This window comes from Labeo rohita, unplaced genomic scaffold (assembly GCF_022985175.1).
Source record: "Labeo rohita strain BAU-BD-2019 unplaced genomic scaffold, IGBB_LRoh.1.0 scaffold_399, whole genome shotgun sequence".
In the NCBI taxonomy this organism is placed as follows: Eukaryota; Metazoa; Chordata; class Actinopteri; order Cypriniformes; family Cyprinidae; genus Labeo; species Labeo rohita.
In genome coordinates, this window is record NW_026129317.1 from 1 (window position 1) to 68557 (window position 68557).

At 36.1% G+C, this 68557-nt stretch overlaps 2 protein-coding genes and 3 long non-coding RNA genes across 8 annotated transcripts; 1 reads left to right on the forward strand and 4 right to left on the reverse strand.

Moving 5' to 3' along the window:
* Window positions 1-4626: 4626 nt before the first annotated feature.
* LOC127160599 (uncharacterized) lies at window positions 4627-7346 on the reverse strand. The gene is made up of 3 exons (XR_007826793.1): window positions 7318-7346; window positions 7167-7232; window positions 4627-5643 (listed from the first exon to the last, which is right to left on the reverse strand). It is a non-coding gene; the product is annotated as an uncharacterized LOC127160599 (long non-coding RNA).
* Window positions 7347-8506: 1160 nt separating this feature from the next.
* LOC127160600 (uncharacterized) lies at window positions 8507-9726 on the forward strand. Its single transcript, XR_007826794.1, has 4 exons — window positions 8507-8605; window positions 8681-8815; window positions 8890-8986; window positions 9071-9726. It is a non-coding gene; the product is annotated as an uncharacterized LOC127160600 (long non-coding RNA).
* A 2624-nt stretch (window positions 9727-12350) lies between these two features.
* On the reverse strand, window positions 12351-32894 carry LOC127160598 (GTPase IMAP family member 4). Its single transcript, XM_051103236.1, has 5 exons — window positions 32861-32894; window positions 32639-32701; window positions 18297-18347; window positions 12743-13696; window positions 12351-12682 (listed from the first exon to the last, which is right to left on the reverse strand). The coding sequence occupies exons 1-5, from the start codon at window positions 32892-32894 to the stop codon at window positions 12351-12353; spliced, it is 1434 nt and encodes a 477-aa protein (XP_050959193.1).
* A 14375-nt stretch (window positions 32895-47269) lies between these two features.
* On the reverse strand, window positions 47270-48771 carry LOC127160602 (uncharacterized). Its single transcript, XR_007826795.1, has 3 exons — window positions 48622-48771; window positions 48381-48544; window positions 47270-47606 (listed from the first exon to the last, which is right to left on the reverse strand). It is a non-coding gene; the product is annotated as an uncharacterized LOC127160602 (long non-coding RNA).
* Window positions 48772-52051: 3280 nt separating this feature from the next.
* LOC127160601 (GTPase IMAP family member 8) lies at window positions 52052-60701 on the reverse strand. Of its 4 annotated transcripts, none has more exons than XM_051103237.1 (6): window positions 60613-60701; window positions 60289-60321; window positions 59615-59650; window positions 58646-59329; window positions 53803-54486; window positions 52052-53560 (listed from the first exon to the last, which is right to left on the reverse strand). In XM_051103237.1, the coding sequence occupies exons 1-6, from the start codon at window positions 60629-60631 to the stop codon at window positions 52194-52196; spliced, it is 2823 nt and encodes a 940-aa protein (XP_050959194.1). In that variant the 5' UTR covers window positions 60632-60701; the 3' UTR covers window positions 52052-52193. The 4 variants fall into 4 exon arrangements, with proteins under 4 accessions (XP_050959194.1, XP_050959197.1, XP_050959195.1 ...); XM_051103240.1 differs by lacking the exon at window positions 60613-60701 and adding an exon at window positions 60504-60592; XM_051103238.1 differs by lacking the exon at window positions 60289-60321 and having other exon boundaries at window positions 60613-60673.
* Window positions 60702-68557: the final 7856 nt, after the last annotated feature.

Consider the following 68557-nt stretch of genomic DNA (forward strand, 5'->3'; position numbering starts at 1 on the left):
AGTCAGTACTACTGGTCATGTGTTCTTATATTTTAGTTAATATTAATATTAATATTGATGGGGTAAACTATATGCATCACACATAATATTTTTAATTAAAAAAAATATCAAATTAGCTTTAAAAGTGACAGATATGCTGCTTTTTCATGGAAGCATTTTGCTGGCAATTTTCAATTGTATAATAAATGGAGCAGAATTCACTGCGGATTTGAAAAGGCATGCAAATATTTAAGATGTTCCTCTAGTGTTTCTACATTTTTGTCTAATAATAATACTAATAAATGCTAACATAACCACACACAAACAGTGATGGACCTTAACATTTTAAAGAGAGTTTTAAAGAGAAATTAACATACCTCCACTGTGCTCCATTTTACCATCCAGTCTTTGATGTTTCGAGGGTAAAAAAAAAAAAAAAAAAAAAAGTGTCAGATCTCAAAGCTTTATGATAATGTGATAGAGCTTGCATCCGATTTGCACAGCTCTTTTGGTTGCATTAATTTCCTAAATGTGGGAATTGTATCACCAAAAACAACAGAAACAGTTTATTTGTGTGAGCTAAAGCACATGTATCAAGTCATGCAGCAAACGGAAGTATTTTCCATTACAGAGAACAGGATGTGGTTGTGATTTTTTTTTTTTTTTTTTTTTGCAAGTCTCAAAGAACACCTTGTGCATGCATTCAGGGTTGGGAAGTAACAAAATACATGAAGACACATGTCGTTACGTAGGCTCTATTAATATACACAGTATGAGAGATTGTGTTTTGTTATAGTTACATTTTAAATGGGTTGTTATCAAATTACAGTTACATTTGAAAAGTATTATAGATTACCAAAATGTAATTTATTTTAATATTTATGTAAAATAATCGAAATTGTAATAATTGAGAAAAATAGTGATTCTCTGACTCGCAAACTTTCTGCAAGTCAATGACCAAAAGCACATTAACTAGCTTGTGCGTAGAAGGATACAGCCTCATCAGGAGTGAAAATAGTGACAAAGGTTTGAACCCCCTTTCAATACCACAGAAAAAAAAAAAAAAAAATAAAATAAAATAAAGAAAGAAATGTGTCACGTTATGTCCCTGTCATGATTCCGGTCTATGTTTCCCTGTTTTGGTTTTGTGGACTCTTATTTTGAAGTATTCTTGCTCCCCATTGTTTCTGTTTTCCCATGTTCCTTTGCCCATCTTGTTAGTTTCCCTGGTGATTGATTAGCTCCTCCCCATGTTACCTCGTTATCCTGTCTATTTTAACACCTGTGTTTGCCATGATTCGGAGTCTGGTGTTGTTCCTGTATGGCTGCTTTGTGTGCGCGTGCCAATGTTCTGCCTTGTCCTTTGCCCTGAGCCCATGCCTGGATTTACCTTGTGTTTTGTTTAAATAAATGTTTGCTGCATCTGGATCCTCCGCTCCTCTGTTACCTCGACCACACATTACAGTCCCCTTTAACTCTTTTTGCATATTTTTTATATAAAATGAGAACACTGTAAATAAAATAACTTTAAAGAACTTTAAAGTTTTTATTTATTTATTTTTTTACTTATAAATATAATTCATGGGAAATTTGCCATGCTAAGTGGAATATTTCTGACAAGATTTCACCTGGTAGAAAAACAAAAACTATATTTATATTTTTAGACATTATAAAATCCTTATTATAGCATTCAAAAATCTCCTTATTGTCAAAGTTCAGAATTGTTTTGTATTGAAATACGAAGTAGCAAGTGTTTTTAACTCATCATATCTACTTAAAACACTCAGATGGCCTATTTTGAATTCAGAACTAGTTTGTATGCTTGTTTACAATCTTAGTTTCTCTCAAATGTAAATCAAATGCCCATTCACAAATGCATGTGTGTTGTGTTTGTTTGAGCAATAGAGATACTCAGAAATGACCTGATATTAATCAATTTGGCCTCTTAGGCAGTGGCAGAGCCAGAATGTTTTCATAGGGCTGGCCAGGAAGGGGCCAGAAACCAGTCTGTGGTGGCACAGAAATCTTCATTGTTTCATGACAAAAATGTATTTGTGAATTGAGAATTACATTAAGTAATACTACGTGAATATGACAATTTTTTGGATTATTTTTGTATTGCTCTTTCAGCTTGGTTCTAGGTCTCAACACCCCCAAAATCTTGTTCTCCGTCATTGCATAGACCTACTTGTGGATGAGACATGCAGACAACTACAAGTTCAAAGTTTTGTCAACCTTCACTAAATTTTATATAATCAGTAAACTCTGAAAATGTAAACAGTCAATGTTTAACATTCTGTTAGTTGTCGAAATTAACTGATTGTAACAGTTTTGTCATAACTAAACCAAGGTCTGTACAAAGGAAAATAATAATTAAAAAAAAAAAAAAAAAAATGTCTTTTGAATCTTCATCTGCAATAATATAAAAAAGGGCAGAAGTCAACAAAACATAAATATCAAAATGTAAAGTTTGATGTTTTATGCATTTTTTAGTACATATTTGCATATTTTAGTACATATATGCATATTTTTTAGTACAACTGCACTGTGCTCACATTTAGCCTACTTATGCACTAATTACAAAAAAAGAGAAAATAAATACATATCATCTTGTGGCCTATTGTGATCTCTCATTGCAAAATATTTCAGTATGGTACAGTTTTATTAAGTTTTATTAATAAAACAATTAAGAAATAAACAACAATTTGAACAAAAAGCTGAAAAAAGACTATGAATTGGATTTAGAATGATTTAATCAAAACGTAAATGGAGTGCATTAACAACAACCCAAAGCTTGACAGTCATTGACAGTTCCATAATGTCACACAGTTTTGATGCTGTTTTATGTCTGATGATCCTGTTAAATTACACTAGGAAGCATCTGTAGGAACCTACTGTATAATAATGAAAACATGGATTCTAAGAGAACAAGTATAGCTCGGCTTTTTCTAAGTCAACTTAAATGTCATTTTAAGTATATTGCTGAGAAGTACATAAAAAGTAGACTAAAAGTATACTTTCCCATTTTTAGTTTAAAAGAAGTATACTAATAGCACACTTGAATAAACCTCTTTGCTAGAAAGAAATTATAAAAAACTTCTACTGTCTGGGGTCAGCCATCAGGAGTTACAACAGGATACAACACACTTTTTTTCCTTCCTTTCCATGCCCAAGCTAGTTGATGGTCTTTGGTGACACTGATTTTCAGTTTTCTGCAGTAGTGTTAGGGGCTAAAATGGCAAATGTGACAGTGATAACACAAACAAAGCTCTCCGACATCATTGTTTTACCTTTTCTTTTGTAAAGGGCATTTGACTTTCTTTGCATGTTTGCTTTGTAAACACTGGGTTGGTACTTCCACCTACTTCACGCATGACCTTTCCAACATCATTATGTAATGTGTGAGTTTGGGCTGGTGCAAGATAAGCATTTGTAGTTAAAAAGTATATACACATTTTTATTGATTTAAGAAAATGACCGATTGTTTCGCTGGACAAAGCCCTTATTCCTCGGCTGTGATCGTGTAGAGCCCTTTGAAGCTGCATTGAAACTGCAATTTGGACCTTCAACCCACTGGCCACCAGAGAAGTCCACTATATGGAGAAAAATACTGGAATGTTTTCCTCAAATATATATAAAATATATTTTGTTACTTTTTAAATTGTAAAAAGTTTTTTAAAATAACACAAATCTTTTATTTAAGACAGGGTTGGGCTGCCACCTACTGGTGGTTTCAGACAAACCTAAACCAGCCATGGTTCCAGTACAAAAACATACACTGTAAAAAATATTCCGTAAAATTTACGGTAAAAAACTGGCAGCTGTGGTTGCCAGAATTTTACCGTAAAAAATACGGTAGCAACATTTTATGTTTTGCGGTTTTCACTTAAATTTACAGGTAAATACCGTAATTTCATAAACTGATATAATGTTAATGTACCAACCTATTGAAGTACTGAAATCTGTTTTGTACCTTTGTAATACACTGATCACCACCAAAAGCAGGTGGTGATGAGAAAAATCACATGATGAACCAAAGCTCATCACAAACAGCTTTTATATATTAATATATAGAAGGTGCACAGGGTCATTCACACAAACACTAAACACCATCATGGTAACACACATGAAACTGAAATAATGCATAAACATACATTTAACAACATTACATGTAACATAGAACCCTAATGTACAAAACTGATAAGAAAAAACTAAGAAGAAAGGGTTATTTCAACAAAAAACATCAAATTAAAAAAAAAAAAATGTAACCGGGAATTCTGGGTATGTCAGTTTACGGTAAATTTCACTGTTCACTGTAAATTTTACGGCCTTTTACTGTTAACCATTTAACAGGTTTTTACTGTAGCATTTTTACAGTATTTTACCGTTAAATTCACGTTCATTTTTTACAGTGTACTCATCAAAATATAATAGATAATTTACTCACCCCCTTTTCATCCCAGATGTTCATGTCTTTCTTTCTTCAGTTCTTGAGGAAAAAAAAAAAGTTCATATGGAATCTTCAATGAAGCCCCCAAGTTTGAACTTCTAAAATGCAGCTTCAAAGGGCCCAATCTTGAGAAAGAAGGGTCTTGAGGAAGAAGGGACTTATCTAGCGAAATGATCAGTTATTTTCTAAAAAAAAAAAAAAAAAAATACTTTTTAACCTTAAATGCTCATCTTTTCTGTGATGTGCATGCATACTCTGTGTAATCTGGGTCAATACAGTTAGGATATGTCGGAAAAACTCCCATCTCATTTTCTCCTCCAACTTCAAAATAGCCCTATATTGCTGCAAAAGTACCGACCCAGTGTTTACAAAGTGAATAGGCAAAGAAGGTCAAACTCCCTTTACAAAAAAAAAAAGGTAAAACAGCGATGAAAATGAGATGAGAGTTTTTTTGACCTTCCCTAACTGTATTGACCCAGATTACAGTAATCACCTAGTCAAGACGAACATAACCTGCCATACCCTGCCATGCCCATTTGACAAGTAAGTTATATATGTATACATGTTTTAGTCCCCTAGTCTTTTATTACAAAGAAGAAAAAAAAATCTCAAAAGAGATACTGGTTATGGTTATGGAGTATTGTAAATAACAATTAAGAAAACATATTATAAGTGACACTAATGCCATCTTTGACAATTGTTTTTGAGCAAAGGAAAAGTCAGCTCCATATTTGCAATGCCCCTGGGCAGCTCATCCAAGACCAAGTCCTATCTAAATGAATGGGGGAATCCTGAAATCTCAAAAACTGCTCGCTGAACTCACAATTAAATGAAATGAACTGCCCCGAATGTTGTTTCTGATGCTCAAATAGCATTTAAACAGCCTATTTTTTAACCTAGACCAGCCAATGCGCCTTATGACTGTGCATGCACATTGGCCAGTCAAGCCTCAAGTTTTTATGGAAACTGGCACTTCTAGCAGCCGTTGCAGTGATGCAATGACTTTACCAATCAGCAACTGGCTCTTTCATTTAGAAAGCGGGACTATTACACCATACTGTGCGTTGCAGTTTCTTCCATTCATAGGAGTGAACTGTCTTTGTATTTCTATAGTCTTTGTTATGAGCTGTTCGATTGCTGGTAAAGATGTTAGAGATGCTCTTTTTTATCTGTTATGGTATCTGTTCCACAGGCCTCATCTGAACATCACCGAGCTACAGATGGTAAAGAAAAAAAAAAACAGTAATAACAAATAACAAAATAACTTTCGACACTGGAAATTGATTCTACATCTGTGTATGGGTCAAAGATGAAAATATTTTTTTTTTGTGTAATATTGCTTTATTTAGATTTTAAGATAATTATATCTTTATGCTGATTGACAGTGACCCAATTTCATCCATATTTTGACGTTTTATTTCACAAATGTTGTTTGAAACATTACCTTACCTGTGTTTAATATGCTTTTTATGTATAGACCCTTTTAGTGCCAACGTCACAATTGTCATGGTGTTAGCTGGAGGCAAAACAAAGGGAAAACTGGAAGAGGCCAATAAAACCAGCAGATAGTCAGCTACATAAGGAGCTTAAAATGTCATCTTGTGATGTTAGGTGCCAAAACTGACAGAGTACAGGCTCTAATTTTAAATTTTATCACATATCTGCTGCCACTGCCAAACAGAAAAACAAACAAACAAACAAACAAAAAAGGATGACGGCTGTGGTTAAAAGCAATAAAATAAGTAAACTGGCCAGAAACGATTAGCAAAAATGCTCACGTTTGCAGCGCAACCCTTCATATCAAAAAAGAAGCATTGTCTTTTGTTGGTATGGGTTATAGTTACTTGTCTAAAGATTTCCCATGCATGCCCAGTGAACAAGTTAAGTGACTTTTCATGTAACATTAACTTTTTAAACTTGTACGTGACCATCCAGCACACAGCTATAGTAATCCATTACATACCTTTCTATCAAAGTTATCTGACATTATCAAGCTGAATTTATTCTGACACAGTTTAACTCTGAGTTCTTGTCTTTTTTTATCATCATTTTCAAAACTATAGCGAATAAAGTCTGATAATGTGAGAAATGTTGAAGGTGTCTGATTACATTTTGGTTCGACTGTAAATCTTTAGATGCCAATCAACTAAAAAATTCAGACAACTGTTAGTATGACAATATTTACACAACTATCAATACTTTGTTGACCAATTAAGTAATGCTTAATTTTGTTCAGTCTGTGGTGTAAGAAGTTTGTATTAGCAATTAAAGTAAAAACACGGTCAGGTCAAAGTGTCTGAATAATTTTTAATCTATTTTACTGGTAGTCCACTGTATGAATAATATGTCAGAGTTTACTTTATTTTGCTATCCTCATTTACTTACTCACGCCTGTCAGATCGTTCAACCATTAAGTGAGCGTGCACGGATCAGCCAGTCTGTCATTGTTAAAAAATAAGCTAACAAAACTTATTTAGCTTGCTTGCATTAGTGAACGAGTAGAGAATCGCCACAGACAAAAAAAAAAAAAAAGGTCACAATGTTTAATAACTAAAAAAGGGTCTATATGAAATCACTTTTGTCCGTTTAATTTGACGTCTTGTCTTTGACCCATACACAGCAACTGAAGATGTTCACAAAATAGTGTCTGTTCAATATTTTATTCAGCTCAAAACAAGGTCTGGTATAAATAGCAAAACAATACTTCTGGATTTCAGCTGTGATGCACCATGTTTACCTGGACATAAGGAGGAGCACTTAGGACATATACCACTGCACTGGCTATGTCATCTGCTTTTAGGCACTGCAAACAGGACATTAACATATGTTTACAGAGGTAAAACAATGACCTACAACATGGTATTTATAGCATCAGAATTTATCTATACCTTTATACTCGCATAGCCGGCTGCTGCTTTTTCTGGGTTGTTATGGAAAAGCCGGTAAGCACACTGACAGTCCAATAACATTCACCTGCACATTCAGTTTTTACCTACCTGTTTACTTTCACTTAAGCCATAATTTACATCATTTACGCGAGATATTCAACATAATAGACATTTTGACTACAGTGTGTGCATCTGAGCACTGAGAATTGATCGCACGATGTCAGAGAACAGAAAAAGTGGAGCCTGCGCGAGAGAGCGCAATTCTGGTGTGTCTATCAGCGCAATTCCGCCTATCCCGCCTTCACAAACTTTAAGTTAATCGACAACGAATTGTGACTACCGGGAAAAACGGGACATCTGGTGATTCTATCCCTAGCCCTTCAGGTGCTGGGGCCATTGTTTCAGATCGCAAATTCGCGTTTTGGTAGCCTATCTTTCCATTGCGGCTGCCATACTGACACTAGACATGCAAGCGCCCCTTATCCAGTTGCAATCTAATGACAAAGAGGCACATTTTGAAAGAGGACGTTAAGCCTATAGGATGCATATTTCAATGTCCGGTAGTCCTAAAATAACATTCTCGTCCCGTCTCGTCTTGTTAACGAAGAGGGGGCACAAATTTCGTCATACTTTGTATCACCAGATATTAGTTTTAGCTCGTCAACGTCTCGTCTTCGTCACGGAAAAAATGTTCGTTAACGAATATTTTTCGTCGTCGTCTTCGTTAACGAAATCAACACTGCTCTGATTACACTGCTCTGGGAAACACTTAACAGAAATACCTGCTTATTTGTCCTCTAAGTTACTTACATCAATCATGGTCTTCCATCCACTGGTTTTGCCACTTAATATAGGTTCACGGAGAGCCAAGCCAGCGTTATTAATGCACACATCAATGCCCTGATGTTGAGTTTTAATCCAGGCAAACATGGATGAGATTTCCTCCTCTACCGAGGGATCACATTTGTATGGAAGCAGTGTGCCAGTGAACCCACAGCTGACACATTCTGTTGCTAATTTCTACAAGACAGAAGAAAAGAATTTAGCAAGGCATATTGAACTGTACCACCATTCACTTCTGTGTTTTGCTACTTGTTTCACTTATCATTAACTTGTGGAACTAACTTTGTGTGATATGGGAGCTATGATGATCGCGTGACGTCAGTAATGGGCGCCGTGTTACACACATATATAAGCGTCACACACCGGGAGCTCAGGTAAGCGACTTTCCTCTGGGGTGCTGTCTCTTCTCCTGGCTGGGTTTGTGATTTGTAGTGAAGCATTTCAGGTAGGAAAAAGTATTAGTAGATGTATTAGTAGCTAAGAGTTGATGTGTAAATGTTGACGGGAGTGTTTTGTTTAGGTAGCTTCACTTCTCATCTGCTCATCCCCTCACGTGTGGCTTTGTCACTCGTCAAGCGAGTTTTACACTCGTATGTGTGCATACCCTCTAATCGTGCCTTTCACCTTGGCGTGGTATTTTGTCTTTGTCGGCCTGGTACGTATGTTTATTTAAGATTTTTATGTAGTTTCAGCATTTGGCAATGCTAATGACTGTTAACCTGGCTTTAGGGCATTTAGTGAATTGGAACGCACACCGGATCATTATTCCTTTTAAACGGAGTGTTTAAATGTTTTTGACTATTCAGAGTCCCGCAACGACTTGCTGGTAAGTGCAAAATCTTTTTGTTTGTAAATCTCGACCAATGATTCTGCATTCCATTCTTTTTTTAATTGTTTGTGTAAATTTTAGGAGAAAGTGTGGCTTCGCTTTCGTGACTGTATCGCTGTTTTGTTCCCACGAGGATTACACGTCCAGTGTTCTGTTTTCATCAGGATTACTTTGAGCATAATGCCGTCTACTGGGGCGCGTGCAGTCTTATTTTGTTTCAGTTTGTTTGTGTAGTTAAGCGTATGTTAAGGATATTTGTTTATTTTGTTCCATATTGTGATTTCTTCTTGTGACTACTTATTTTTGTGTTAACTCAGTGGATAATTTCTCTTCATTTTGGAAACTCTTTATCTTTTTGAGTATCTGGTTTATTTTTGCTGATTATTCAGCTGACTTTATAATTTCAATTTAATTTCATTATGGGTTTGATTTAAATGGATAGATGGTTATAGCTGTCTTACCATTCTCAGATAATTGTTGTTTCTTTATTTTTGTTTTCTGATGATTGTTAGTCGTTTATTCAATTTAATGTGAAGTTCTCTTCTTATGTGGTTGTTGTTGGCAAAATTTAAACTTTGTTATTAATTTGTTCTTTTTGCTGTATGTGTGTGTGTTCCTCAGGAGCTGCAGGTTTACTCGGGACGAGGGTGTGTGACATGCGGTGGTGGTGTTTCTCACGGATTGCAGTGCGCTGCTGTGTGTGTGAGGTCTCACATTAGTACAAGTGTGTGTGTGCGTGTGTGTGGCACGAACCGGAATTGGTCTTTTACCTAGTTAACCTGAAGTAAGGTTGCAGCCCTGTGGATGGTTGTGTGTGTGTATATGTGTGTGTTAAGTATTGGATTGTTATTTTAAACTGATCAAAATAAAGCATTTTTTGTAAATTTGTACGCAGGCCTGTGTCTCCAATTTATAACTTCCTGTAAATGTCCTGTTTAATTAAATTCTATGTATTCCACTTAATAACACTTTACCTAAGCCATTGTTATCCTGTACATTTCAATATTTTAGAATTTAAAAGATGACTGGGTAATATAGGATCGGTGGTGATGACTGAGAAAATTAAGTGTCCGAGAAAATTAAAGTAGTGGAAAATGCCACGTTTGGAACAGAACACTGTGCATTTACTTTAAAAGTCAGCCCGCTGCTTTTTACTCTTAGAAACGTGCATAATCTCCAAATGTTGCTTGTACATGTCGGGGAGTCGTAACACTCTGTTACAGCTGCATCATTTTAAAAAGAGAATCACTAAGCGACCACGGTATATTACCGTTATTTGTTCCACATTTCTGGCACATCCAACCACCTTCATGCCATGCTGGACAAGAGACTTAGCGACTGCTGCTCCGATTCCTACTGAGGCTCCAGTGACAAGAGCGACTCTGCCTATCCGCGTGCAGGACAAGCTACTGTCTCAAAACCTCTACAGGAAAACAGCTCACTGTCTTGCAACAGTTCGAATTTTTTTTTTTTCGGAAAACCACGTGATGGATATAAACAACAAAGCCCCTTACTCAGGCAGAGAGAGAGAGAGACTGAGAGAGATTAGCAGCGCTGTAGAGTTGCTGCAACAGGCTTTTTAGCACGCTGGGGTCTGAATGGGTTTGAGGTTGCTTGAGAAGTTTTGACACGCCCTGACATTTGTGTGTGTGTGTGTGTTTTCAGTAAATGTGGCAGGACAACTACTCATGTTATGTTAATTAAATAATGTTGGACAGAGTTTTCAAACATATATGGAAAGGTGGTATAAGGTGTTTAAAAAGTGCTCTTAGTAAAGTACCAACTTTCAGCTTGCCTCAGTGTCATAGATGTCTGCACTACGAACATGTTTAGATATACATTTGTTCAGAAAGATTGTATTTTCCCCTTTTTATTATTAAACATTTTAAACTGCATTGTCCATAAGCCTCTGCCATTCAGTCGATAGAACGCGAAAAACATTGGGGCTGTTGTAGTTTAATGAAGTAATTCTTAGGGTTACGATCTTGGTAAAATTGTAATTTCTCACCACACAGCATTGTTAACTGGAGGTATCACTGATGTAATAATAATAACAAAACGTACTTTGCATGATTAAGCGTTTTTTTTTTTTTTTTTTTTGGGTTAAAACATAGATCACAGCGAGTTCTGCCAGTGCCTAGGGAACTTCAAAGTCTATTTGTATAGACTTTGTACTCTATTTATAACTTGCAAAACCACGTGGTAATCTGTTGTACATTTTAAACATACAATAAATTAATTGAAATGCATTTATAATGAATCAAGACTGTTTTGTTTCAGTGTATATTAAAGTGTTTTAATAGAAAGATGCTTGAGATTTGTGCTTGGTCATGTGCTCTAAAGGACAGTAACCGAATGCAAATTTGATGTCCATTAGTGTTTAGTTTTGAAACATGAGACAGTCACACAGACTTGTGAATGTCACATGCATTATATGTGCAGTATTTATTGTCTTATAGGTGGAATCTGAGTTTTCCATTACAAAACCTTTAGTTAACTTAAAAACTGGTGTTTAATAGCCATGTATGTTCTTAACTAAATTGAACTTTTTTTTGGTAACAGTTACCTTAGCAAAGCTTAAATTGTCAACAAAACTGAAACTACATCACTTACTCTCCCTTGTGTCTTTCACACACTAGGGGGCGCACACAGACTTGTGAATGTCACATGCATCATATGTGCAGTTATTATTGTCTTATAGGTGGAATCTGAAGTTTTATCCAAATTCGAGGCCGTTTCAGGGTGTTGTTGCAGAGAAATTAGGGTTTTGAGTAGAAATCTGAAGGGTCCATTGCTATGAACCATTGTCATTAGCATTTGCATTCACATTGGTGTGGGTGATCTCTTGTAGCTGGACCTGAATTGTACTGCTGCCAGACACACAACACAAAAATCACCTAAATGCAGCTGATGTTAAATTACCATGTTGATATCAAACATGTCCCCAAATGTATGAAAAACACAAAATACAAATTACAGAGTAACATGGATGAATGCTGGTAATGTAACAAGAAGGAGGAGAATTCATTTCACCCATAAATAGGAAAACAGGCCGTTGTACTTTGAAATCAACTGTACATTCACTATGATTTCACATTTTTTTCTTTTTAATGGTTTATATGCATTTTCCAATTAAGCCACACCAAGCATTTTAAATTTGCATTTATTCATTAGCACTTGGACACTTTTATCCAAAACAACAAGCGACTCATCACAAAGAGGCAATAAACACGAGAAGTGCTAATACAAAATTTCAGACATAATAAAACACACATGGAATTCAAATATTTAAAAAATAACTCTAATTTATAAAGCAATCATTTATATATTTATTTATCTATTTATTTATTTTTTTTTTTGTTTATTGAAGCACACAAGATTTCCCATGGTCCTTCTCATAGCTGTCAATGATTTGAGCATTTCTGGCTTCAATTTTCTTGAGTTCTGCAGCGTACATATCTGCGGTCTCTTTGTATCGTCTCATGGCCTCCTCCATCTTCAGCCTGCATTCTTCCATTTCCTTATAATGTTGATGTAGTTGTTCTTTCTCTGGATTTCTCTCATGTTCAGAGTTTTTAGGCAAATCTTTACTGCTTTGTTGATCTGTGACTGTATCTTTAATCCTTTCTACATTCTCTTCTCCACTCTCAGCCTCTTTTGTTTTACATTCTTCTGTCCTCTCAGACTTTTCCCCTTGTTTTTTTCTAATTTTTAAGGCTTTAAACACATTAAATATTTTAACATGTTTCTCACGATCTTTATTAGATTCTCTTTCTGTTTTTGGTATCTCTCTGTCAAGATCTGTTGTTTCTGGAAGCTGATTTTCTTGCTTTTCAATCTGATCATCATTCTTTCTCTGAAAATGAGTTTGTTCAGTGCCTGTTGTCACTGCGTTTTCTCTCTTTTGTCTCAGCTTTGCGATCCCTCTCTCCACAAGCAGGAATTCTCTAATTTTTCCTCTTGCTTTTTCCTCCTCTAATTTCTCTTTAATTTCTTTGATTTCAGACTCATATTTGGCTTTAATGGCCTCTATCTCTCGTCTGACCTCTTCTTCTTTCTCTCTGTTGATCTGCATGAGTCTGAATGCTCTCTCGGCCTCCTGAAACATTTTGTCATTGTAGAAACTGGCATTATTATCCCACATCATCTTATCAATCTTCTTTAACAGACTTACGACCTGATCAGGATCCTTCTGTTTATTATTGAACACATGAAATCTTCCTCCACAGTCATTTATCAGTTTCTGAACATGTGGATCTCCTTCTTTAATGTAGTCTTCAATACTTTCATCTATGAGATTGTCTCCTCGTGTGAACAACACCATAGTGTAGGCCTCTGCTTTCTGTCCAAAGGTCATCTTGATGAGCTGAAGTGTTTCTCTCTCCTCTGGTGTGAACGGGCCGACAGCAATGACCAGCAGAAACACATGCGGTCCAGGAGCCAAGAGTTCAATGCACCTCATGATCTCCTGCTGAATCTCTTCATTACTGAGGCTCGTGTCAAAGAGTCCTGGTGTGTCCACCACAGTCACAGGTCGACCACAGGCATCTCCACTCTCTTTTTGACACATTTTGGTGACAGATGACATTCTGGAACGTGATTGAAACACATTGTGTCCCAGGATGGTGTTTCCGGTTGCACTCTTTCCCACTCCAGTTTTTCCAATCAGGACGATCCTTACACCATCCAAGGTCTTCGCAGCACTGTCTAAGATTGTGAATCACAAACACAAATGTTCTTAGTAAAATTTATCAAAGTAAAAAAAAAACAGAAGATTAGGTCACTGGAAACCTTTCTTGTTAATGAAATATTTAGCCTATCAGTAATGAAATTTGGTTATTTTTATTTTATCTACACTCTAAAAAAAAGATGTTTCTTTAAAGGAAAAGTTTATGTTCAACACTACGTCAATATACAGCAGAATTGGTGCCAGAATTTTGAGTTATTGAAATACATTGGAAAAAAAAAAAAAAATGTAGTGTCATTTAAATGTTACATTAAACATTTTTTTTTTCTATTTTTGCAAATAGACTCATGTTTATTTGATGTTTGATATATAAAAAAAAAAAAAAGAGCAAATTTATTTAGCAGTCACAACCTAGTTTTTGTTATTACAATTAAGTTGCCATGTGTCACCAGTCATTTAAGCATATTCAAAATGACACAAAGTGAAAATAGCATGGTATTTTTGGGTTATAGTTACCATGGTGAATACAATACTAACATAACTGTTGATAAAACATGGAAACTGCTCCTTCATCATTCCTTCATGCAAATCCTTCCTAACTAACACACAAAGTAGCAGTTATGTGATTAATTGGTACTTTAATTTCACAAGTTGCATGCTTGTACTGTAATTTCTTATGCGTTTTAGTGAAGTGATATACAGTGTGCGACAATGCATTTGTGTGTGCAATTGAAGAGTGCACAATGAAGCATGGCATAACGTCTGACAGGACATTCTAAAAGTTCTTTCTTTCTTTCTTTCTTTTTTTTTTTTTTTTTTTTTTTTTTTTGAGGTGAGCGACTTTTTATTACATAAGTTATGACAATGACGATAGAATAATGACACTGACATTACTGACATTAAGCCTAGAAACATCTCATCTGACTGCAGATCGGGACAGCGCTTTTTTCTCAGGCACTTTTTACTTAAACTGCATCTGACAGAAATGTTAACAGCTTTCATGCATACATGAAAGTATGCATGAAAGCTACACAAGCTTTCTCTGTGCTACACAAGCTTTTGTGCTTAAAAAGTATACAAATTTTTATTAAAAAAAAAAAAAAAGACTTATCATTTCACTAGATAAGACCCTTCTTCCTCAGCTGGGATCATTTAGAGCCCTTTGAAGCTGCATTTAAACTACATTTTGGAAGATCAATGAAGTCCATTATGTGGAGATAAATCCTGAAATGCTTTAAACATAATTTCTTCATGACTGAAGACAGAAAGACATGAACATCTTGGATGACAAGGGGGTGAGTACATTATTTGTGAATTGTTGTTCTGGAAACCACTTGATTCACATAGAATTTTGCATGTATCATCAACAGAATAGACACTAATGACAACTATATATAAAGAATTTTAATTAGTCAAACCATTTAAAAGATATATGCAAATACATTTTGTAGTCATTGTTCCATGCACTTACTTAAACTATGTCTTTTACAGGGGTCATCGGATGCCCATTGTCCACAAGTTGATATGATTCTTTAGGGTCTTAATGAAAAGTTTCTAATATACTTTGATTAAAAATTCTCAATGGTTTTGTAAAACAACACCCTTTTTACCTTGCCAAAATCAGCTCTGCAAAAATCATCTCATTCTAAGGGGTTGTTCCTTTAAATGCAAATGAGCTCTGCTCAGCCTGCCCCTCTCTTCTCTCTGTGGAAAGACGGTCTTGTTTACATTAGCCGCATTTAGCCGCTAAACTTCCTAACTACCACGTTATAAGGAAAGACGAACGCAAAGATTCATAAAAAACGCTTATACTCATCTTGATGCTGGATCTTTCAGCACAGATGGATATATGTAGATCGGGAGGCGCATTCCCTTCACAAACAAACATAATCTACTGCATCTTCAGCGGCTCATATGTCGGGAGTAAATGACGACCACTATGTTCATTATTACATCCAGCAACACAACACCTCATTCGCTCCACAGGGTCAATTTACGTGGCCATCGGTTTTAATGGTGCCATCAGTGGAAATCTTTGGCTGTGGACAATGTGAAACATTGTTCTCTAATGTGTTCACCTTCACTGTCTTTCCCACATCTGGGAGAGTTACAGTGGGGACAGCCCCAAAGAATCTTACCACTCGGACAGTGAAGCATGGGGGTGGATAAGTGATGGTTTGTGCTGCAATATCATGGCATTCCCTAGGCCCAATACTTGTGCTAGATTTGTGTGTCACTGCCAAGTACTACCGAACCATTCTGGAGGACCATGTGCACCCAGTGGTTCAAACATGGTACCTTGAAGGTGGTGCCGTGTATTAGGATGATAATGCACCCATACACACAGCAAGTCAATTTAAACATCTCCAGTGGCCTACACTGCACTGGTAAGTTTTAATGACATTTTTGACATGAATACACAGAACATTTTCTTCTCTCTTTTTTCAGGTTATTATATATACAGAATACTGAATATTATGAAAGAATTGTTAATCATTAATGTTAGAATGTTGTTATAGCATGTACAGCTACTCTCAACTGCACTGCTTATTTTTACAAGGCTAATCACATACACAGAACATTTTCTTCTTTCAGTTTTCAGGTTATTGTATGAACATACAGAGTACTGAACATTATGAAAGAAATGTTAAACACTGACGTTAGAACACTGTTATGTACTTGCATGGACAGATGTAGGCTACTGTCAATTACACTGCCTATTTTTACCAGGCTAGTCATATCGTCAGTGTAAACACATAACCCTAATGTCCACCTTGGGCATGCCTTTGATTAGCGATGGTATGACAGGTGTAATTGCAGTAAAAGCCAGTCTAAAATAGCTGTGGATTTCCAGTCTGTTGCGCGACTTTGTTTTTATAGCCACAAGGGCACTGAATGCAGCTACAGAAAGGTAGATGTTACAGAATGAAAGAACAATCTTTGTAATGGCATAGTTTGCTGGTTTAGGTGCGACATCAGGTCCCCTGACTATCCAAAGCTTTTTGAAACCATTCTTCTGGAAGTACTTTTTGTTATTTATTTATTTATTTATTTTTTTAGCAAATCAGTCTGAAGTTTAGCAAGCTCATGCACATCTTCCAGCTTGGATGCATAATAATAATAATCTCTGATTCTTAGAGCAACTTTTAATGAAGTTCACAACTTTTACAACTGTTGCCAGGGTGTCATTAAAGTGTCTGGACTTTTTTTTTTTTTTTATTATTTTACTGGCGAGTGCCTGGCAATGTATCATACACTGTAAAAAATAAAACAAAAACAATTTGTTGAGTCAACTTAAAATAATTTGTTACCTGGCTGCCTTAAAATTTTAAGTTCAGTCAACTCAAAAAAAGTTTATTCAGCTTGAAATGTTAAATTATACTAAGTGACCACTTGTTGATTCAACTTAAAATTTTAAGGCAGCTGGATTACTTACCCATCTGTTAAGTTTAGCAAACACAAATATCTAATTTGTTACTTATGTAGTCGGAAATGGGTGTGCTGTGCCTTTAAGCGGGCAGGTGAAGCAACAAGCTGGAGGTTTTTTAAGTCTTGTGATTGTTAAAGGGGTCATCAGGATGCCCATTTTCCACAAGTTGATATGATTCTTTAGGGTCTTAATGAAAAGTCTATAATATACTTTGGTTAATAATTCTTAATAGTTGTGTAAAGTGTCCTTATACTCACTTCTGCTGTAAGTGAAGCTGGATCATGAATGATTCACATGGATATATGTAGATCGGGAGGTGCATTCCCTTCACAAACAAACGTAATCTACTGCATGTTCAACAGTTCAGATGTCAGGGAGTAAATGATGACCACTATGTTTATTATTACATCCAGCAACACAACACCTCAAGTGCTCAATCTGAGACATTTTTGTCTAATTTACATCCCTGCTCCAGCATCGAAACAAAGAGGGCAGACTGTGACAGCAATACTTGAATCATTACTAGTGGGTTAGCATGATTTTCACTTTAATTAGTGATACATTTTGCATTATTCCCATTAATTATAAATGTGTATATAGTAGCTTTTGTCTAATATAATGGCATATATAATACATGACAATTATGGCTCACGTAATTACCTAGCTAACCTAAATACAGAATTGAGTGCTAATTTTATTTACCCCACTACACAATATTTTTAACCTCTTCTCTAGTTGGTACACCTCTAGTTTCTATAGGGCTCTGCTCTAGGAATGTTGTCTCAGGGTTAATGTCTGATGCTGCTTATCCACATATTTTGTAATGCAAAAGTAAGCTATTTTCTGTGAATGTGCAAGACTTCCAATTTATTAGCCATTATAGGTAAAGAACTAGTAGAATAAGTGGGAACTGGAAAACTAGCTAACCTAAATTTTTAAACAGAATTGAGCATTTAGGTAAATAATAATAATTATAATAACTGGAAAAATATATTAAGTTTATAAATGGCTACTGATCATATGTTAAAAATAAGCTGAATAGTCATCATTGTACTTGTACTGACCCAATTCAGCATGTTTCTGTATGGTTTTGAGTAGTATTTGTAAGGAATGTTATCAATCAGAAGTCAACATAAAAACAAAAGCAAAAAAATAGTTTGTATTGTTGAAATTGTTCCTTTCATACTCACCTTGTGATAGGCTCCAGTTAACTGTCCATCTACGCAAACCGGAAGGTACACCTTCAGAGGAGAAAAAAAAAAAAAAAAAAATTTAGAATTACATAAGTCTCTTCTTGTATTGTGCTAGTGGTTCTCATTCCAGTCCTGGGGTAACACCTCTCAGCATATTTTTTATGTCAGTTTTCTGATGCCCTCAGCTACATCCAACAACAGAACACTGTAATCGCTTAGAAGACACTCTTGTCTTCCCCTGCTCAGGCATCAAAACTATGGCGGACTGCAGGGCTGGCCCTGTGTTCAAACATTCACACACAAACTGCATAGCTAGATATTTCAAAAGTGCATCTGAAGAGAGAAATTGAGGAGTATATGTGACTGTTGGGTGTTTTCTTATTAAAAAAAAAAGATGATGATAGTGTTGTGAATTTTTTCTCAGAGACCAGGAGACGTTTTGGATATCTTGAAGCAGAAGTTTCTCTTTATTCAGATACTCACTGCATAGTGCTGCAGTCATCAAAAGTCGTCTAACAAAATCTCAGCACAGCAGAGTATAGAGAGTTTAAAGGAGGAGAATCAATCTAAACAAAGCATGCAAATGTGGTACAGGAAAAAAGCTCAGTAAAAGATTTTTTCCCAGCCTTGATCTATTTAGCATCCAAGTGTCATTCAAATGCATATGTGTTAAACAAAACACACAGTTGTACCTTGAGCTTAGAATTCACACTTAACTTGGAAAAACCTTCTAGATGTTCAGGAACTGCATAAAGACAAAAGGTTACTGTCTCAGGGCCTGGACTGCCTGCTCTTAAACTGTCACAATATACATAACTTTTTTAATTCATGCTGTTATATTGGAACCTAGCATAAGATCAGCATATTTTAAACAGATTCTTAAATTTGTAATCCCACAATAGTGAAATGGCAACACTTACATTAAGGTATCATTTGGTAACATTAGTGAATGTAATAACTAACTCAAACTAACAATTAACAATACATTTCTAACAGTATTTATTATTTTTGTTAATGTTAGTCTTGGAAAATGACCCTTATTTTAATTTATTTCCAGTAGAACTATAAAAATATAGGTGCTGCCTATAAATCACATAAATAAACACAAAAAGCAACAATAATTACATCTGGTATTCCTGTTCAAAACTAATAGAGTTTTGTTTAAACACTTCACTAGCCTTACTGTTTAATCTTAAAAATGAATTTGAAGTGTCCAGTTTCCAGTAGATGACAGCAATGTTCTACTAAACTACAGCCCTTTCTAATAACAAAGTCCCTTTAAGGCAAGACATTTTACTCGGCTGCCATCTTTGAAATGCCTCTAGGGCAGGCAAGTGCAGCTCCATTGAAGCAGCCAACGTAGTACTGAGCACATGTCTCAGAATGTTGACTGTTTCTATAGCAACCTGGGACTTCTAACGGCAGCTTCAGTGATTTGCTGACTTTACTAATCAGTGATTAGCTCTTTCATTAAGCAGGCGGAGCTTCGTGGCCATGAATGAGCATTGCATTTTTCCCTATTCAAAACTATATGACAAGTCTTGGGTATTCTATAAGGTGCAGTGTGACTGCCCCTTAAAGCAGCTGAAGCAAGTGTGAGGCTGCCTTTGCTTGCAAAACAAGCCCTGACATCTCGGTCTCTCCTACTTCTACTAGCTACTTCTAAACTTCTTTTCCAGCTCCCATAGCACACACTAGCATGAGGCTGCCTCCGCTAACAGTGCAGGCTACACAGGTTCTTCAGAACATCACAAACCCCACCCCCTTTCCATGGCCTACAGCTACAGCAGTTAAAACAAACGTGAGGTTGCCTCCGTTTGCAACACGGGCCCACACACCTTTTCCGCTCCCCTATGCTACTAATACCCATTGTTCTCTTCAGTGGCCTCCAGCTCCCGTAGCAAATGCTAGCGTGAGGCTGACTCTAGTGGCTCACAACATCCAAACACAGATCCTGGCAGGTACAGAAATAGACCCCTTATCTAGGGCCATCACTAATGATTAATTTGGTAACAGAATTATTGGTTGATTTGTTCTGGTAAAACAATACGGTTCTGTTGAACAAAACGTAACAATTTATTATAAAAATATAAAGTACATTAAGCATTATATCAAAGCCTACAGAGGGCACCAACAGCCGACGATCGTTTTTATATATCACCGTGCTACAACAATCATATATCCTTCAATGCAGACATCAAAAGCTACCATTTTTTTTTAGCTTTTAATTACCTTCAGTCATTTCATAGAAATAATCTGTTCAAGCCTTATAGAGTTAAACTATTCAGGTTTTTAAACAAGTGCTCATAATCAGCCCTTTCAATGCCCCACCTTCTCATTTCGCATTACCCCTATTGGAGTGGCTACTAGGACAATTCTTGGGTAAGAAATGCCTTGTAATTGATCTGTCAGCTCTGCATAACTCCCTGTTTTCAAGCATAAACTCCTCAGATCCTCTTGATGAATTATCTCTTAATAGTAGGCCATTGGCCATGCAATCAATATGAAAAAATAATGGGTCTTACCACTTGGATGGCAAAAGTTGGCATCACCTTAGCATTCAAAGCTATATCCATCCAGATTCATGGCACATTTGGGTTACACTGGAACAGGAAATTCTATTTTTCGTACACTTAACTTTTGGATGCAAGCAGCACCAATATTTTCTGACATGTTAACAGAAGTAGCTTATTGGATTTGTCAAACAAATATGCAAAGTAACAACCCATCCTCATTGGAAATACATGTCTCTACATACATTACCTACAACTCTACAACACCATAATTGATGTACTTACTGCACGTTTCGCTGCAGTTTCAAAGTGAAATGTCCAGACAGTGGCGCTAAAACACGTTAAATACATGACTGTGGCACATTTTTATTATGAGTGTACAGGCACATATTGCTGAGTTTTTATTACGCTGCTTGAGATACGTATTGCAGCTGTTCAGAATCCAAATATCTGGGGCATGCCGCTAAAGGTTAATGCTCTATTGTACTGGAAATATTCCCTACACCAAACCCAACCCTAAACCTAACCAATAGTGATAACAAATGCAAAATTGATTAAAAAATGTATTTGGTGATGCATCGTGCTATTTTAACTTCTTTATGCAGATTTGAGCTGTTTTGTCAAACACAGTTTCACAGGGTTCAAACCGGAGCTCTTCATCACCCAAGTGCAATGCCATGTCACTTGAGCTACTCAGCAAACTGGCTCCATTAGGAAACTCATGCATATTAGGCTGTATATGTGATGACAATGTTCAAAAGTATCAATTTTCAAATCGTGCAAGATGTTAAAATTGTTTTGAAGCCATAATATAATATTCTGCAGTAGTAATTGTCTGAAAATTAGGCTTTATTAATCAATACTCAATACTGTGTAAATCATACTATGTGTGAAAAGGAATAAAAGTTTCACTGCCTCTAGTGTTCATTTCACCTGGAAACTTCAGTGATTCGTGCATATAGGTACGTTTTTTCAGGTTTGCAGTAATGTATATAGAGGCACATATTTCCAATGAGCCTAAGTTGTAAAGTAATCCTTTATAGCATCAAACACTATTAGACATCTCAAATTGTTCTGAGTATGGAACTCCTTTGCTTTCCAAATCACGCTGCTTCTCATCCATCAGCTATTGCTAATAAGACTTTCTTAATGAATTACTTTATTCTGTCTTGTGGCTTGGGCTTTTTATTTGTGACTGAAAAATGGCTAAATGTGGATGAAACCAATCCTCTTTTTGGGCCGGGTCCTGAATCTTTGAACTTTTTGAGTACTGTAATAGCCTATTTAATATGCCAATAATTTGCATATTATTATTGTTTGCTTAATCTTGCTGTCATTTATGGATAAAACTTGTGTTTAAACATTTAAGGAAACACCAGTCAAATGTTTTACAAGTGTAATATCATACGATTCAAGAACCAACTAGATTTTGTAATTTTGTTTTTTGATTTAACTCACATTTGTTTATGGATTTCTGACAGACTGGATGAGTAAGAACCCATTTTTCCTGCCACTTTAAAGGTGCTAAATAGGTAGTTGTCTTCAGAAACACTTTTTTGTCATGCTGGTTAAAAGTCTCCTCACATCCTGATAGCAATCATTAGGTTAAGTGGCCTAAATGTATTTATATGTATTTACATATTATAAAAAATGTTCGTTCAATCAAAATTATGATAGGCTGTCCTAGCTGCCTGTGAACATAAGTATTTGCATACCTCTGCAGACCCTGTCTGCGTAGACAGCATACGTCATCAGCGCATTCACGTACGCTGTGCAGAAAGATCGAGAATAGCAGGCAAACATCAACAACCTAATCTTGTACATGTGCACAACATGTGTCTGTATGTTCTGGAAAGGTGAAGAGATGACTCGTATACCGATATCTGTCTCTCTTTATTTTATTTATTTCCTATTTGTTTGTGACCTGAGTTGGATGCATGCTTGTATCCATTTTTCCTCGCTCGATCCCCACGTATGTGGACAAGTGTGTTGGCATGTGAGGCATTTTATTAAACTCAGGCAAAATATGCCATCTTCTCATCTCCCGTGCATTCTTAGCACCACACAGTTTTCCTATCTGGGCTGTTGAACATTTTAACTCGGTGTTACAATGTATTGTAGTAATGTTGTCTCTGGTCATCTTGTCTGTGTGCGTAGATGCGCTCAGGGGGTGTGGCTTTGTACAGCGATTTCCTGGGAGGGTGGGACGTTTGCTTTCAGTGCTATCAGGCTAAAGTTAGCATTTTCCAAGATCTCCTGTTGCACCTTTAACCCTCCTATTATCCTTGGGGTCAATATGACTTTTAGTAAAAAAAAAATCATATTCTGGAGTTTTGACTTGCTGGGGTTGAATTGACCCAGTGGAAAAAATGTGTTAGCGGATTTTAGGGTAACAGTAGGGTTAAATTAATCCAGGACTTTCTATCTACACAATAGTAAGAAAACTTCACCTTCTCTGAAACGACAAATATTTTTGTTTTTAATGAGATGATTAAGGAGTGATTCACGCGTCATCAGACATGATACTTGGATTATAATGGACTATCACGGCTGAGATTCTCCGATAGCATTTGGATTCACACTCTACAGATTTAGCTGATCAGAATTTAGTGAACTTTTTGGGGATATTTTTGGACTTTGGATATTATTGAATTGCGCCACGGTCTCACAATGTGTGCGCCTCCACACTGCATCACAGGAGGGTGATCTCATCTGCTTTCGTGATGAAGGAAGTGCATGCTTTGAGCATGAATATTGATTACTACAGAAACAGAGGAAGTGAACGCAGTCCCTAAAAGAGTGCTGAAGATGACTGTAAAAGCGCAAAAGGGATGGCTTAACCAGCTGATGGGAACTAGGAAAGCTGGACATGAGAGAAACTGAAACTTTGCTTGTGGACTCTGGTAATGTTGACACTGTGTATGTGGTGAGTTTGCACAGTCCTTTCTTGCATTCCAAGACATTAATAATGCAACCAGAGAACTTATGTCAGATGATGAGGCATATTTAGATCAGTTATACTGGTTTGAACCTAAGTTTAAGGTCAAAAATTGGGTTGAATGTGTTAAACTACAAAGAGGCAGAGCAATGTGATGCAGAGGTAGAGATTTCTTCTTCACAACTTCCCTTCTTTCTGAAAAAACTACATCAAAATGACATTGCTGAGATTTTCATAAAACAGCTTTATCTATGCTCCCACCTATGGATATTCCAGTCTTTAGTGAAGACCCACTTGAATTCACCTTCTTCATGTGAGCCTTTGAACATGGAGTAGAGAATAAGACAACAAATAACAAAGACAGATTGTCCTTCATAGAGCAGTTCACCACAGGACAACCAAAGGTACTGGTAGGCTGTATTATTGCAATTTAAAATAAAAGTTTTCTATTTTAAAATACTTTAATGTATAAATGATTCCTATGAAGCAAAGCTGAATTTTCAGCATTGTTACTCCTGTCTCCAGTGTCACATGATCCTTCATTCTAAAATGCTGATTTATAATAAATGTTGGAAACAGTTGTGCTGCTTAATATTTTGGGACCTGTGATATTTTTTCAGGATTCTTTGATAAATAAAAAGTTGAAAAGAACAGTGTTTATTCAAAATAGAAATTTTGTGTTACAATATATACTACTATTCAAAAGTTTAGGGTCAGTGAATTTTAAAGAAATTAATAATTTTATTCAGCAAGGATGTGTTAAATGAATAAAAAAAATGTGATAGTAAGGACTTATATTTTTGCTTAAAAATGAAAATCTTACTGTTCCTTTTATATTTAAATAATAAATATTTAATATTATTTAATATTTATATTTAAATACAGCCTTGATGAGCATGAAAAACTATTAAAAAACAAAGTCAGTTATTTATTAGGTTCACAATATACCCCCAACATAATATTAAAAATAATATTAAAACCAACTGAAGCATTTAGACTGATAGAATACTATAGAACAGAGAACAAACTGAAGCATTTAAACTGAGATCTGTAAGTTAAATATTTTCAAAAAAAAAAAAAAAAAAAAAAACATGAACATGAACATGATTTCTTCTGTGCAGACACGGTGGATGAAGTATGCAGCTTTGGGGATTTTAATTTTAATTTGGAGATTCTTGGTGTTCTGTTGAATATTCTTCAATTATTACAAAATGCAGCAACCAGACTTTTGACAGGTACCAAATAACAGGTCAGTGTTTCCCCAGTGCCATCCTCGCTGCTTTGGTTGCCGGTTAATTTTAGAGTTCATTTTACTGTATGATTTTAAAGCCTTGCACGGTCTAGCACCTGAATACATTTCAGACATGATCCAGTTTTATTCTACGACACGGCCATTAAGGTCATCTCAGTAATTCTTATTAAAGGTCCCTAAATCCTGCTCAAAGTCCAAAGGAGACTGTGCCCTTTCGGTTGTGGCTCCTCGCCTCTCGAATGCCACTGGAAATGAGATGTTGTACATCACTGTCATTTTAAAGCACTTTTAAGAGGGCACTTACCTACCCAGGCATTTGTTGTTAGTTGTTGTATATTTGTTTATGTCATGTTGTTTTATGTTTTTGATGTCTTAGTTCTGAATATTCTGTTTTTATATGTTGTTTTATTGAGAGGCACTTTGGTGAACATGAGTTGTTTTTAAATGAGCTATACAAATAAACAAACAAACAAAAACATATGCTTGGAGCACTTAAAAATGTAAACACTTAAGCTGTATGAGAAACAATGTTTTCATGTGTCAAGCTAGCATGTTTGATATTGAGTTTCTATTTACTGTGTAGTGTGTGGGCTTTCAGTGGATGGGCAAAACATATTTAAAATATAAAAAATTTCTTTGTTGTTTAAATACAAATAATATTTTTAGGAGTTTGGAACAACTCTGTTGCGCTGGGCACTTTGAGATAACGAGGAACTGTGGAATAACTTAAACAGTCTTTAATAAACAAACCATAAGAAATACAGTGCAGGCAGGAACACCAGACACTGGAAACAGGAACCACAGGACTTACAGTGCCCTCCACTAATATTGGCACCCTTGGTAAATATGAGCAATGATGGCTATGAAAATAAATCTGCTTTGTTTAGCTTTTTGATCTTACATTCAAAAAATTCACAAAATGCTAACCTTTCATTGAAGCAAAACAATTAAAACTGGGGGAAAACTTACGTTATGAAATAAATATTTTTCTCTAACGCATGCTGGGCACAATTATTGGCACCCTTAGGAATTATAATGAGTAAAATATCGCTGAAGTATATTCCCATTCATATTTGCATTTATTTAGCACACTAGAATGACTAGGAGTATGATACTGCCCAGCCATGACTTCCTGTTTCACAGGATTATAAATATGAGGAGCACAAAGGCCAAATTCCCTTAATCATCCATCACAAGGAATAAAACCAAATAATATAGTTCTGATGTGCAGAACAAGATTGTTGAGCTTCACAAAATAGACAGTGGCTGTAAGAAATAAGTCAATGCATTGAAAAGTCCCATTTCCACCATCAGGGCAAAAATAAGAATTTCAATCAACTGAAGATTTACAAGTCTAACTGGAAAAAGTGCCTATATCGTCCTAATGCATGGTGAGGAGGAGAGTTTAAGTGTCCAAAGACTCTCCAAGTATCACAGCAGGAGAATTGCAGAGATTAATTGATTAATTTGACTGAATCTGTTAGAAGTTCTATAATGAGCTGTGGTTGGATCTTCCATCAGGACAGTGATCCAAATCAAACATCAAAATCAACACAAATATGTGTCACTGAGCATAACATGAAGCTTCTGCCATGGCCGTCCCAGTTGCCTGGCCTGAACCCTATAGAAAATGCATGAGGTGAACTGAAGAGAAGAAGCACCAGCATGGAGCTGAGAAATTGAAGGATCTGAAGAGTTTCTGTATGAAGGAATGGTCTCTAATCTTATGTCAGGTGTTCTCCAAACTCTTCAGGCATTAAAGGAGAAAACTCAGAGCTGTTATCTTGAATAAAGGACGTTACAATAATTGGGTGCCAATAACTGTGGTCAACATGAACTAGAGAAAAACATTTATTTCATAATGAGATTTCCCCCTGCTTTCCATTGTTTTGCTTCAATGATAGGTTAGAATATTGTGATTTTTTTGAATGAAAGATTAAAAGGATAAACAATGCAGATTTATTTTCACAGCCACTATTGCTCATATTTATCAAGGGTGCCAATATTAGTGGAGGGCACTGTAAATAACAAGGAACTAATGAGGTAATAAACGAGAGACAGCTGAAACAAATGAAAAAGCACACATGATGGAGATGGAGAGACTAGGGACCCATTCTTCGTACGTCGTTTATTACATCCAAGATCAAATTACACATTCAAGATGATATAATCGCGCTAATCATGACCTGGCTAATTCTGTTCTTCGAACACACTGTTGTTGATGATTAATGTGGCTGGATTGAGTTACCTGTTGGTTTAAAAGGGGCTATGTATCGATACTCAAAACCATGTTCGGCAATGCAGTGACTGGCTGGCAGCAAGACGTAACGTAATGACATCATATGATTAAAAAAGACATGATAAAAAAACTTGACAAATTTCTGGACTTTTATAAGGAAACAGCTAATCAAACAAAACTACATAAATGTTATAATAGATCAATGAAATGTGCACTGTTTTTATTTTATTTTTTACATGATTCTCAATTATTTTGTCACGGAGGCAAGACAGGAAATGAAAGATCGAGGAAAGGTCCCTGTGTAGCGTGGCGGAGAGCTCGAACGCGGATGTGCATGAACAAGCAGGTTAACCACGCAGTTTATCTGAGAACACTCCGACAAAGGAGTTGAGATTCCCACCAGGAAATCCGCATTCTCACACGCACACAGACAAACACACAAAAGCTCCGGAGAGCGGTACTCATGTGAGTAGAGACGATTAGGGAAGACGACCTTCAAAAGAGTCCCACATGAACTCAATGTCTGGTGCCAAACCAACCTTTACTTCCTGTTTATATAGCCACAGAGATTACTTCCGGGACCTCGTGACCTCACGTGATCCGGTGCATGTGACATATTTACGATTTACGATATATTCATGATTTCTAATTTTTGTACAGGCTTCACATTTTTATTTAGTTTTAATGTAATAATTAGCAATTCATTTAATTTTATCTTTGAAACAAATTTGTTATGTAACAGCATTAATTAAAGTTTCTTAAGGGTCAAGATCTCACATTATCTGCATCTCATGTGCTCCATAAAGCCACTCCCATAACAGCTGTCATCACTCAAATTAATGCACAATTCTACATGATCTGTAATAGCATGTGTGTAAGATTCTATAAAGTAAGTATTTTATGACGAATAAATCATTTTAATGAGTAAACCTGGCTATGTCTATTACAGACTACACAACATTAATGTATTATTTTCATTTTTTTTTTTTTTTTTAATTATTATGATTTTAAATTATTGTCCCTGGATTAATAGTACCCTTGTAATAGTAGTAATGGTTGGGACAGATTTTAAGTATCAATTCTGCTTAAATGCAATCTAATCCCGTTTACATGAAATAAGCCTGTTCTTGAGCAGGCTTCAAGCTTAAGGACCTGTTGCTGTGACAGCAAGTCCAGGATGAGCATCGAATAATCAAACAATCCAAGATCATGTCAGATCGTTAACAGTCAAATCCAGCTAACTGAGTTAGCGACGCACGAAGAACGGGCCCCTGGTCAAGGGGAACATGTGGGGAGAAAACATAGACTGTAAAAAACATGGACGTAGTGTCCTTGACGTACACTCGTAGATTTATGAAGAGCATTTCTGAAGCCTAAAGATGGGTGGGGCCAACCGCCGCCATCTTGGCAGCGCGTCACTCCCAGATAATCGAAAATGGGCAAAAAAGGCAGGATGTGGGTGAAGCTGATGTGCCTGGTTGCTGAAACCACGCCCGCCTAACTCCACAGTAGTGACAGCAGTGCTGCACTTCATCAGACAAACAAATTAGATAGATCACGATCTAACAAACTGCTCCAGAAAGTACTGTAACCAAGCAACAATTAGATAACTTGGCAGCAATAATTAATCGTAAATAATCTTAAGGTTTTTTTTTTTTATAATGCAGATTTTTCACTTAGTGCCAGCTGTCAGTCTGGCGCTGCTCACTTCTACACATGAGGACTGCTGTGTCAGCTTAGCATGTATTACACACAAAATCAGTAACAGTTCGCAATTAAATCCCTTTTCTTGTAACTCAATAAAATCCTTGGCAATGAATGTCATCGGAGATGTTTAATTCACAATCATTCTGAGCATTGTTCCTACCTGCTGGCGTTTATCAATCCACCATCGTTCTTATAGATTAGGCTATTTTCATTTAATTCGATGCAATATGCTAAGTATGTCTTGCATCCTTTAATGTTAACAAACATTGCAAATAAATTGGCTGCAAAATGGTATTAACTATTAGTCTGGTTGTTATGGTCAGAAAAAAAAAAATGAACCACAGTATAGCCTTGAGGTACCTTGGCGTGACATCTCACCTTTTGCAGACAATGCAAAGGAGTACAATAACTTCAAAAAATCAAAATCAAGTTTGAGATCATTTTCATTAAAACATCTAATTGCCAGATTTCCAGTGTCCTACCCATAATAAATTTTTCTGGAAAAATAAAAATCTTTAAATCCATTTTTCTCAGTTTCACACTCCAACGAGTCTTTTGCCTTGCAGGGCAAAGCACCTGTCACTCAAGTGGCCACCCCTAATTATGCAGAACTTTAAGGCTTAATATAAATTAAACGGATGAGTTATAAAAAAAAAATTCACCCCCTCACAGTTTTCATGAAGGGCAAAATTACCTATATATACCAAAATCACTTTTTGTACCAGGCGGTAAACATATTTTTTTCCGCTGTAAAGTTGGCATTTTAACATAGAAGGACTATGGGATTGACTTCCTTTTGCAGCCAGCCTCTTATGTAAAGTTTTTGTTGTCTCAGTTTTGTATGTGTAGTCCAACTATTTATTATAGTTATAGTTTCAAATGCAGCCAGTTACTCTATTTGGCATTTTAACATAGAAGGACTATGGGATTGACTTCCTTTTGCAGCCAGCCTCTAGCGGCCGGTCGATGAATTGCAGTTTTAGTTACTTCCGTGTTGGCTTCAAGAGGGAAACCGGGAGGTTACCACTTGGGAGAAAAACAAACAAACAGACATTCCATGGGCTTAACAAACATGTGGGTGAGTGATGAGAGAATTTTATGTTTTTGGTTGAAATAGACTTTAAAATGTTGATAATGCAAATTTTCCTTGCATTAATTTGTAATCTTGCAATGTCAAATAAATTTTATGACAATGCTGAAATGGGTTTTTCTTTTTAAAGTTTGAGGTGAAACACCAGAAACCTGTATTCAGCACTGGATGGTCAGCCTTGAGGAGCACATAGTTTGTGAGGGCATCCAGTCGGCTTTTCTGTCTGGGCTTGCAGCTCAAAAAAAAAAAAAAAAAAAACTTTTACTCAGATGTTCTCAAGTGGTTCACTTCTTTGCAAGCAGAGTTCATTTTCTGGACAGCCTGCACAATGTATTATAATAATTTGTTAAAGACTTGTTAAATCAATTCATTTTTTTCATTTATACAGCTAAAATGTGCATTTATTGTTATACATGTAGTAATATTTGGGCTTTGTTTTACCATTGGTTTTCATTTTATAAAAATGTTCTGAGTCAGAATCTGAATTAGGTAATATTTCGAGTTTATTTCTGTTATGACCACTGCTTCCTCTTTAATAGCTGAAATTAAAATCTTTTGTTTTGAATGTTATTTAGGTTTTTTGCAAAATAAAGTTTTTTTTTGTTTGTTTATTAAATAATAAAGATGAGATGTTTTTAAACAATTTTAAAGCTGCTTTACTTCTGTTACATTTTAAGTCATTATTTCAAAGGGTACAAATGCATTAAAAAATAATAATAAATAAATAAAATAAAAAAGGAAAATGTTGTTCTTTTCACTGGCAGTCCATTACTCAGTAGTTTACACAATAGTATAGTATATTTGTATTGTAGTTTACATCATAGTTTAAATATGCCTCCTGTGAGGAAGAGGGAAAAAAAAAAAAAAAACCAGTGCTTTTCTCAGAAATTTACTTGAAATGTAGAAATTTATGCTGTATAATGTTTAAAAATAAATAAATAAAAAATACTTTGCTTGCTCTTTCTTTAATTTCTCCATCTTGTACTACTCTAAGCTTTGCAAAAACAAAACAAAACAAAACAAAAACGTAGCCAACTGTAAATTTCACCAACAGTAAGACACCATTAATTTTTACAGTAAATTGCTGGCAACCGTGCTGCCAGTTCCTTGTTGTTTTCTGACGGGAAACTTTTTAACAGTGTAGGCAATTCAGTTTAAAGTATAAAGGCAGCATAATATACAACATTGAAGTTACATAAAATATAACGTGATGAGATTTTGCCCTCAGCCAAAAAAAAAAAACTATTTGCTCTGGAACAGATAAAAGTTTAGTGAGACCAAAGACTGCCCATGAGATTTACCCAAAACAAATTATATGTCATGTTTAACCACTATAGACTTAGCCCTTTAACTGACATCTCTACCAGTTAAGCTTACACTGACAGGGAATAAATCTATCAAAAGGAAGAGATGAGAGAGCAATCTTTCCACAGCTATACTGCCCCACCTCTGTGTCTGCTGTCGCCATGGGGGATAGGAATTTTCAGTTTAATAAGTGACAGCAGCAGTTTACAAACTTCTGTGACTTGTGTGACAAAAGTTAGTCACACAAAGGAATTTCAGTGCTTGTTAGTCATCAAATAATAGGGTAAAACAAGCAATCAAGTAAGTAGGGATGAAACCATAATGTTGTTGTGAATAGGATAGAGGTTAAAGAACAGAATTATTGCAAAAAAATATGAAAAATGCAGAAATGTTTATTTACCATTTATTTATTTACTTTTTATCCAAAATCATGCATGACAGTATGGTTGACATGTCTGTAAAAGACATATCATATAGCATATATAGCACCGCCATATGTATATACAGATGTTTAAATACATACTTTTTTTTTTTCTTTGTGAACACTGAAGGTTATGAAATGTATCCAATAACTTCTAATAAAGTTAAAGAAATGTTTATTATTGGAAAATATCATGAAATAGTTATCTGGATTTTAACTGAGATTTGCCATGGCCTGACAGTTCAACCATACAGTAGTTTTAAATAAAACATAAATTAAGATTAAAAAATCTTAATTAAAAAATTATATTTATTAGATAATAAGAATTTTAAGTTAAATAATTTTTCATTAGCCCCTTTTAGGGGTGAAAGTTAAAGGGATAAGGGATAATTTCAATCCGCGCAATCAAAAAACAAAGCAAGAATGCTGTGGTTTGCAACAACAATTTAGTCTTTTATCTCAGCATTCCTATCAATTTGTATAAAGCATAACAGTAACCCTAGAATGTGATCAAAGAGTTTAAAATATTTGCGCTAAGATATGCAACAATTTTTATGACTGCAGAAATAAGTTAATACACACATTATCCCACCGGTCAGAATTATGACCGACCATAAAACACAATTTTTACACACTTTTCAAAAAATAATTATTGATTACTTCAAAATGTTACTGACACATCATTTGGATATTTTCATGTCTGTGAAAAATTTGGGATCAACGGGTTAATTACTATTTGGAGCATTGTCATTGCTAGAATAGGGCTTCATGGACTCATTTTTGAAAAACTCATAAAACTCTACCAAAACTGACATTTTTAAAATGTCTTTTAAGATCTCGTGCTGCATAAATTTTATTTAAATGTAAAACTCACTGTACAAAGGTTGATGTTTGCTTCTTATTTTTTGGAATCTTGCTGAACTTTCCTGATCATCATCTATGGGAGGGGGAAAAAATAAATATATAAAAAGCAAGTTTAGTATGGCATGTTATTTCATTCCTTGATAGAATACCATTTTTATTTTTGAATCCAAATATCTTATTTATGCACATATGTGAACGAACTTATGAACAGATACCATGGGAAGCAACTCACCAGATTGTCTGGATGTTCTGCCAGAGTTGGCCATCTTCACCCAATCCACTGAGTTTTACTGAGTTACTTTTCTCAGTAAAACACTGTGTAGTATGAAAAAGAAGAAGAAGAAGAAAAAAAAAAAAAAAAAAACAGTTTCCTTATTGAAGCAAAAACTCAGAAACTGGTTGGACTTGTTTTGGAATGTATGTTCCAAACAACTCCCTTCCAGAGGTGGGTAGATTAGCCAAAAACTGTACTTTTATCAATAATTACTTAAGTAAAGGTAAAAGTAACAATCCTAATAATTACTTTAAAAAAAGTATCCAATGATAAATCTACTGAAGTAGTGAGTTACTAGTTGTTTTGTGTATGTGTGTATATATATACCAAGGACTACAGAATACCCAACACTGCACTGGATCGCTATTAAACATCATATAGATTTTAAAGTCTTGCTAATTACCTATAAAGCTTTGAATGGTTTAGCTCCTCAGTACTTGAGCAAGCTCTTATCACATTATAGTCCCTCACATCCGCTGATATCTCAAAACGCTGGCAATTTGATAATACCTAGAATATCAAAATCAACTGCAGGCGGCAATCATTTTCTTAAGCGCCCAAACTCTGGAACAATCTGCCTAACACTGTGTGGGAGCCAGACACACTCTGTCAGTTTAAATCTAGATTAAAAACCCATCTCTTTAACCAGGCCAACACATAACACATTTCTATAATCCAAATCCGTTAAAGGATTGTTAGGCTGCATTAATTAGGTAAACCAGAACTGTCTCAGTTACGTATGGTAACCCTCATTCCCTGATGGAGGGAATGGAGACGTTGTGTCAAGTGTACAACACTAGGGGTCGCTGTGGTGTATTTGTGCACTGTGCTATGTTCATTATGCGCATGCGCTGTGATTGTTCAGCGGCAGACTGAGGAAGTTAACAAACAGTAAAGACGGCATACCTGATAGCTCTCTGTCTTTTCTTCTATAAAAATACTACAGTGGCGATGAGGACATTGATTCCACAGCAAAGCAAAGTGATAGTAGTTCATGAGCAAGTGAGTTTGCAATACTACAGAAATTGTTTGCGAGTTTTTCAAACAACCAGACACTGAAAGTCTTCAACGGGTCACACAGCGTGATGGCGGAGATAAATCAGGCTGTAGCTCCTGAAAGAAACATCTAGTGGCCATTGCGGGTACTTCGTGAAGAAATTGCAAGTATAAGAAGACAGATATGAGAGAAAATAAATAGAAAAAAAATTCTCTGAATTGCACGGATGTGATAAACAACAAAAAGTGACAGCAACATGGCAATGATTGGCAGAGTTCCTGAATTTGAAAGTAAGAAAGAGAATTTTGAAACTTACTTAGAGCGATTTGAAAGATGGCTTGCAGCAAATGACATTGCAGCAGAGAAGAAAGCAGATGTGTTTCTGAGTGTCTTGGGTCCCGCAGAGTATGGACTACTGAAGAATTTGAGTCAACCAAGGAAAGTGACCGATCTGACATATAAAGAAATGACTGAAACATTCTCGCTGCATTTTAAGCCAAAACCAATACTGATCGCTGAACGCTTCCGATTTCACAGACGATATCAAAAAGAAGGTGAAACATTAACAGACTATATTGTTGATTTGAAAAGACTTGCTAGCACATGTGAGTTTGGCCAGTTCCTCAACGATGCACTGAGGGATCAGTTTGTCTGTGGTATGTCAGGCAAAGCTTACCGTAAACGTCTCTTATCTGAGAAAGATTTGACTTTCAAACAAGCCTGTGAAATTGCTCTTTGCTTGGAACTGGCATACAAGGATAGAAAGGAGTTGACAGAACGTGCTGACCATTCCAGTGCTGGTGTTCACGGTGTTGCCAGCTATTCAAGGGGAAAACAGAAAGACAAACAGCAGAGAGGGTCTTCTCATTCAAGTTTCACTGCATCAAGTAGATCAGCACAGAGCTCTTTAGCTCGACGAAAAGTGACATGCCATCATGTGGTAGAGAGGGTCATCAGCCACAGGAATGCCATTTCCGCACTGCAGTATGTCATGCATGTGGTAAAACAGGCCATTTGAAAAAGGTCTGTAAAAGCAGTAAACGAGTTGGTAAAGCCCAGTTAGTGACAGCTACAACTGAGGAATCAAGTGCTTCCGAGGACGCATTTGAACTTTTCACAGTTTACACTGCTCAAGGACAGAAAGATAAACTATTTCTGCAATTGGACCTCTCAGGCAATACAGTAACCATGCAAATTGACACTGGTGCTTCTGTATCTCTAATTCCAGAATCGGTATACAAGGAGCTCCTGAGTGACTGCCCCTTGCAGCCACTGGAAATTCATCTCTCATCATATGCTGGAGATACAATTCCAGTGTTGGGAGAAATCCAAGTGCCAGTCCAGTACAATGGAAATGAGTGGACATTGCCTCTGATGGTAGTCAAGTGTGACAAAACTCCATTACTGGGACGAAATTGGCTGCAGAAGATTAAACTTGACTGGGGTAAGATTTTCAGCCTAAAACAAGAGACTCCAACTCAGCTCTCTCTCAAAGCTGTTCTGGACAACCATAAGGATCTTTTTAAAGAGGGTTATGGAAAGATCAAAGATTTCCAGGCAAGAATCCTTGTGGAGCGAAATAGTAAACCAATATTCCATAAGCCACGACCTGTCCCATATGCTCTGAGGGAAGCAGTGGAGAAGGAGTTAGAGAGGTTACAAAGACATGGAATCATCACTCAAGTGGAACAAAGTGATTGGACAGCACCAATAGTGGTAGTCCCAAAAAAAGATGGTTCTGTCAGAGTGTGCGGTGATTACAAAGTCACTATAAATCACTGTATACTACCAGAAGAATATCCACTGCCAAATACGGAGGATCAGTTTGCCATCCTGGCGGGAGGTAAAGTGTTCAGCAAACTTGATCTGTCATTCGCATACCAACAGTTACCTCTAGATCATGAGTCAGAGCAGTACCTGACAATTAACACCCACAAGGGTCTTTTCTGTTATCACCGCCTGGCCTATGGTGTTTCAACAGCTCCGGCTGTTTTTCAGCACACAATGGATCAGATACTCCAAGGCATAGATAACGTGGTTTGCTTTATGGATGACATATTGGTGTCAGCACCTACTGAGGAAGCACATCTAGCAGTACTGGATCAGGTGATGGCCAGGCTAGAGAAGCATGGACTGAGGATGAAACTTGCAAAGCGTGCTTTTCTCCAAGATTCAGTGGAATACTTGGGGTACAGGATAGATGAGCATGGTCTACATCCTACGGAAGACAAAGTTGAAGCGATCATTAATGCACCAGCTCCATTGTCTCAGAATTAAGGTCCTTCTTAGGATTACTTAATTATTATGGAAAGTTTGTGGCCAGTCTTTCAACATTACTGCATCCTTTGCATCAGCTTTTGCAAGCAGACACCAAATGGAATTGGTCACCAAGTTGTGAAGAGGCATTTAAAGCTTGCAAACAACAGCTCCTGAACAGTAAATGTCTTGCACATTATGATCCAGGAAAACCTCTCCGACTTGCCTGTGATGCCTCTCCATACAGTGTGGGTGCAGTCATTTCACATATCCTACCCTCAGGAGAAGAGAAACCGATTGCATTCGCATCACGGACCCTGACATCGAGCGAGCTGAATTATGCTCAAATAGAAAAAGAAGCTTTGAGCATAATTTTTGGCATAAAGAAATTCCATAATTATCTATATGGAAGGAAGTTTGTGTTACTGACAGATCACAAACCACTTTTGGCTATATTTGGACCAACGTCCGCAGTTCCAACTCTGGCTGCATTAAGAATGCAAAGGTGGGTGTTACTTCTCTTGGCATATGACTATGAGATACAGTACCGTCGTTCCTGTGACCATGCAAATGCAGACGCATTATCCCGTCTTCCATGCAAACATGGTCCTTCTGAGGAAGAGCATGAAGGAGTGTTTCTGATCTCTCATGTGGAGGAACTACCAGTCTCAGCTAAAGACATTGCAGAAGAGACCAGACGTGACCCTATCCTGTCAAAGGTCTTGGATCTCACACTGACTGGGTGGCCTAAGTTTGTACCTAATCCAAATCTCAAACCTTTTTATGAAAGGAAAGATCAGTTGTCCACAGACCAAGGATGTGTTCTATGGGGATCACGTGTGGTCATTCCACCTAAGTACAGGAGAAGATTGCTCTGACTTACATGAGGGTCATCCAGGAGTCACTTAAATGAAAGCTCTGGCAAGAAGCTTCCTTTGGTGGCCTGGTTTAGATCATGAGATTCAGGCATTTGTCAGTCAGTGCTTATCATGTGAAACCACACTGAATAGACCCCCAACAGCCCCTCTCCATCCATGGTCATGGGCCACAGCACCGTGGGAGAGAATACATGTGGATTATGCGGAGATAACAAGCAGCATTTCCTGGTGGTGATAGATGTCCATTCAAAATGGATTGAAGTCTTACCTACAAAGCTGATGACCGCTGAAAAGACTGCTAACCTTCTCAGGAATCTGTTCGCATCATATGGTCTGCCGAAAGTCCTTGTTTCAGACAACGGTCCTCAGTTTACTGCACCTGAGTTTGAACAGTTCCTTAAGGGAAACGGAGTTCGCCATGTCCTGTCACCGCCATACCATCTGGCTTCAAATGGTGCAGCCGAAAGGGCTGTGCAAACCTTTAAAAAGGCATGGACTCGAATGCAGTCTCAGTCAGTGTCTCCCAGTCAGTGGCTAGCCCGTTTCTTGTTCACATACAGAAATACTCCACACACAGTCATGAAACGCACACCAGCAGAGTTGTTCCTGAAACGGCAACCAGGCACTCGTCTTTCATTACTCAAGCCAGATGTGTCGGATGTTGTATCAAAGCACCAGCTTCAACATCAGAAAGTGCATGATAAGAAGTCAAAGTCACTCCACGCATTCAGTTTGGGAGAGAGGGTGTTAGTGCGAGACTTCAGACATCCCAAGAAGCTCTGGATCCCAGGCATGATTCTGCAGCGCAGAGGACCTCTGACTTACTGTGTACAAGTGGGACATCGACAAGTTAAAGTACATGTGGACCACATACTACTGTCAAGGTCTTCAGGACAGCAAAGTGAAGGGATCCGTGATGACCTCTTTGATGATCTGCCAGTTGAATCTTCTGAAGCACACCCTGAACAGCGTTATCCCAAAAGGCAAATAAAGGCACCACAAAGACTTAATCTTTAGGTCTGAGTTACTAGCTAAAGACTGTTAAGGAAAACACATAAGTTCAAAGTTTTATGTTAATATTAAAGGATACATGTGTTCAAAGCTACACCCAAATTAAGCTTAGGTTCAGTTAGGTTCAAATCTAAGGAGGAAGGAATGTGGTATATTAGTGCACTGTGTTACGCTATGTTCATTATGCGCATGCGCTGTGATTGTTCAGTGGCAGGAAGTTAACAAACAGTAAAGACGGCATACCTGATAGCTCCGTGTCTCTCTGTCTTTTCTTCTATAAAAATACTACAGTCACTCTTGGGAGCCCAAACACCTCTGATAGTTTGAGAAAAGGCCAATGAAATTGGGTGTGCAGAATTTGCATAGCTGGCCACACCCGGGAGATCCAGGTATAAATAGGGCAGCGTATGCACTGCTCACTCATTCTCTTCTGAGGAGTCAAAGCGTCTCATCTCACTCAGAGGCGGTCCAGAGTTGTGGCATAGAGGACACAACGTCTCCGCTCCCTCCATCAGGGAACGAGGGTTACCATACGTAACCGAGACGTTCCCTATCTGTCGTACACTCCGAGTTGTGTCAAGTGTACGACACTAGGGGACCCTATATAAACACGCCACAAGTCTGGCTCCATCACGAGTGATCGGGCACAGATAGTAACAAGCCAAGGTGTTAACATAAGTGCAGCTCACCTCTTTGTGACCTTCCAACGTCCAAGAACTGACCTGGGTTACCTGCAGCCGGGCCTTCCTCAGTGGAGTGGCTGAGCATCTTGAGAACTTGGGAAAGTGCCTGTTTCCTGTATGAAAAAAGGCACTACGGAGATCACAATCTGCCCAGAGTATGAAGTGAATAACATTAGTGAAGGAACCTGATAACGGCCCCACCCTAGGGGGGACTACCAAACTCAGGACCTAGAGACAGGCATGTCTCAGGGGAAACACCGCACCACAGAGAGTTATAGGTGGAAATTACACACATGGGGCCACATGAGGAGCCACTACATATGGGGATCCAGAAGTGCCAAATGATGGAGAGATGTCCAGGGTTCACTTCAGGGAACCTACTGAAACTCAGAAGTGTAATCACCGTGAGGGGAAGCAGTTAAGCAAGCACTACACCAAACCAGAGTCCTGAGTTGAAGGGCTTGCTTTCAAGACTCTTAGCAGATACTGGTTCCACGCACAGGTTGTAAATCTGGCAAGTGTATTAGGTGTAGCTCAACCTGCAGCTCTGTAGACGTCTGTTAACGAGGTGCCATCCGGCAGGGTAAGCCTCTGGCCCGGTAGGCCATACGGATTGCATCCACAGCAAGTGGGAGATCCTTATTTGGAGACAGCCTCCCCCTTCTGCTGTGCTCCATAACAGACAAAGAGCTGACCGGAACGTCTAAATGCTGAGCACGTTCCAGGTAAATGTGTAGGTCACAGACCGGGCATAATAAGGTCAGGTTGGGGTCATCTTCCTGGGAGGAATTGCTTGCAGGGTGACCACCTGATCCCCGAAGGGAGTGGTGGTTACCATGGGCACTTAGTCAGGCCGGGCTCTCAGAATAATGTGAGAGTTACCGGTCCGATTTGCAGGCATGAAAGCTGACGGAGAGTGCTTTAGGATTCCCCACTCTTAACAGAGGTGAGCGCAGTCGGGGAGGCCATCTCCATGAAGAGGGCACAGAACCACCCGACTGAAGGCTCAACGGATCTTACTGTAGGCCAGAAGGACCACAGACAGATCGGGAGGGGATGTGGTACAATCAGGGAGGGTTCAACTTCCGGGCACCTCAGATAACAAATCGTGCCCCACCGTTCTGCCTTCTACCAAGTCATGGTAGCTGTACCTGGACTTGTTGTGGAAGCAGAAGGGTGCCTATCCAGGCCTCCGCACAGATTTGATGCCGCAACTCCATGGGTTCTACCCTGAGGAAGAATGCCTGCACCATTTCCAGGACATGTTGCCGCCTAGTGGAGGGGGCTCAATTAAATTAAATTAATTAAAACACTCATGGTAGTTAGGTGTATTGTTTACAAAATTAAATGGTTTTTACCAAACACTGTCCCTAACACAGAATATTCACCATACTTTTTTATCCAACATTATGTGCAATACTTTACTGGAGAATACATCATAAAGACAACTAAAGTAGATTATAAAGACAAATGATATTCAAGAGAAATATAAATAGGTTATATTAAAACCATATTTTAATCAGATGAAGCCACCCAATTGCATGCATGGTAAAATTTCTTGATCATCATGGAATCACATTCAGTTTCCTGCTCATCACCTGAGCTCTCCTGGTTTCCTTCTTCTTACTTGTTTATCCATAAACTTCTTTCATGTCATAAACAATTTGCAGTTGTTATCCATTACAAGTACAAGTGATGACCAATTCAAATCAAATCACTTTATTGTCACAATACCATGATCACAAGTGTACAGCTGAAATTATTTTGTGCAAACTGCAGCTTTACAGTATGGATGAAAAATATTAAATATATGCAACACACATATCCATACATACATACATATATATATATATATATATATATATATATATATATACACTGTATATAAAAGGGACTTAGTACATGCAGAGAACAATATATGGTAAATATTACGCTATACAGTGAGAACAAAATGACAACAATGATAAACAATAATGACAATGCAGTACGGTATGAATTAGTGCAAACAGAATGTCAGGGTGCAGAATAATAGTGAGTCAGAGTACAGACAGTGCAGCTGTTAGAGGGCAGTGCATATGAGGTTGATGTGCTGTGTGTGGTGTTACTGGTATGAGTTCAGTTCAGTCTGATTGCCTGTGGAAAGAACCTGTCTCACAGTCTACTGGTGTAGGTTCTGCAATAACTTCTGCCTGATGGTAACAATGAGAGTGATCCATGCAGTTGGCTGGAGTCTCTGATGGTCCTCTGTGCTTTCCTCACACACCACCTGACATAGATGTCCTGGAGGGACAAAACATGTATTAAATGTTGTAAATCAATAAACAATATATAGAATTAGTATTTATAGTCGTTGCATTGGACTTACCATTGATTCTTGTTGGAGGTATGGGCCAAAAGAATCCCTCCACAACTCTTGTTGTTCAGTTGTGAAGTTTACTTTTATGCGCCGTAACATCTGAGCTGTCACAGTAGAGCTGTCCATGAATGCAGTCTCCACAGCAGATACCTGATGGCCATTGAATTGATCTCTTCATCAACTGGCTTCATCCTGGCTTCAAACAAACAGACAAAACAATAAGTCAACAAAGAAATAGTGTTGGTGATTACAGCTGCAGGTGTCAGTACTCACCATATTCGGTCATTTCATGCCCAAATTCCAGAGACGATGGCACAGTTGATTTGCTAATAAAAAAAAGATGTGTATGTGAAAAACGATAACGTTGTCTTTTGAGAGATCAACATCAAATGCTGTACCACATATAACTACATTGCTTGAATACATACTAGTGGAAATCTGTCTTTTCTGTTTGGGCACAAGAAGACATGTTCATTCCTCATTCCTCTTTCATCAGGACTGGTTTGACTGGCTTGCTGTGACAGATTTTCTTTGCGTTTTTGGTCTTCAGCTGTAAAACAAGAAAATATTTATTGACCCCATGTTTAATTATTATTGTTGTTTAAACATAAAATAAGCAGTTATAATTATATACTTCAAGCTCAAGTTCCCTGGCAACTCTAGCAGGCTCCTGAGTTCATCTGTACACATCAGATTCAGAGTCTGAGAAAAGGCCATCATGTGAACTCTCAGTTTCTACCTTACAACAGAGCACGAAAGAATGTGTAAGTAAGTGAGGAAGTAAAGGAGTAAGAGGAAGAAAATTTTTGAAGAATTTTGTCTGCAAGTTTAACAGAGTGAGAGGAAAGCAGCATTAGAATTTTTTTTTTTTATAGCAAGCTAATTAGATTCAACTTTATTGTCATTACACATGTACAAGTACAAGGCAACGAAATGCAGTTTAGGTCTAACCAGGAGTGCAATAAGCAGTAAGTGCAGGATAAAGGTATAAGTTATAAGTGCACTTATAGGGGATACGTGCAGGGAGAAACTATGGGTAATATTTACAGATGAATATACTGTGAGCATAATATACAGGTTGCTAGTAACTATAATCAGAGATTTACAAATAGATGAACAATATATACAAGTTGCTATTAACTGTAATCAGGAATTTGCAGATAGATATGAACATAATGTACAGGTTGCTATTTTCAATAAACAGGAATTTACAAATAGACATGTACAGATATATATAATCAGAAATTTACAAATGTATTGTGCAATGGATATTTGCTTTTTCAAATAGGTATGTACGGTGTAGTGCAATAAATATTAAATAGTGCAATGGTAATGGAGAGAGTATAGGGGTGTGTGAGGGGGACAAAGGTGTCAGTGGGGGGCAGAGTTCAATAAGGAGACCGCTCTGGGAAAGAAGCTGTTCCTCAGTCTGCTGGTTCTTGACCTGGGACACCTGAAGCGCCTACCGGAAGGGAAGAGAAGGCAAAGGCCTCTTCACACCAAGGATGAATCCACACTGCAGCTATTTAACATTAAATGACACAGAGAAACAATATGGTTGGAATCTCTTTCAGAACTAATTTTTCCAGATGATGAACAATAAAAACATTGACAGCCAATCAAAATCCACCAGACTGTAAATAGCCTGAGCATTTAAATGCAGACAACATAACTGCAGCACACGCTTATAATAAACATAATGTTATTTAATGTTAGTATGAAAAATTAATGGTTAAAATAGTTATCATTACAGTTCTTGCTCTTGGTGTGAACAGCTTCAAGTGATCTGATTTGGCCAAATTAACTGAAGATCTGATTTGTCATGTGACAAGTTAGTGATGAGAGTGAGTGTTGACTGTAGAGGAGAAATTAAAAGATAATAAGTAAACATGCAAAAACTGGAAGACGGCAGTAAAGTACTGAGAGCAAATGTGCCACATGAGAGAAAGTGATGTGGAAGCTTTTGGAAGGGCAGATATTGTGGAGAGCTGATGAAGAAGGACTTAGTAGTCTGTGAGAAATCCTGCAAGACAGGAAGAAAGAGAATTGATCACATGATGAACAACAAAAACATTGACAACGACAGATGGCAGACAACAACATACTGTAACTGCTGCATGTATAACAGTAAACAGAGTGTTATCATCTTGGTGTAGATGCTAAAATAGTTATTATCATAGTTCTTGTTCATAGTGTGAACAGCTTTAGACATCATTTACTGTTAGAACAGGAAGAGACACTGGCAATTTGTAAAGGTTAATAAAGAAAGAACACAATGGACTAAATATAAACTTTGATACAAACACTCTGACTACTTACAATGGGCAAAATTAGCATGAGATTTCAGGCAATGGCCAATGACAAAAGTACGAGTGGTCATAGAATTTTGCCTTTGGAAATGTTTGCTTTTGCTTTTGGTCTTTTCCATAAATGCACAATATGGCCCAATTCAGATCCCATGACAGGCCTTCCTTTGGTCTTCCCTTTCAGCTGAAACAAAGAGAAATACATACATGTTGAGACAATGTGCTAAAAAGAAATTTGTGACCAAAATATTTAAGAGGAACGACTGTAAAGAAAATGTATTATTAACAGATAAAATAAGGATGTGTGCATTAAAGCAAATCAGTTATAGCTAAATGTCTTCAACATTACTGTGAAAATTTGAGTCATTGAAGGACTTGTTCAGCCTCCTTGGCAGCTTCTTCAAGATCAGCACTGGGAGCTTCGAGTTCAAGTTCCCTGTTAATTCTAGCAGCTTTCTGACAGAATTGGTCAAAATTATGAGATTATAAAAATGTCATGATGAACCACAGAAAGAGAGAGCAAAACTATGTGTAAATTAATTATGGATTACATTTTGGAAAAATAGGAACAAGTGATGGCATTTACAAGAGATGGTTTCTTTAAAGAGCTGCTGGAGTAAGTGATCTGATGTAACTGCAAGACAGAAAAAAATTAAAGTACAATATTTACAATAATTAATTTATATAATTAAATAAAAAAAAAATATTAAAGGTGGCAAGCATTGTAATTACTGTGCTTTACAAATAGTATACCGTAAAATCACAGTTACTAGTAAAACTATGTTTACAGTGGTGAAACCATGGTAAGCGTTATGGTTGTTGTGCTTCAACTGCAAATACCACAGTAAACCTATGGTTACTGAGGTAAAACCATGGTAAGCATTGGTTATTTTGCTTTAAAAACAAATACCACAGTAAAACTATGCTTACAGGAGAAAACTGAAGTCATTGCATTTGGAAGCAAAGAGGAAGTTCTTAAGGTGAATGCATGCCTTGACTCTAGGGGTCAAACAACTAAAAACCAAGTCAAGAATCTTGGTGTGATTCTGGAGTCAGACCTTAGTTTCAGTAGTCATGTCAAAGCAGTAACTAAATCAGCATACTATCATCTCAAAAACATTGCAAGAATTAGATGTTTTGTTTCCAGTCAAGACTTGGAGAAACTTGTTCATGCCTTTATCACAAGCAGGGTGGATTATTGTAATGGTCTCCTCACTGGCCTTCCCAAGAAGACCATTAGACAGCTGCAGCTCATCCAGAACGCTGCTGCCAGGATTCTGACTAGAACCAGAAAATCTGAGCATATCACACCAGTCCTCAGGTCCTTACACTGGCTTCCAGTTATATTTAGAATTGATTTTAAAGTACTTTTACTCATTTATAAATCATTCAATGGCCTAGGACCTAAATACATTGCAGATATGCTCACTGAATATAAACCTAACAGACCACTCAGATCATTAGGATCGAGACTGTTAGAAATACCAAGGGTTCACACAAAACAAGGGGAATCCGCTTTTAGCTATTATGCTGCCCGCAGTTGGAATCAGCTTCTAGAAGAGATCAAATGTGCTAAAACATGAAGTACATTTAAATCTAGACTCAAAACTCATCTGTTTAGCTGTGCATTTAATGAATGAGCACTGTGCTACGTCCGAACTGATTGCACTACGTATAATCCTTTTCTATTTTTAACTGTCTTACATTTATTTTAAATCAATTTTTAAATCATTTTAAAAGTTTTTATTTTTTTTTTGTTTTTTTATTGTTGTGATTATTGTTTTTATGATTATTCTACTGCCTTTTTTGTGAATTATTGTTTTTATTATTGTTTTTATGATTATTCTACTTCCTTTTATGTAAAGCACTTTGAATTACCTTTGTGTATGAAATGTGCTATATAAATAAACTTGCCTTGCCTTGCCTTACAGTGGTAAAACCATGGTAAATGTGGCTGTTGTGCTTTAACTACAAATACCACCGAAAAAACATGGTTACTGAGGTAAAACCACGGTAAACGTTGTGGTTGTTGTGCACTGGTTACACATAATATGGTCAAGCAACTGTTACTATTGTAAAAATATGGTATATGTGCAGACTTTTACAATGATCATGCTTATCACGTGATATTGGGTTGGTTGATTTGTAAAGCTGTCATCAGCCACATGAACATGATTAAAACGGTTATTTATTTACCTATTTCAAAACTGCAACAGTTAGAAGTTAGCTTAGGCTAATGTTAGCAGCTGTGCTAACGCAGCAGCTGACTGTGCTACTAACTAATTTGTATACACTTCCATTTAAACACATGACCCCATGTAAGGAGATGCAGAAGCACCGAAATAATTAAAATAATAATCTCATTACAAAACAAAAGATTGTTGCCCTTACTTCCCTGTTTGAAGGTGTACAAGCACCAGGTGAACTGGGCAAACCGAATGCCAAAAACACACGGCTGAAGTGTCAAACAAAAGAGCTACAGTAATTGACACTCCAACTTTCTTCAATACAAGAAAAACTGATCTGACTGCAGAGTTGAAGAGAGCACTGAACTTCCCACCCAGCACCAGACGTCATTTGGATGTTGTTTTTTGGGCTAAATCAAATCGGCCCATCATGGACTTCTTTTAGCCCAAAAATCGACATTGAAAATTGGTCATTGTTTGGTCCGTCGGACTGGGAGACTTAAATGTTTTATTCAAAGTCTGTTATGCAGGTTACATTTAAAAAACAGCCAGGTTTCAGTATTAAGTATCATCAAAATTACAATATTACAGTAAACTGTCATATATTGCCTGTTGAGGAGGAAAAGGACACAGCTTGAAATTCAGTATGAACACATAACCTGGTGCACAACTTATATTGTGTTTTTATTTTATTTTATTTTATTTTTAATGTATGTCTACATTAAAAGTGCCATTCCACCGGAAGTGACCGGCAGCGTGAACTAAATAAAGATAAATGTTTTGCCGTGTGATGTGTTTATTGAACCAATCAGATAAGAGTAAAGTCTCATTTGATTGGCTACAAAACATGGTGGACCCGCCCTCCCCCTCACACTTGCAAAACTCAGTGAGTGAGAGAATCATGCCAAAAGTGTAAGCGCAGATAAAGCTAAAGATAAAACGGAGCTGTACGTATCGGATTATTTCAGCAATTTTGTGTCCTACATACACAAGTCATTTAGACATTTGCAACAGTTTGTTTTTTTACACATACAGATTGGTCCTACGCAGTCAATCTGTTTTGCAGTTCTTTAAACTGTTGTTTTTGTGTGCAAATCGCTGTTCACAGGCTTGCAGTGCTTTTGACCGTATTTTAGCAAAAAGAATGTGCCAAAAGTGTAAGCGCAGAAAAATGGAAGTCGGAAGAATGCAGATCGTATTTATTTTGCGAAAGCATGAAGCTGCAGTTTCACGATACATGAATTACACTTACGAGTAACAGTAAAATGCTGCAAATCTTTTTTTCTTACGCTTGAAACGTGAAACGCTTACAGTCTTATGTACACTTGCACAACACATACTCTTCACATGCAAATCTTTATGGCATTATTTTATCTCCATAGATCTGCCATAGCTTTTTGTTCAGTGTGGCCAAGCTTTTCTGCAGTGAAGGCTCCTCGGATGGTCTATATATATATATATATATATATATATATATATATATATATATATATATATATACACACTATATGCCAAAAGTATTCGATCCATCCAAATAATCTGAATAGGTGTTCCACTCCACATATAAAATCACGCGGACTACTGCCACCCTATTAACAGGGAAATCTCGCTAAATACGAATAGTTCACAAAAAAATAGTTCACAAAAAAAGACACACAGGAACTTAGTTTCAAAAAAAGGAGTTGAGACGTGGATACCAAAAAGTACAAAGTTTATTTTACAAAATATGAATTCTAAAAGTCAATAAAAGACACAGGAGTCAGGCTGTAATAACATGGAAGACAATTGGAAACAAATAGAAACAATGCGACCGAGGCTTACCGAAGACAGGTAATCTAATTACTGAATATAATCGCTAGGTCTCAAAAATCTCACCACCCGGTGCACAAGTCACACACACACACACACACACACACACACACACACACACACACACACACGATCAAATCAATGTGAACACACTGCACTCCGTGTTCGAATCCCACCACCACACACGAGGGCCAACTAGTAGCCTGTCCGGAAGCCTCGATCCTGCAACACAATTAACAAACAATCAGAAAACAAATCAAAAAATGATAACAACTAGCTCTTACACAAAAGAAAAATACACAAAAAAAACCCAAAATATACAAGGTTGGTTAAACACAGACCTAATATAATGATATGCTATGATCTACATCAAAATGTGGCAGATATTTACACCACCAATGAAATCAATACAAATATAACAAAAATATCAACAAAACAAAATTAGAGGCTGCTAAGCAAGACCAACAAAGTTAAATAAACTTTACAAATAAAGCAAAAGCAGCAAAAATACAAACTGAAACACAACCAATGAAATCAATACAAATATAACAAAAATATAACAAAATTAAATGCTGCTAAGCAAGACCAACAAAGTTAAATAAACTTTACAAATAAAGCAAAAGCAGCAAAAATACAAACTGAAACACAACTTAGAATAAACAAAACAAACAAAACAACTGACAAATAATTTTAAGCAAAAATATACCACACAAACGAAAAACAAAACAATTAAACCACTTCAACAACCAGAATGAACAACGAATCTCGTTGGGACAGGATAAATAAAAAAACCAAAAGAATAATACAGCTACACATTGGAGGACCAGTGTAGCATCCAGGAAATCACGCCGACAAAACAGCAGCATCAACAAATGTCACCCTGCAGGCTCTGTTACATGCAATGGACCCAGATCACGCTATTCTTCCCAAGAGATAACATTAAATTACTTGTCACATAACAAAGGAATCTGCCGCAGCATTAATTGTTCTACATACCTTCTCGTTATGATCATTCCTACGCATCCACTCACATGCAGCCGCAAACATGAAAGGACATCAAAGCGCCGATCCCGCACGGGATTACGGAGGGAGAACTTTAAGGCAGCGAGAGAAAACGGCCGCCATACAAAGAACCACAACTGATGCTCTCCATAAGGAAACTATAAACCAAATACATTAAATGAATTATCCCAAGCCACACATCATGATGCTAATGGGTTAGCCAAACAACGCATACCTGTAAGAGCGGAAGGGGCAAACGCGGAACTGGCGAACCTCAGGCAGTGACGCACAACCGGTGCTCGAACACACATCTGGTGTCGTACAATCCCCTCCTATATATACCCCCCGAAACTATGTGATTGGACAACTCATATTTCGCTTATTATTATTCAGTTCCTCTCACTACAATAGGATGCCACCTGTGCAACAAGTCCAGTCGTGAAATTTCCTCATTCCTAAATATTCCACAGTGAACTGTCAGCTGTATTATAAGAGTCAATCACTACAGACCTCCAAACATCATGTGGCCTTCAGATTTGCTCAAGAACAGTGCACAGAGAGCTTCATGGAATGGGTTTCCATGGCCGAGCAGCTGCATCTAAGCCATACATCGCCAAGCAATGCAAAGCGTCGGATGCAGTGATGTAAAGCACGCCGCTACTGGACTCTAGAGCAGTGGAGACGCGTTCACTGGAGTGACGAATCGCGCTTCTCCATCTGGCAATCTAATGGACGAGTCTGGGTTTGGCGGTTGCCAGGGGAATGGTACTTGTCTGACTGCATTGTGCCAAGTGTAAAGTTTGGTGGAGGAGGGATTATGGTGTGGGGTTGTTTTTCAGGAGTTGAGCTTGGCCTCTTAGTTCCAGTGAAAGGAACTCTGAATGCTTCAGCATACCAAGACATTTTGGACAATTCCATGCTCCCAACTTTGTGGGAACAGTTTGGAGCTGGCCCCTTCCTCTTCCAACATGACTGTGCACCAGTGCACAAAGCAAGGTCCATAAAGACATGGATGACAGAGTCTGGTGTGGATGAACTTGACTGGCCTGCAGAGAGTCCTGACCTCAACCCGATAGAACACCTTTGGGATGAATTAGAGCGGAGACTGAGAGCCAGGCCTTCTCGTCCAACGTCAGTGTGTGACCTCACAAATGCGCTTTTGGAAGAATGGTCAAAAATTCCCATAAACACACTCCTAAACCTTGTGGACAGCCTTCCCAGAAGAGTTGAAGCTGTTATAGCTGCAAAGGTTGGCCCGACGTCATATTGAACCCTATGGATTAGGAATGGGATGTCACTTAAGTTCATATGCGAGTCAAGGCAGGTGAGCAAATACTTTTGGCAATATAGTGTATATGCATATATATATACACTACCGTTCAAAAGTTTGGGGTCAGTAAGACTTGCAATAGTCTTTAAAGTAGTCTCTTATGCTCATCAAGGCTGCATTTATTTGATTAAAAATATAGGGAAAAAAACAGTAATATTGCAAAATGTTTTTACAATATAAAATAATGTTTTTTATTTTAACATACTTTAAAATAGAATTTATTCCTGTGATGAAAAGCTGAATTTTTATCAGCTGTTACTCCAGTCTTAAGTGTCACATGATCCTTCAGAAATCATTCTAATATGCGGATTTATTATTAGAACGATCAATGTTGGATAATATCAACAGTTGTGCTGCCAAATATTTTTTGGAACCTGTAATTTTTTTTTTTAAATTCATTTCATGAATAACAAGTTTAAAAAGTACAGTGTTTATTCAAAATATAAATATTTTATAACAATGTAAATAATTTATTATTAACTTTTAAGAAACTTTTAATTATTAACTTAATACATCCTTGGTGAATAAAAGTATTATCCTTGGAAACAATAAAAATGTACTGACCCCAAACTTTGAACGGTAGTGTAAAAATAATATATATATATATATATATATATATATTTTTTTTTTTTTTTTTTTTTTTTTTTTTTTTTTTGTGCCAGTTAGTAACAGGAGACACAGTGAGTGAGACTGCCATCCCTGTTGGTCCTGCTTCACAGTTTGCAGTATTAGGTCCTCAGACCTTGAGATTTAACTGCTGTGCGACTGTGTGGAGCACCATTACCCTTTCTGACCAATTGTCTACCACAGCATATACCTCAATAGATTTGTTCCCACTGGTGGTGACTTGTTGACCTTAATGAAAACCTTCTGGCTGTAGACAGGGTGATGTCCTTGATGGTGTTAATCAGGCAGGAGTTCTCATTAGTGTCTGTGTCATGTTTGTGGCTATCTGCTGGAACTCCTGTTTTATGATAACATTCTCTACTTTACAGACTTGTAATGCAGATTTAAAAAAAAAAAAAAAAACTCTGGCAGGTGTTGAATGCAGCTGTGAGGCTCATCATTCTCTTTTTGCATCTCCTTTCATGTAAACCACTGGTTCCTCATCCTGGTCCTGCAGAACCCCAAACAGTGCAAATTTTTGATGTCTTTCTTATCTGACACACACCTTTGAGGTCTTGGAGTCTTTACCAATGAGCTGTTGAGTTGAATCATCCAAACTGTGCAGTTTTAGGAGTTCTCCAGGACAAGAATTGGGAACTACTGATAAGGCTGTCAGGCCTTTGGATGCAACTCTTCATTTCTCTCTCTGTAAGTCTCCCTGTGCATGTTACCATTCATTCTGTAACACCAGATCACTGAACAGTGAATTTTGACTTATTGCTGTGGAGACAACCAGAGTATCTGGCTCTATAAAGGATTTCATCTGCAGCAATTTATGTTCAGAAGGACCACTTGTGATTAAGATTTAAATTCAACGAATAATTCGGGTCGATTTGAACCTCTGTAGACAGTCATTCGGAGCAGTTTAAAGACATCAAGTTTTGGAAATTCAGTCAGAATTGCAGATTTCAGAATGTTTTTCAGCGAGTTTACTGATGATAATTCAAATGCAAATAGATGTGGTTCTGGAACAAAACACAGAAATACACATACATGACTTATGCATTTACATTACCCACCTTAAAATTTACTCTTAAAAGTACATATTTTCCAAAACGTTACATAACTAAATGTAGCGAATGTAGTGCATTACTATGAACCTCTGATTTTGAGTAACTAAAATAATAATAGTAATTAAAAAAATAAAATAAAATAAAATAAAATAAATGAATAAAGAATTGATAATAAAAATAGTATTTTTATAGTCTTCTCTTCAATTTTTTTAGAAATATCACAGAATGACACAGCTGCATTTATTATTCAAACTTTCTACTACTTGTAGCAGCTCTTCTGTTTCTTCATCTTTCTGGGCTTTCAGGTGTTGATAGAGTTTTTCCAGTAATTTCTGTTGTCTCTGATATTCTTCCAGCATCTGTTGGAGCTCCTGAATGTGCTGCTCTTTTCTCTCTATGAAATCATTCAGATCTTCTGCTTGTTTTCTGGCTTCATCTTCATGTTTCTTCATTATGACTTTTATTTTCTCTTCATATTTCTTTTTTATTTCATCTCGCTCTTTCTCTTCTCTTTCTTTTCTCTCTCTTTCTTCTTTTTCTCTTCTGTTGATCTCCAGTTCTCGAACTTGTTTAAGATGTTCAATCAGTTTTGTCAGTCTCTTTCTCTCTTCCTCTCGTCTCTGATCATCTTCTTGATTTCTTTTCTCCCACTCCATTTTCCTCCTTTGCTCCAGTTGTTCATAATGTATTTTCATTTCAGTTATCTTTTCTTCATATTCTCTCTCTTTTTCTTCTTGTTCTCTTTTCTGTTTCTTTCTCTCATACAGTATTTTTTGTCGTTCTTCTTCTCTCTCTCTTTCAAATCTCTTTCTCATTTTCTCCAGTTCTTCTTGTTTTTCTCTCAATTGTTCCTTGTGTTTCTCTTTTCTCTTTTTCTTCTTCTTCTCGTTCTCTCATCTGTCGTTTCTTTTCATCCTCCCATTCTCTCTGCTGTTGTTGAATTTCCTCTTGAATCTCTTTTCTGCCATTTTCAGCCTCTTTTATTTTTCTTTCCCATATCTGTCTCTCCTCCTCTTCTTCTTTATTTCTCCTTTTCTCCTCAGTTTCCCTTCTTTTAGTTTCCTCTTCTTGTTTCTTCTGTAATTTTGCTATAATATGTTTTTGTTCATTTCTCATCTTTTCTTGATCTTGTCTGTATTTCTCTTCTCTCCTTCTATCTTCTTCTTCTCTTTCTTTTTGCTGTTTTTCATACTGTAACCTCTGATTTTCCATCTCTTTCTTCATCTCGTCTATTTTTTGATGATATTCAGCCCTCTGCTGTTTTTCTTCTTCTAATCGTTTCTGGTTTTCAGTCTCTTGTTTCTTCTGTTCTATTTTCTCTTTTTCTTCAAACTCTTTTCTGAGTTTTTCCAGTTTTTCTCTAAATTGATTCTGCATTTTTATTTTCTCCTCATCTGCTCTTTCTTTTTCTTCCTCGAGTTTCTTCCTCAGGTTTTTCATGTCCATTTCATATCTAGCTTGCAATTCTTCTCTCTGTGTCTGAATTTCTCTCTCTCTTTCTTTCAGTATTTCCTCCATTCTCTTTTTAATGGACATCTCTGCCTCCTCAAACATGCTGTTAGTGAAGTATCGACTCTCAGCTCTATTTTTCAGCTCTTCTATCATGTTTAACAGTTGAATCACTTGACTTCTGTCTCCTTTTTCTCTGTTATTGAAAGACAGGAATCTGTTTCCACAATCTCTGATCAGTTTCTTCAGTTCTGCTGATTTACTTCTCTTCACATAATCTTGTATGGATTCATTCTCAAGATCATCTCCTCGAGTGAACAGAACAATGCTGAACTGAGCAGCTTTTGGACCAAAGATCTTCTTTATGAGATCTACAGTGTCCATCTCCTCTTTGGTGAATCGTCCCACACTTAACACAATGACAAACACATGAGGTCCAGGTGACGACAGTGAAACACATTTCATTATTTCTTCCACCACTTGATCATTTTTCAGTGTTGTGTCAAAGAGACCTGGAGTATCAACAACAGTTACCAATCGACCTTCAACTTCACCAACTCCCTTATGTGAAACAGTCGTCACTGAATCTGTGCTTAATTGGCTCTGAAACTCATCTCTTCCCAGAATAGTGTTTCCTGTTGCACTCTTCCCACTTCCTGTCCTCCCGATCAACACAATCCTCAGACCCTCCAGATCATCTGTCTCACTTTCAGCACCTGAAAATCATGGAACAGTTTATGTAATGATGTCATGCAGGCTTAGGTTTAGTATTTGTCATTACAGAGTGAGAAATTGCATGATTCTGTATATGAGTTAACTGTCTAAATAAATCAAACTGAATGGGGAAGTGATTCAGAATATTAAAGGCCATAACTCAAAAATTCATTCATGAGTCAAACATTGCTCTGATTCTACATTCTTATGAAGCTGCAAATGCCAAAATTAAAAAGTCACTCACCATATGACTGAATTTTCTGCTTTAACTCTTTGATTTCATCTTCCATTCTCTTCAGTTCTTTCTTATGTTGTTCCTCCAGTTCATGTCTGATTCTGTTCTCTTGAGCTTTCACATACATCTGAAGTGAATATGGTTCAGTCTTCATGTTCTCTATATAATATAGTAGATCTGGGATCTGTCTTGAGTTTTCAGGTTCATTTAACCCCATCACTCTGTACTGACCTCCACAACCACTGATTAAACTCTGAGATTCTGGGCTGGACTTGACTAAATCCGTCACTTGTCCTTCAACAGACAGACTTGGGGTAAAGAACAGCATAAAATGCTCTCTGGAGTCAAATATCTTCTGGATTTCCTCTATTTCTGCTTTGTCTCCATCAGTCAGTGGAGCATCTGGAACAATTATGATGAAAACATGAACTCCAGGATAACTGAGTGACACACAGCTGAGAGTCTGATGCATCACTTCCTCCTTTGAGAGCTGATTGAGAGCTGGAAGCTCCACCAGACTGATCAGATGATCACAAATTATCCTCTTTTTCTTTACACACTCTTTGCTGCTCTCTCTGCTCTGATGTGAAAGTTCAATCTTTTTCCCTCTTAAGAATTTTGACACAGAGACTGTGAGTGATCCATCACTTCCACACAACACCAAATTCAGCTTCTGTTTTCCATGAAAATGCACTGAAAGTGAAATATATATTAAGAGACATTAGACTCAAGCCTTTTTACTATTGCTGTTCACTTCATTAAACAAAACCATTTTCATGATTTCACTACCATCAAGAATGGCATTATCTGAACACAGTAATGATATTATTTTTACTTGTTGAATGCTCTACACTGTAAAAAAAAAAAAACAATTTGTTGAGTCAAATTAAAATAATTTGTTACCTGGCTGCCTTAAAATTTTAAGTTCAGTCAACTCCAAAAAAGTTTCTTTAACTTGAAATGTTAAGTTATGTTGTGAGAACTTGTGAGATATTTGAGTTGGTTTAACTTAAAATTTAAGGCAGCTGGGTTACTTACCCAGCTTTTAAGTTTAACAAACACAAATATCTCAGTTGTTACTTGGTATAACTTAACATTTCAAGTTGACTAAACTTATATGAGTTGACTGAACTTAAAATTTTAAGGCAGCAGGGTAACAAATTATTTTAAGCTGACTCAACAAATTGTGTTCTTTGTTTTTTACAGTGTAAGAAACATTAGGGTTTTTGTAACTTTTAAATAATGTCATAATGACAACAGGAAACTGGACATTTTAAAATTCATTAGAATATTCAAAAAATAATCTGAAAACATTCCAGCTGCTCCCAGGAAATAACATATAAATATTATAACATAATACACAACTACTGACAACACATACACCCTTGTTACCTGTAGTGCACCGTGAAGTGCAACATTAAACAATTTTAGTTATGCTGCAATAGATATGTTCATTGCAATTTTAAAATGTTAACAGAACTCTTCTAAAAATAGAATACAGAAGAAAAAAATAATTTACAGCCATTTATACAAAGTACAAAGAACAGAAAAAAAAAAAAGAAAAGAAAAAAAAAAGAAAAAAAACTAAAACAAATCATGTTCTAAATGTAATTTTTCCTTTCAGCTGTGGGCAGGAGTCGACAAATTTCTGGAGATCTTTTGCATATACTTGCAAAGTTGTCCCTGCAGTATATGAAAGAGCAGAAAAGTCCTCCCCTTCTGATGCAATTTTCACCTGTGATCACAATTAGAGAATAGGACATTGCACAAAAAAAATAAATAAATAAATGAATAAATAAATAAAAATAAAAATAATTTTATTTATTGCACAAAACATATATTTGATATTTAATATTTTAAATATAAAAATAAAGAGTTCTGTAAGGAATCTGTGTCCACACAGAACTATATATATATATATATATATATATAATAAAACAACAGGTTACTGGAAAATAACAAACAAGAACTTAATAGTAAAACTAAATGGAGAACATGCACTCCCCTCTGATGGGCTTCAATTCACCTTAACCCCTGGGTATACCCTATACCTTACGAAAATGAAACATGTTTATACTGTAGTAAAAAAAAAAAAAAAAAAAAAAAACATTTTTACTATAATTAATTATAATAATGTGTACCACAAAACAAAAATTGTGGTTAAAAGCTTTTCAGCCCTTTTGCATATTTAGCATTTTTACAATTAAGTTTTTTTTTTTAGGAAAACATTCCAGGATTTTTCTTTATACAGTGGACTTTCATGGTGGCCAGCGAATTGAAGGTTAAAAAATGCAGTTTCAGTGAAGCGTCAAAGGGCTCTACACGATCCCAGTTGAGGAATGAAGATCTTCTCTAGCAAAATGATCTGTCATTTTCTTAAAAAAATATATACAATAATCTACTTTTTAACTACAAATGCTGGGCAAGCATTAGCTCTGCGATGCGCCTGGACGTCTTCATTCTGTGATGTCAGAAAGGTCAAGCATGGCGTAGACGGAAGTGCACTCGGTGTTTACAAAGCCAACATGGAAAAAAACTCAAATGCCCTTTAGCAAAAAGGTAAAGCAATGATTTCGGACGATTTAAAGTTAGAGGAGAAAATGTGATGGAGTTTTTAACCGAACTACAAAAACTAGTCATGCGTGACCTTTCCAACAGGATTACGTAATGTGTGAAGAAGAGCTAGAAACTATATTGTAAACATGTATATATGTTTTTATTTTTTATTTTTTTATTTTATTTTTTAAGAAAGTGACCGATCGTTTTGCTAGATAAGACCCTTATTCCTCAGCTGGGATCATTTAGAGCCATTTGAAACATTGTTGAAACTGCGTTTTAATCTTCAATCTGCTGGCCACCGCTGAATTCCACTAACATTATATGGAGAAAAATCCTGGAAAGTTTTCCTCAAACTACTTAATTTTTTTGCAACTGAAGACAGAAAGAAAATAACAGGGTGAGTAAATAATCAGGACTTTTTTTTTTTTGTGTTATGAACTAATTATGAACAAATACAATAAAACAATGCCATGTGTTAAAATTTAGATGCTTTTCTGTACAATTTTTTTAATCAATTCACTCTAATGTTTGTGGGTAGGGCACTCATTTAAATTCAGGTATGAAGAGCTTTTAACCACATTTTTTGTAGCACAACCATGGCTGTTTTGTGGTACCCATCGTGTATCAATGTTTCAAATTTTTCTTTCTTTTTTTTTTTTTTTTTTTTTTTAAACTACTGTATAAACATGTTTAATTTTTTGTAAGGTATACTATAGGGTATACCCAGGGGTTAAGGTGAGTTGGAGCCCATCAGAGTGGAGTTGAGTGACACCTACTGACTGTTGCATGTTTTACTACTATATTTTACTGTTTTGAATTACTACTGTATTTAGTTTTACTATTAAGTTCATTAAAATAAAACAAACAATAAAACTTCTGTGAGGACACAAATTCCTCACAGATGGCTTTATTTTTATATTTGGTTAAATATAAGCTTTGTGCAACACTTCTTTACATGATTTTTTATTATTATTATTGTTTTGATTCTTTTTTTATTAATTAATTTATTTATTTATTTTGCAATGTCTTTTTCTCTGATTGTGATCACAGTTGAAAATTGCATCAGAAGGGCAGGACTTTTCTGCTGTCTCATTTACTGCAGAGAAAACTTTGCAAGTATATGCAAAAGATCTACAGAAATTTGTCAACTCCTGCCAACAGCTCAAAGGAAAATCTGACAGCATGCCTAATAAAAAATAAATTTAGAACATAATTTGTTTGTACATTGTATAAGTGGTTATATTTTTTTCTGCATTCTGTTCTTAGAAATGTTCTGTTAAAATTTTGTTAAATAATAAAAATCTCTTTGTTAACTTAAGGTCTTTGAACCTTTCATTTCACAGTGTCATACAGTTCATTGTTAGTAACTTTGAAACATATATTTTGTAGCATAACTAAAATTGTTTAATGTTACACTTACACATTAACTACAGGTAACAAGAAGGTAACAAGGGATCACTTTAAATTACAGCCCACGGATGTTACACTTACAAGGTAACTACAAGTAACAAAAGGGTAACAAAACACTACTTAAATTACAGCCCATGCACGGATGTTACACTTATACAGTAAATACAGGTAACAAAAGGGTAACAAGGCATCACTTCAAATTACAGCCCGCGGATGTTACACTTACACAGTAACTACAGGTAACAAGACATTGACCTGATTTCTGCTCGAGTGCCGTCGGATTGCATTGTCTGTGGGGATGAAGACAACAACTTCCATAATTAAACTACTCCTTTGTTTCTTATGTTTTGAATATGTGGCCTTTAGACATAAATACAGAAACAGTCCTCCAAAATTATCTCACACTTTGCTATTGCTGCCAAAGTTGCTGTCAAATCATTAAATTAACTTACTGCTGGGGATGTCGACATTCTTACTAGGACTTTTGTCCTTGTTACGTCCTTGTGTTGTGTTAATGTCTCTGTTTATTTTTCTTTTCCTATAGTTTCTCTTGCTTTTCTTTTTACTTTCGCTTTCATAGTTCCCATTAGTTCACACCCCTCATCTGGTTCCCGTGTTCCCGTGACTTCACTGACCAGCCCTCTAATCTCATCGGTGCCCCGTGAATAAACGTGGAGAGAAGACGCCGCTCGCGAGGGTCTAGACACCTCGACTTCGTTCTGTGTGTCATCCTGTGTCACAAAGATGTTTCTCCCCAATTTAATGTTACTTCCATTTTCTCCTTGACTGACCACCTAGGGTTGTAACAATTAATATTCTGCCTAATAGAACCGGACTTTGGGGTCAAACGCCCTGAGTTTGACACCACTGCTTTAAACCCTACCTTCATCACTTCTGTCTTTCTGGATCTCTTTGTGTTTTTCATTGTATTGGTGGTGAAAGCGCTCTACATTTCTGTCCCTTGATCTGCTCTGATCTTCATCCACTGATATTCCTGTAATATCTTTATATATTTCACATGTGAGATATTCTTCCTGGGTTCCTTTGAATATCTCATCAACACTCTTGAATATGTCAGAGTGCCATTCTGATTTTTCTTTTCCAAGCTGCAGATGTCTTCTTCCACACTCCTTTATTAACTGATGAACTGCTGTATGCTTTATCGTAGGACTCATATGTGACTCGTAAGTCACGTCATCAGTCGTGATCACTAAAGTCTGTTTAAATGCCTCTACACTGAATTTCTCCAGCACATATTTCACTCTTCTCATGTCCTCTTGAGTGAAATCTTTATACTGCAGTATGATTATGAACACATGAGGTCCTGGATCAGACAGATTCACACACTCTCTCACTGTCTGTGTGATCTGATGATCTGAGATGTTTGTCTGGAGCAGCTGAGGACTGTGGATGATGATCAAGTGTCTGTCCTTCAGTCTTCCTGCGACTCTCTCAACAACATCTGGAGGAGCTTCACTGTCAAATGCTGCTCGTCCTAATATGAAGTTTCCAACAAGACTGTTCTCTGACACGCTCTTTCCCAGCAGGACAAGCCTCAGCTCGCTCACTGAAACACACAACACATTTCTCAGGAGAAAAGGACTATTGGACCTGATGCTTGTGCATAAACATATTAAATTTCACATACATAATTTGTAAGTTTGTTAGTTGTCTTATTTAGCATTAATAACACACACACACACACACACAAAGACTTTGATCTTTGCTGTGTTAAATAGCTCAGAATATTTATCAGTAAACTGTAAGACATAAATACAGAAACAGTCTCAGAAACTATCTCACACTTTGCTATTGCTGTCAAAGTTGCTGTCAAATCATTTAATTAACTTACTGTCGGGGATGTCGAAAATGTAACTAGTTCTGTCCACTGCAAAACAAACAAACAATCAAAAAAAAAAAAAAAAAAAAAACAAGAACACAAGAACACAATCACAAACTCTTAGTGAACCTGGTAAAATTATGATGTGAACTATATGATTTTGAAATTATTACAACTATTTAATATAAATACAGAAATATCAGTGACGTTGAAAGACAGTTGAAGACACACCTTTTCCTAGTGCATTTAAATCACATTTCTATTTTGATGCATCATTTAAGAAAAAAGGCCACTTCTACACTTCACTTCTTCTCTAGCTTGTGTACTACTCTGCCATACTAATTTAGCAATCCTCACTGAAACAATAATAAACAAGACATACATTAAGCAAATCAATCATCCTGGTGTTTCTGTAACATGGCAGCTTTTGTATTTTATAAGTATAGTTTGTCAACTCATAGGTTTTTAACTTTAACAGTGCTGAATATTAGGACAATTTGTATATTAAATATCTATCATGACCTGCACACAATGATTCAGAATGATAACATCAAATATCAACAATTTTAATGTTAACCGCATAAATCACTCTGACTTTAATAGAATAATCATGTTACACATATAAACAAATATGCCTGAAATAATGAAGAAACCCAAAATAATAGGCGAATTTATAAGGCACTCACATTTCTTTATTCCCCTCGCTGTATTACATGTTCCTGGAAAAGTCCAGAAACAACACAAAATAACCACTACTGACAGCACAATTGCACAATTATGAAACCAAACACAAACAGGCGTCACATTTAAAGTCCGCTTAAAGACAGTAAAACACTGAAAAAAATACTATTAAATATGTATGTTTTACGTAGATTACTGCTTTCTCTACCGATGTACGTACTTTAAGCAAGAGCGTCCAACTGCTAAAACAATTTAAGTTAGATTCTGATGGATAATTGAAGACATTTTTAACATGCTATACACATAAATGGCTTAAACTCAAATCTTACTTAATCGTATGTGCGCCATGAATCCAAATATGTGTTCCTGCAGCCTTGTGACACCAGTAAGGGGACACCTTACAGTTTGTGGGGTTAGAAATAATTTCAATACAACCCATGTGAAGCTAAAGGTCCGCCCATTTGGAGCTCATTCAGACCTCCGTTATTCATAGCTTGCACGTGGCGTCGCGTCAAACCCGTAGGAACGCCCACATGGAGAGCAAAACAAAGCTTTCGTCCACTGACCGCCACTTAGTTTCACAGTGTTTACTAACGTAACGGCGATATTAAAAACTGAAATGAAGAATCCACTTTTATTATGATGCATATTATATACAAGCGAACAGATGAGCCCAAAATATGAGCGCAACACACTAACTTAAAGCGTTCAGATCATATTCTGAGCTCATATCTTTATGTAGTGGGCTATGCATTATCATAAGGTGTATATTAGATCTTTTAATACCACTGTTTTAGTACATTAAGACACTTCTTTCTTTTCATTCTGTGGATGATTTGAGCTTTTTATGTGAGATGATAGAAAAAAAAATGTAATAGACTATATGAATGCAACAAAATAATAAATATTTTACTATGTACAAATAGTGCAAACTATTGTCACACAGACAATAAGTAAATGAATAATGAATAATAAGTAAATGAATAATAATACTCTCATTAGTCTTTTTTGTTGTTGTTAAATGATACGTTTTGTTAAGTGATACATGACGTATAACATTGTCATGAGGTTAAACAATATTTTTTTAGATAGTACCAGTCTATACACAGAGTAGGCCTAATAATTTTCCTTTACACCACAAACAATGTTTACATGCATATATATGTGTGTGTGTGTATATATATATATATAGATATATATATATATATATACAGTTGTCAACATTTGAAATGGATCAAAAAAGTTCATCAAAGTTGTCCTATACGACAAAAACAGGTATTGTTTTGGTTTAAGGACAAGTTTGATGAAAGGTTTTGATCCACTTCAAATGTTGACTACTGTATAGAAGGAAGCAGAAAGCAGCAAGTAGTATCTTGATATTTCCCAACCTTTGATTTTTTTCGCATATTTTACCTCTCAGTTGTGAGAGATATGCATTTTCTGCCATGTGGCGCCCTACCTAGAAAACTGTCCACTAGCCACCACTCTATTGCAACATTACTGGACTGTAAAATAAAAATATAATTGAATAATATGTGTTTTTGTTTATTTGTTTTTAATATTCCCAATTTATTAAAATTACTATGGTTAAATCATGGTTAGTGTAGCAAAACCAGGGCTAATTTGTGGTTTGGTTAAAAAGTCAATGACTTGTCACCATCTTCTTTCAAATTGTTTGCTGTGAAATATTTTTAGCAGCAGTGATGATGGTAAGACACTCCTACTTTATTCAAGAAGACAAAATAACTGATTTCTGAAATTACATTTAATTGTTTGTGCAGCTATGACTGCATTGCCAACAGTTTAAAATGACAAATAATTGTTAAAATAAATGTATTTGCATTTGTGAGTGTTGAGATGTTATGAAATGCTTCTCTTAACAAAAAGCTGTGTGTCAGATTTAAAAAGAAAGACTGAATCTTGGACTGAAAGCAAGGTTTAACTTTTATTCATCCGTTCTCTTATATCTTGAATACACTCGAGTTCAGGAGTTACTCAGTGTAATCCAGAACACACTCAGATGATAAATGTATCATTTATATCATGAAGGAAGCATGTGGTTGGAATAATGTCTTTCAACTGCCGGTCTGCATGCAGAATTTGTTCAGGATTTCAATATAACATGTTTTATACATTTTATTATTATTATTATTATTTAAATGACTGTTTTACAACAAGCACCTATAGCAGAGATGTTAAAAAACCTGATTAAAGTAACTGCACACACTGTAAGTTATTTCCTTGAAATATGAGTTACATTGCATATTACATATCATTTTTTAACTGTAAAAAACATTGCATTCAACTGACTTAACTGCAGGGGGCAGTATTGTTGCAAAAATACAACATAAAAAATACAATATAAATATAATATATGTGTTTGTTTGTTTGTATTATTAAACAACAATTTTGTAATCCAAACTTATTTGTAATTTGTAACTTAGTTATAACTTATTTCTTATTATATCATTTAAAAATGTTAGTATCTAAAGCTAATTTAACCTCTAAACATACAAAACAATACAACAAATACAAAGCTATACAACAATTCAGTTTTGTTAACCTGCACAACAGTGGCTCAATAACAAGGCTATATAATTGTCCTGAAAGCGGACAGCCTTGCCTAATACCTCTTAACACTCAATCCTCCACAATCTTTCACAATCACAAAAACTTTAGAATATAACAGTTGAATATATGATATAAAATTCTTTCTGAACCCAAAATGTATGTGATTGGTCCTATCGAAAGCTTTCTTTTGGTCTAACGAAAGCACACCCAGGTCAACATTATTAAATTGATTAACATCAATTACATCTCTTAAAAAAAACCAAATTAAAAAAAAAAAAAAAAAAAAAAAAAAAAAAAAAAAAAAAAAGATTGTCCATAATTGATCTATTAGGGATACAATGTGTTTGATCTCTGTAAACCAATAATTCCAAAGCATGTCTCAGTCTATTTGCTAAACATTGAAAGTGTTTTATAGTCCATACACAGTAAAGAGACAGGTCTCCAGTTCTTTAAAAGGCATAAATCCCCCTTTTTAGGGAGCAAAGAAAGGACTGCTCTTCGACAACTTGTAGGAAGTAACTTGTTCCTTATGCTTTCTAATAATACTTCATATAAGTAATTTCCTAGTACGTTCCAGAACGATTGATAAAAAACTGCTGGCCATCCATCAGGTTTGTACTGCTGCTTTCACCAAAGAAGTAGAATGTGAACTATAATTTTGACAAAAGATCCTTATATTTGCTTTACCAACCTCCCACCACATACATACATTTTCAAAATAATCCATTTTTAGCTTCCCATCATTCCAATTTTTTTTACAAAATAAAACATCGTACAATAGTTTGATATTAAAATGGAAAAACAATTTGGCTTTGAAGTTCTTTTCATAATATCAAATGATGATCTGAAAACCCAACCGGTAAGATCGAAACATCCGTAATTTTAATATTCTATTCTTCACCTATACATAAAACCTGTCTAGTCTATTAGATACTTTAAGCCAGATAGACTGTTTAATTCCTGTATTTCTTCTTCTCCAAATATCTATTAGTTCAAATTATTTTAAAATATTTAACAGTACAACACTTGATTCATGATGAGGTTCCTCTCTATTTCTATCAAAAATAAAATGAACAGTGCAATTCCAATCACCTCCAATGATAATACAAACATTGGCATCAATTTTCTGAATAGCATTCCTTAACTTCTAAAAGTACCTCACACGCTCAGGTCCATTATTGGGTGCATAAACATTTATCAGTACAAACATAGAACCCTCATATTCCATCTTTAACAACAATATTCTTCCTTTTACAATTTCTCCCACAACCAAATTATTGACATTGATTTCTACAGGAAATAGAATGGCTATGCAGCACTTGTATTTGGCCCATGACTTAAAACACTTTTTCCTTGCCACCATTTACTCCATTCAGGTTCATTATCTAAACTAGTGTATGTTTCTTGTAAAAAGGTTACATTTATCTTTTTAATACTACATAAATCTGATACCATTGCCAATGTATTTCCATCTCTACCCTCATTTATATTTAAAGAGTCCACCCTCAACAGCTCCATAAAAGAAAGACAATATAAAGAGGACAGAAAAAGAATAAAAAGATGGGTTCGGTTTGTTCGAACGACCCACCCCATATTGCCAAAGTTTCAGAATTTGTAATTTTTTTTTTTTTATTAAAAAAAAAAAAGTGTTCACTTAAATAACAACGACATTTAAAGCCATAAAAAGTATTCAGTACCTAAATTAGTATAAGAATATCCCATTCATCCATAACGAGACAGCAGTGATTCTACAAGGGGTTACATTTGAGAGCTAGCGAGTTATAAATTAGAGTAAACAAAGTACACACACACACACACACACACACACGCACACACACACGTTGTGTTTACATGTTTTATGGGGACATTCCATAGGCGTAATGTTTTTTTATACTGTACAAACCCTATTTTCTATCGCCCTACACCTACCCTACACCTAAACCTATCCCTCACAGGAGACTTTTACTTTCTGAAAAAAACTCATTCTGCATGATTTATGAGCCTGTTTCCTCATGGGGACCTAAAAATGTCCCCACAAGGTCAAAATTTACTGGTATTACTATCCTTGTGGGTCCACATAACGTGATAAAAACCAGGTACACACACACACACACAAAGACATATGAGTACTGAATACTTGTGTGTTTGTCATTAGGGCTATATATTATACATTTTTTGCATTCTGATCTTTTTATGTAGATTTCAAGTATTTTAGATCATACAATAATACATTTATTTAAATTGCCATGGGTTTTGTGATATTTGCCATAAATGTAAAACATTGACTGGTCTAAAATTGTGAGATAGTAGCACCTGTTTGTACTTGTGGTGGGGCCTATCTGGGGGGAAATCCAGAGCTGTTTTTACTAGTTGTAGTTCTCAGAATACTCCCATCCTGCAAGCTGCAAATACAAGGTCTAAGAGTATTGGCATTGGTAATGGCACGAATACAACGTAACTAGCGATGTCTTTTGAGGACATGCACACAACATTTCTGGAACGTTTAGCCAGGCTTACACTACAGTAGTTTTAAAATCCTAACCGATTATGGAATCTGGTTGCAGCGTACAGATAAGGAGAATCTCTGCAAATTATCTTCTCTGAAATCTTAAACATGTACACACTACAACCCTTAGGAAAAAGAAGTTTATTCAAGTGTGCTATTAGTATACTTCTTTTAAACTAAAAATAGGAAAGTATACTTTCAGTCTACTTCTTATGTACTTCTCAGAAATGTCGTTTATATACTTCTCAGAAATATACTTAAAATGAGATTTAAGTATACTTGATTTATACTTAGAATAAGTCTACATATATTTGAGCTATACTTGTGCTCTGAGAATCTGTGATTTCATTTTTATACATGAGAGATGCTATTACACATCTTCTGTACAAAATTTCCAAAACACAAGTGAAGAAACCAAAACAGATGCTTCCACGCTGCAAAAAATGCAAATACATATTTTCCATTTTACGAAACATTTTGAGTCTCAAATACTAAAAAAATGCCATTTTCTTAAGAAACTAAAAACCCTTGTCAGACCAACAAAATTACACAGTTGTTGTCCCATCTAGTCAAACACAGTTGTCTGAGCAAAGAATTTCATATTGTTGAAATTTTAAGGCTTTGTAAGCTCCCAGCATGCATTGCAGCATGAATAAATTATCCAGTTACTGTTATAGGAGTAGTGTTTTTCTGTTTGCTGACTTCATTTAAACTTTTTTTGTTGTTGTTTTGTCATTATTGTTAGTTATTTGTTGTACTGTGACATAAAGATCTCATCTTTTTAATATTTGCTGATTGCCACCGTTCTTGAGGTTTGTGTATCTAGTTTTGAGGCCTAGATACTTTCAACCACTTATATCTACTTTGTGGATGTCTTGATCTTGTGAAGTGCTTTACAAACAAAAACAATGTTGTCAACATATTAGATTAAGTTATTCATAATGTCTTGTATATACAGATATTCATATAACGAAATATATACAAATTAATACCTAAATACGATCATAGTAGTATACTTAAAGTATGATATAAAGTTAAATAAAAAAAAACTTCGAGTATACCTGCAGTATAAATCTACTGATCTAGTAGTTCATTGAGACTGTACTTCAAAGTGTACTAAAATGCATAAAAAAGTATTTAATTAGTAAACTATCAGTATTCCTATTAGTTTACTTTTAGTATACTTGCAGTACAAACTGAAAACATAGATGTAAACTAGTTGTGTACTCAAAGTTTACTGCTGTTATACTTAAAGTATACTTAAAAGTATACTTTTATATACTAGAAAGTGGGCCAATTTAGTCCCAAGGAGTATTAAAGTAGTACACTGAAAAGTATACTACTAGTATGCTGATATTTGTATACTTACTACATAAAGTATACTTAAAAATATACTTGAACTTTACTTAAGTATACTTAATAAAATAAACTTGAAGTATACTTCTTTTTGGTAAGGGAAGATTTGAAAATCATGGCGCTTTACACACTACAAGATATTATTACAATAATTATGCCCGAGGGAGCATCCCACATGATCTCATGCAGCAGATCATCATTTCAGCAACTAATGTTTACATATGTTAGCTAGCATGCTAGCAGCTTTCTGTACTCACCCAGTACGTTCAAAACTACAGAGTACACTTTAAATATTGAAGCAAATTATTTAATGACACACCTGAACCAAATGACACAGTCAACGAGGCAAAACTAGGTCACGGAGCATTTGGAGAAGGAAAACACAACACGTCAGGTCAATGAGTATAACAATACACATTTAGTCTAAGATTAATTTTTTTCTTCAAAATAACAATTACAATCAAATAGAATCAAATGAAATACAAACTACAAGTAAGGGAAAGGTAAAGTATATAACACATGACATTTCATATACATATGACATTCATTATGATTCATTTATGATTTGCAAAACTACTACAGAATAACACATTTTATTTTTCAGTTTTTCAATTTCTTCTAGTAGTTCTTTTCTTTCTTTTTCTTTCTTGTGTTTCAGCTCTTTTATTTCCTTTTCTTTTTGGTCTTGTAGATCTTTTATTTCATCTTCTTTCTCTGCTTTCAGGTGTTGATAAAGCTTTTCCAGTAATTCCTGTTGTTTCTGATGTTCTACCAGCATCTGTTGGAGCTCCTGATCATGCTGCTCTTTTCTCTCTTTGAAATCATTAAATTCTTCTGCTTGTTTTCTGGCTTCATCTTGATGTTTCTTCTTCATTACTTTTATTTTCTCTTCATATCTCTTTTTCATTTCCTCTCTCTCTTTCTCTTCTCTTTCTTCTCTCTCCTTCTCCTCTATTTCTCTTCTCTTCATCTCTTCTTCTTGCTCTTGTTTTAGATTTTCATGCATTTTCTCCCATTTATTTTCTCTTATTCTCGTCTCTCATCATCTTCCCTTTTTCTTCTCTCCCACTCCTCTTTTCAATTCAATTCAATTCATATTGCTTTATTGGCATGACATACTTATACATATTGCCAAAGCATTGTACATAGCAACTACAAATCAAAACAAAAATACATACAACATACATCCATAAATAAACAAAATACATATAAAATATATCCATATATATATATTCATATAAACATTAATGGTTTTACTAATACAGATGTGTTCACTCTTTACTTCTTAGTTTGTGGCATTTATAAATATGATGTGCTACCAAAGAGGAAGTAGGTCCTTCACCAAGTAATATTATTAATTTGTCATTTTCATGGAGTGACTGAAACTCAGGAATGATCTGCTGTATTTGATTGTAGAGTGAGTCTCTTAAGGATGTGTATTTGTCACAGTGGAGGAGGAAGTGTTCCTCCGTCTCAACTGCTCCTGATCTACATTCATTACAGATTCGCTCTTCTTTAGGTAACCACGTCTTTTTATGTCGTCCTTTTTCTATGGCCAGCTGGTGGTCACTCAGTCTGTATTTTGTCAGTAAATGTCTGTGTGTTATATTCTTGACTGAGACCAGATAGTCAGCCAGGCCGTACTCTCTGTTGAGTTTCAGATAACATTGGAGACGACTTTGTTCTTTAGTTTGTTCTTTCCAATGTTGTATGTATGTCTCCTTCTCTTCATTCATAATTTCTTTGATTCTTCCATATTTTTCAAGTTTGTTGATATTAAGTGCTTTGTTAGTTAGATCTGACACCATTACACACAGATGACTTTTTTTAGTACTCATTTT

Coding starts and splice junctions, on each gene's coding strand:
- LOC127160598 (XM_051103236.1), bottom strand. CDS start 32,894: ATGGCCAACTCTGGCAGAACATCCAGACAATCTG. Junction 13,697..18,296: donor TAACTGGAGCCTATCACAAG/GTGAGTATGAAA, acceptor TCACAATCTTAG/ACAGTGCTGCGAAGACCTTG. Junction 12,683..12,742: donor AAGAGAATCTAATAAAGATC/GTGAGAAACATG, acceptor GAAAAAAACAAG/GGGAAAAGTCTGAGAGGACA.
- LOC127160601 (XM_051103237.1), bottom strand. Junction 59,651..60,288: donor AGCGAGGGGAATAAAGAAAT/GTGAGTGCCTTA, acceptor TTTGTTTTGCAG/TGGACAGAACTAGTTACATT. Junction 59,330..59,614: donor CATTTTCGACATCCCCGACA/GTAAGTTAATTA, acceptor TGTGTGTTTCAG/TGAGCGAGCTGAGGCTTGTC.